This window comes from Panicum virgatum, chromosome 9K (assembly GCF_016808335.1).
Source record: "Panicum virgatum strain AP13 chromosome 9K, P.virgatum_v5, whole genome shotgun sequence".
NCBI lineage: Eukaryota > Viridiplantae > Streptophyta > Magnoliopsida > Poales > Poaceae > Panicum > Panicum virgatum.
In genome coordinates this window covers 40655073-40727161 of record NC_053144.1, presented here as the reverse complement: position 1 = coordinate 40727161, position 72089 = coordinate 40655073, and the positions used below count along the sequence as shown (strand labels likewise).

Sequence of the window (72089 nt, the reverse complement as noted above, 5' to 3'; positions counted from 1 at the left end):
ATAGGTTTTATTTTTATGTTGCGCAACACTGCGGCTACGAGGGACAAGGTTGGACCTTGGTGCCCTGTAGTCGGGGAGAGTGGCACTATCCACAGGTCGGAAAGAAAGGTAAATGGTTGTTTGGGAACGACCCGATGGTGTTCCAAACGTGTGTGTTAGGTCTGCCTGGCCAGGTTAACAAATTCGATTCGAATCGTCTGCTTCCCACAGTTTGGGACTGCTTGGTCTCTTTGCCACACAGAGTAATAAGAGCAACATTATTATGATCAATCTTGATGTTTGCTGAAAGATCTACCATGGTTGAATAGTAGTTGCTTACATAGAATGGTTAATCAACTAGAATCCTGGAAGCTAAAATTTGAAAGTAAGGACCTACTCTTTATTGCTTTTCAGCAAAAGGAAAACCAGAGCCTCACAGAACCCTCCATAGTCTAGTTAGGTGGGCTACGTATACCCGTTGACGGTTAAGTCTTGCTGAGTATAAGAATACACAGCCTTGCTGTTGAAACTCTTTTTCAGGTATGAGTTTTGAGGACCAGGTCGCTAGTTTGTCTAGGCCCTGCTCTTTGCATCCTGGCTGGTCCGTAGAGTGGGATACGTCTTTGGCCGGCAATGACCCTGACGAGTGATACCATGCTTGGGCTAGCCTGGTATACTTTTGTGACGTGTTGTAGCCGTTGTGTTTTTTTTCCGCTGCTTTTCAAACTCTGAACTTACAGTTGTGGTTTGTATAACTGTTTTACAAGGTTTGGTTATGTAATAACGGTTTGAACTGGTTTGTAATCACTACTGATCTTCTGTTGTAAAATATGTGGTTGTAATATCTCTGGACTCGCCTTCGTGCGGGGTATGCTTGTTCGATCCGAGAACCGGTGGTTGTATCGGGACGTTACCCGACAGACCAAGAATTGTTCCGTTTGAAGTGCGTTTGAGCCGGTGTTGCCTTTATGGTGATGGCCTGCGCACTTGAGCCGGGATAATTCAGGTATTCTGCCATAGATCTTCCCACCCCAAATATGATCATCTAAAGCATCGCTCAAACTGGAAGGGCACCCTGCCCAACCAAAAGCATCTCGAAGGCAGCACCAACTAAACCTCGCGATTGAGCAGCCAAAGAAAACATGGTTTGTAGACTCAGCCCCCCACAAAGACAACAATGCACATCACCCTTCCACCCTCTTTTCTTAAGAGAGACTACTGCCTGCAACTTGTTATGCTGTAGTTGCCATAGGAAAATTTTGATCTTTAGAGGTAGTTTAGTTCTCTAGACATCCTGGTATGTCGAAATGCACACACCCCTATGTATTACAAATCTGTAAAGCGATTTAGTAGTGAAGGCTTTAGAATTATCCAAGGCCCAGGCGAAGTCATCCCTCAGTTCCTGATCCAAAATTATACTTTGAAGAAGGCCAAGCAGTTCCTCCCAGCTTGCCAGTTCATGGGGGGTAAATTTACAATGAAAGTTTACTGTCCATTCCCCATTATCCCAACAAGCCGCTACTAGGACAGTGGGGTCCTCACAGCAGTTGAAGAGGTCAGGGAATTGAGTTTTCAAGGGCGACGACCCCAGCCAAACATCGCCCCAGAAAAGCAATTAGGGATCCATCTCCAACTTTATGCAAGGCGCCCCATTTAAAGAGGTGTTTAACTTTGTGTAGCCCCTAACAAAATTGCGAGGTCCCTTTACTCTTTGAATTGAAGAAGTTTCCATCCGGCATGTATTTAGCTTCTAAAAGCTTAAGCCAGGTCTCATTGCCTCCCTTGGCAATTTTCCAAATCCATTTCACAAGCAAACACTCGTTCATAATCTGAGTGTTTATGATGCCAAGGCCCCCCTGGTCTTTAGGTCTGCCAAGAGTATCCCACTTCGCCATGTGGTACTTGAAGTCATCTCGCGCCCCTTGCCAAAAGAACTTTCCTCTAACCGAGTCCATCCCACCATGGGTGCCCTTGGGTAAGAGATAGAAACCCATGGTATAAATCGGAAGGCTAGATAGGCAAGCATTTGTCAGAATAAGTTTACCCCCAGAGGATAGGTGTTTGCCTTTCCACAGGTCTAGCCTCTGAGACATTTTCTCTTTCAAACCAGCAAAAGCCGCGCTTCCCAGCCTATGTTCCGACAGGGGGATACCCAAGTATCTCATTGGCCAAACCCCTAATTTGCAATTTAACATATTTGCCATTCTTTCCTTCTCAGGTTGGTCAACACCAAAGGCATAAACCTCACTTTTATGGAAGTTAATTTTCAAGCCCGAAAGCCATTCAAAACAGTAGAGGATCAGCTTCAGATTCAAGATAGACTTATCAGAGCCATCAATCATAATAACCGTGTCATCCGCATATTGAATATGTGAGATCCCCCCCCCGGATCAAGTGAGAGAGGACTCCAACTAGATGCTATTTCCCCACAATCTTGTCCAATAAGGTGCTAAGAGCATCCACCACCAGGTTGAATAGAATAGGGGACAGCGGATCTCCCTGCCGCAGACCTTGGTAGGTTCTGAAATAAGAGCCCCTATGTCCATACACATTCACACACACCCTACCCCCTCGAACCGTTTGCATCACCCAATCTATCCAAATAGCTAGAAGCCCTTTTCCAAGCATAACTTCTTCCAAAAAATCCCATCGAACCTTGTCATAGGCCTTCTCGAAATCAATCTTCATGATTAGCCCCTTTTTCTTGGAGGTTTTTAATTCATGGATAACTTCATGTAGAATCACTACTCCTTCTAGAATATTTCTCCCCTTAATGAACCCAGTTTGGCTACCCCCAATCACCTCCTTGGCAATAGGGATAAACCTATTGTTCAGCACCTTAGTGAATATTTTAAAATCCACATTAAGAAGGCAGATGGGACGGTATTGTTTAATGTTGTTAGCTTCTTTGACTTTTGGCACCAAAGTGATGACGCCATAGTTTAACCTTTTGATGTCCATGTTTGAGGAATGTTGAGTACTCTATCCTGCATGTGATGAGTGAATTGTCAACCGTGCGGTGTGATCGTGCGCTTGGTCTTTGGATTGCAGGTACACAGGCGTCGAGCATCGACGGAGAGTTGCCGTGGAGGAGCTCGGGCCGGGCGGCAGCTGTGGCATCCACTCCTGGATCGAGGACGCAAGCGGCGACGGAAGGCGGGTTTCTTGGTTTGCGCCACAAAACCAAGCAGGCGGACGGCGGTTGAAGACGCCAATTCGTGGAGGCACGGGCGTCGGTCTCGGGACTGACGGAGGCGACGGGCGTCGACGGTGTCTAGGGCCTCGCTGCGGGCGAGGAGATGACGGGCGTCGGGCGGCGTCTAGGGCCGTCAGAAGGCCAAGGCGGGAACGGCGTCTAGGGCCACGGCGTGGAGGCGGGGATCTTCCCGCGCGAGGTGTTTTGGCGGTTTTCTCAAAACCGGCCACCTACCCGAGTTTCGCGGACCCTCCAAAACCGCAGACGGGAACTTCGTTGACGTGGCGGCATCGCAGCAAAGACTTCGAGTTGAAGAAAGAAACTCTGCCGTCGATTGAGTCTATACAGCGGGCTGCTGCAGACCCGACCGGTCTGGCCGCAGCAGCTGGGTATAAATACCCCCACCAGCCCGTGGCTGGTTGAGTCTCTTGAGTCGTTTTCGGTTTTTCCTTCCCCTTCCCCCCTGCTCCAGGTTGGGGCCAAGGTCTCCAACACAAAGGAAGGTTAGATTATAGCTAATCTCTCCAATCTAGAGGGTGGATGATGGTGTGGTAGGCTCTAGCCTTTGTATAGGTGAATTTCTCTGAGATTAATGAATGAAATTCGTTTGAGATTCACCTTTGGGTGCTGAGTTTTTGTCCTCTCCCTCCTCTCTTGCATTTTGGGTTCGAATTCTCCTCTTTTGGTGTGTTTTGTGTTTGGAGGAGACAACCCTTTGAATTCGTGGTTTGTTGAACTCTTTGTGATGATTCCGATGCATCTAGCCTAGTGCCAAACCCCCTGGAATCGTGAGTTCTCACGAATTGGAGTTTTTGTGTTCTTGAGAAAACCCCAATCCACTTTGATCTTCCCCTGAATTCTCAAGATTCTTTAATATTTTGGGAGAGATCTCTTGGGGATATGTTCACGGGACAGGTGTGAAGGTATCCTCTAAGTTTCGGTGGATTTAGACTTTGTTTGCTCGAGATTTGCCATTTGAAGCTTTGGTTGCGGGCTGTCTGGGAGCAACCGGTCTGACCGGTCTGGAAAATTCAATTTCTAGCCCGACCGGTCTGACCGGTCTGTGCTAGCGGTCAGACCGGTCTGACTCAGCAGTGCTGCTGTTTGGGGAGTTTTTCCTGTTTTGCTTCCACGAAGTTTCCTTGGGTGTGTTGCTGTGAGATAGCTAGTCCATAGCTATTCTCTCATACCTTAGGTTGAGGGTTTGCGGTGATTTTGGGATATAGGCCGACGGATTGATTTCGAAAGAAATTTTGATCGGCTCCCATTCACCCCCCTCTGGTCGCCAGTTTCGATCCTTCAATTGGTATCAGAGGTTGGTTAAGGTTTTCAGTACCTTGAACGGTTCGAAAACCATTTGGCGACCATGGCGAGTCTTGGTAAGATCCCTGTGTTTGCCGACAAGGACTATGCTTACCGGAAGGTGCGTATGCGAGCCTTCTTGCAAAGCATAGGAGCCGAGGTTTGGGAGATTACCAAGAACCAGGCTTACGAGGTGGTTGCCATTCGGACTACACCTCTTCAGGTGTCCGAGCACAAGGCTAACGCCAAGGCTATCAATGCCTTGTTTGCTGGCGTTTCTCGTGCGGAGTTCTCACGCGTCCAGGGTTTTCAGGAAGCGCACAAAGTTTGGACGTGCCTTGAGAACTACCACGAGGGCACACCTCAGTCTGAAGGCCAGACTATTCGAGACTCACCGGCGTGAATACGAGAACTTCACACAGGGGGCGGGTGAGAGCATTGGCGATATGTTCAGTCGGTTTCAATTGACTGTGAACAAAGTCAATGTGAACAGATCTATAGATGCCCTTGAGTACACAAAACACGAGAAGACCCTCAAGTTGCTCTAAGCACTTGACCGCTCTGTGTGGGATCTCAAGGTGAACACGATCATTGAGTCTGCTGGCTATGAGAGTCTGACCGTGAACGAGCTTTTCAGCAAGCTCAAGGCCACGGAGGTGGATAACCAGACACGAGCCAAGCTCAATGGTGCCCCTCCTTCCAAGAGCATCGCTCTTGTGACTGGCCCAGGTGGATCGAGCTCTAACGTTAACTCTGCTCTTGGCTTTTCTCTTGCCTCTTTGCCTTCTATTACAGATGAGCAGCTGGAGACGCTGGGCGACGACGACTTGTGCCTCCTCATCAGCAATTTCCACCGCGTCTACCACAACAGGCAGAGGAAGAAGAACCCCGGGTGCTACAACTGCGGCGACCTGAACCACTTCATCGCCGATCGCCCCAAGAAGTCGGGCGGTGGCTAGAACAACCACTTCGACTACTACCGCCACCGCGACCGTGATGAGAGAGGCTCCAACAAGGAGCGTCGGCGCCACAAGCACCGCAGTCGTGGACCGGGGAGGACGCTTCGACAAGGAGTCGCTCAAGAAGCACTTCCAGTACAAGGCCAAGAAGCGGGAGAAGGCCTTTCTGGCGCAGCTCAGTGACCTCGACAAGAGCTCCGACACCGACCGCTCTTCTTCACTGACCTCCGACAACGACGACAAGAAGAAGAAGAAGCGGGACAAGGAAGCCACCGGCTTCATCGGCCTGTGCTTGGCGGCCGGTCGGCGCAAGGGCTTCTGTACCATGGCGGGTGAAGCCGATGGTGCTCGTGCGTCTTAGGGTGGACATGCTACACCGACGCACGTCGACTCTTCTCCTCGATCCGAGGGTGATTCATAGGTAAACTCCACAATCGACCTGCTTGATACGGAGGTTAGAGAGTTGTACGCCGCTCTCGACAACCAGAAGAGGCTGCTTAAGGAAGCAGCTAGAGAGCGTAGAAAGCTTGGGGCTGAGCTGGCTTGTGCTAGGGAGAAATCTAGTGAGGATGAGTGCGCTGGCTGCATATCTCACATGAATGATCTTGTTGCTCTCCGTGCCAAGCATGATGAGAACGTCGCGAACTTAGATGTTGCTAAGACTTCGCTTGCCGACGTGTCTCATGAGCTCGCTAAGGCCAAGCATGAACTAGAACTGGTTAAGGACGCTCCCATTGTTAGTGATGTGCTTGAATGTGATGAGTGTCCTATCTTTAAGGCTAATCTAGCTTCTTTACAGTCAAAGTTTGCTACTGTTGTGTGTGAACTAGAGGAGCTTAGGTCTAGGCCTGTTCTGCTTGGTGCTTGTAAGCTTTGTCCCACGCTTAGGTCAGAGCTAGATGAGAAGAATACCTTGATTAAGTCTTTTGGGAAGACTAAGGTCGTGGAGTCTAGCCCACCTATTGACTGCTCTGTTTACCCTGGTATGATCTCTAATTTGGATAATCTTGCGGTAGAGAAAGCCAACTTGGAGAATGAGAATACCTATCTTAGGGCGATTCTTAGTTGGGTTTCTGCTAGTGAGTCGCAGTTGGGCATGATGATTAAGCAGTTCAAGCGTGGTGATGGTTTTGGGGTCGGTTACACCTACACGAAGTCAGACTTTGACAGGTTGTATGGTAAGATCGGCAAGGCTGCTGGAGTTCAGAGTGCTCTAAACATTGCTAGTTCGAGCACGCAGCCTTCGCTTGTTGACCCCGTGGATGGTGTGCTGAAAGAACCACAAAAAGCACCTCCACAGAAGCAGGTTTGGGTTCCAAAGCCCAATGAGCTGAGGAATCCCCTCGACACGCTCCCTGCTGCCGCAGCTCAGGTTGCCCAGAAGAAGAGGGCTGCACCTCCCCGTCCGTAGGCTAGGCCTCCACCTCCCAAGAGAGAGGTGAGGTACCACTGCGAGTTCTGTGACAGAGAAGGTCACTTGGAGGAGTTTTGCTTCAGAAGGAAGCGAGCTGTGAGGCGTGAGCAGGAGAGACGGAACGCGGACATGTACTCTACTCGGGTGCACGGTCCTCCTCGGCGTGGGGGTAGGCAAGATGCTAGGGCGCGCCGTGTAGGTGGAGGTCAGGAAGACGGTGGTGCTTACCGTGCTCCAGTGGGTGGTCGCTTTGCCGGTCGTGCTCCTAGTCGTTTTCAGTACGGCTATGGACCACGGGACCGAGGCTTTGGAGGAGGTTATGATGCACCACTCTTTCTTCGCGGCGGTGTTCGTCAGTCACGCGGTAGACGGGATGAGGGATACGCTTTGCCTGGTTTTGCTAACTCTTCTGTAAAGCAAATGGCTCGACACTAGTTTGCTTCTCACTTTGCTAACCCCAGTGTTGAGACATTTGCTCACCCTTTGTCTCACTATTGATGTGCAGGTTGGAGGCTTGGAGAATAGGTGGATCATGGACTCTGGTTGTTTGCGCCACATGACCGGAAATGACAAATGGTTCTCCAGCCTCACCCCGATGCGCTCAAAGGAGTACATTGTGTTCGGGGATAATGGAAGAGGAAAGGTATGTGGACTTGGCGCTGTTAGAGTTTCTGATCGCTTTACCCTAAGAGAGGTTGCTTTGGTTTCAAACCTTGGGTTCAATTTGCTTTCTGTTTCGCAACTTCTTGATGTGGGGTTTGAGGTTTGCTTCAAGGAGGGTTGTTCGCGTGTTTTGGATTCCAGAGGAGATTTGGTTTGCCGGATTACACCTCGCGATTGGGTTTTCTTGGTTGACTTCTCTGGAACTCCTCTTGGCCCTTCTCGTTGCTTGTTGGCATCCCCTTCCAAAACCCAGAGATCACTCCCACGCTGCTGCCAGTAGATTGCCTCCATCTAATAAATATTTTCCACTACATTCTCTATTTCATACCTTTTTTGCCATTCGGCAACCAGAAGCTCCCTCAAATTAGATAATTTGTCAATCTCTTATAGCTGCTGGAGCAAGCTTAATCTTTCTCTTTTTGTTCACCAACCTGTAGTAAATTCGAGCCTTTAAGATGTTGACTTAGGAAACCCAGGCTCCCCTGCCAGAATGGAATAACACCCCTCTGGTCTCCTCAGTTGGCTAATCTCCCATTTTCCAGCCACCATGGCATGGAAATCAGGTTTTAGTAACCACTGCTTCTCAAAAAAGAAGTATTTTGGTCTGGGAGCTCCCTGCTCACCAAAATCTAAAATGATTGGGGCATGATCTAATCCAACTCGTCAACCCCCAAGCTAGGCAGAGGGGAAATTTGTCTTCCCAATCACTGGTCATCAAAAATCTATCCAGATTAGCATGCACTGGAGAGAGTTGTTTGTTGGTCCAGGTGTATCTAGAGCCCACTCTAGTTACTTCCCTTAGACAGTGATTACCAGTGAAGTCATTAAAATGGGAAGTCAGTAGGTGGTTATGTAGGGCAGAGCTTTTGTCACTTTCCTTCCTGATGAGGTTGAAATCTCCCCCTAGAGTCATAGGTAAGTGTCTCAGGGTGCAAATTTCAGTGAGTTCATCAAGGAAGATTCCAGATAGGTTGTGATGGGTAGGGCCATACACTGCCACCACACTACATCTAAAGTTGGTCAACCTGTTCCTAATGTCCATTTGGATGCTAAACTCCCGAATACACTGAGCTTCCACCTCCAAAGTATCCACTTTAGCCCCCAGAAGAATTCCACCAGAATGCCCTCTGGCCGGCAGCCACACCCAAATGAACTGCAGACCACCAGCCAACTTTTGCTGGTCCTGGTCAGAGAAGTCGCCCTTTATAGTCTCTTGTAAGCCCACCACCTCTACTTTTTCTTGAAAGATGTGTTCTCTAACCTGTCTTCTCCTCGCTGGTTTCCCTAACCCTCTTACATTCCACATCAAAATCTTCATGTTGAACCGTGAGAATTAGGGGCTCTACTAGTAGAGCTAATACTAGGCCTAGAGGAATTATCCATTATAGGCATAGCTAGATCCAGGATGTCTTCCTCCCCCTAAGGAGCATGCTTGCTATTAATTTTGTCTAAATAGGCCTTATAATTGGCTTGTGCTAGGTCTACTCTAACTAATTCCTCAGCCTTCAAAATGTTAATTTGGAAATCTAAATTATTACCTTCAATCTCAAGGTCCCCCATGACCTCTTGGAGATATGAGTTAGGAACAGAGTTTAGAATTGCAAAATTAGAACCAGACATACCTTGAAGAGCTTCATCTCTCTTTTGTCCTCTGGCGATTGCCTTGGCAGCAATAGGTACCTCATCCCTAGGCACCCTCGCACTGGCTCTGGTGGCAATTGTTGGTTGCTTCTTCTTGGTCTGTCTCTTGTTATTCTGCTTCTGCTTAGGGACCTCCCATTGCTGATCCTTTTCCATGTCAGTCTGCTCATCTAGATTCACATAAGTATCATCCATCAGGTCTTCTTCTTGTGTTAGCAATTGTTCCTGAGACCCAGCGTTGGCCACTTGTTAGCATCCAACAAGTAAGCTCCAACTTGGTCATGTACCAGATTTTTTCCAGTAGGGATCGTTGAGCTGTTCTTGCCAGGTGGCCTGATGATTTCAGGAGACAAGATATCAAAGGCCTGACTGTCTTGCAACATATCACATCTCACAGGACTGAGCAGGTAGTTGGTAGGACTGCCTTCTGCGCCTCTCAAAGGGCTGTGCAGGTCATCTGCTGATCCACTGCCCGCGGGTAAAACACTGCCCTCCGGTCTACTCATCGCTTTTCCAACCATTTGCTCTTTCAGCCCAGTTAGAGTAACACGGTTGGAATTGGACTTTTGCTGGTCAATACCACCACACTCCAAAGGTAAGTGACTTTCACCAGATACAATCTTCTCCTTATCTCCAGACAAACATTCCAGCTGTCCAGCCAGTTTAACCAAGTCTAAATCTATGTGGAAAGCAGCCAAAGGTACTGCTCCAACATCCATTGTTACACCATCTGCCTCTACCTCAGAGGGAGACCCATCTCTGATGAGGTCCTCCATACTATCATCTTGGGACTCTCCCTGACTAGCCTCAAATTCCCTTTCAGCATGACCACTGTTTTTATCATGTTTGTCCAGGTCCCTTCTGCTGGTATCTCCTTCTGCATCCTTGCCTCCTTTCTTACCAGATTTATCATCATGTTTGCTCTGGCTTGCAGACGCCCCCCCCCCTTGCCCTGGGTTCTTCCCTGAGTATTTTCTGCAATGAACTTGATGTCAGATCCAATTCCATTAAAGAATATTTCCACAATGTTTCTGATTTTGGAGGGATCCCTACAGTTGACCCGAACACTCACTGGTTCATCTCTCAGCAGACTGAACTCATCAACCTTGATGGGTTCAGCCACCAAAGTAGTAATTTCTCTGATTATATCCTCCTCTCTGGCAAACCTTGGAACCATAAATTTTTATCCAAGCTGGTTGAAGCACAATAGAAGCGGCAGGGTCCACCATGGATTTGGAAATCTTTACTTTCAGCCCATGAATGGCTAACACAATTTCAGACATATTAGAGAAGGTATCAAGTGTAGGCTGGTCAGGAAAAGCTACTCTGAACTCATTTGATGTAAACTTCCTAACCTGGAAATCCCATTTCTCATTAACAAGATTTCTGAGCTCATCTGCAATCTTCTCTTCAATGGCTTCGCCCTCAATAATTGTCACTAGCCCACTATGCTGCTCAACTTTCCCTTTTTCTGGGGTTTCTATGGCATAAAAACCCTGACCCGAGATAGCAAAACCAAACATCTTAAGCTTTTTACTAGGCAGACTACCACATTCTCCTGCCATATGTCCAGGTTGTTTGCATTTGTAGCAGACAGGGTCATTGGTGCAATCCAATTGATGATGTCCTACCTCAATGCATCTGAAGCATTTGAGAGATTTAGTAGTCTTGAGATTACCTGAGGGTGGAGACGGCTTTGCTGTCTCTTTTCCCAATTCACGAACCCTAGAATCTTTTGCAGCTCTCGCTCTTCCTTCCTCTAGCCCTCCCCTCTTAGGATCGGATCTTAGATCGCCCTGGGGTCGAGGATGGGCAGCACCCCTGCTCCCACCTCCTCCCACGTCTCCTCTGCGATCAAAGTCACGACCACCATGACCTTGATCTCTGCCGAAATGATCGCCCATATGGAAATCTCGGCTACCTTGGCGCTGATCCTTACGGTACCTTCCAACATACCCTCTCCGAAGCTTGAATCTGAGATCCCAATCCTGGTTATGATCTGGCTCCAACAAATCATCTTCATCCATCCAGTCTTCCTGCTCCGCTTGTCTCTTCACTGGGCGGTGCGGATCCATCGGCCTCCACGCCATGGATCCCCCTCTCACAGCCTGAGCGAAGGAGTGCAGTAGCAGCGGTGGCGCTCCAATCCATCGGACCCTTCTCACTCTCCTCCCAAACCGCTGGATCTCATTGGGGCGAGCAGGATACCCGATCCCCTTCACCGCGCTCTCGCGAGAAACCCAAAGCCAATCCGATTGGGTCCTTTTTTTCATTTTTATATTTAAAAAAATTAAAATTTCAAAAATATATGACCGTTCCAAGAAATTTCAAAAATGGCCCCTGTCGCCCATGGGGAGGGCGACAGGCCCCTGTCGCCTAGGCAGGGGGCAACAGGCCTTTTTTGTAAAAAAAAATTTACAACCTGGTCCTCGGTCAGCGCGGCGCGGGGGCTCGGCGGCGGCAGGGGGGGTCGCCCCCCCCCCCCCCAACGGGCGACAGGGGGGCCTGTCGCCCCCCCTCGGGCGACAGGGTCCCCCCCCCCTCTATAAATCCCTCCACCCACATTCCCTCCTCATTTGAGCCCAAAAAATCCACCAAAAATCCAGAAAAAAAAAGAGGGGTGAGGACAAGGGAAGCGGCGAAGCCCTGCCGGATTGTGCACTTGTGATCTGCAGGTAATTATATTTAACTTATGTATTTTTCCATTGATATTGTAGAGTAATTAAATTTAATTAGTGCTGTAGTAGAACCAATTTAAGTAGGAGTTTAAGGATACACGTTTGTTATTAGTTTAGGAAATTAATACTACGCATTTATTATTACAATTGCAGTACTATTAGAGACGTGTTTATAAATTAATTACGATTTTGAATAGAATTTCGCATATGCAGTATAGAATTTGAGTGTCATCACGTAGTTATGAATACTTAAATGTTGTAGTTGAAATCCATACTTAGTTTTTACGGATTATTGAATAAGGTAGTGAAGTAAAGAGTATAACTCGATATGTATTCTGTGATATACAGATATGTCGAGCAAAATGCAGTTTCAAGTATTTTTTTGTGACTACAATGTTTTGTATGGGCCAAATGGAGTAGACCTTTCTGCCTTTAAGTGCACATCTAGCTCCATAGATAAACCTCTGGAGAGGAGTTTTGGTTCCATATATAAGTGGCTGCAGCGTGGGTTCCGTGTTGATCTGGAGACACATGTGATGACCGTCCATTCTCTTGTTAATTGGGAAGTAGAAAGTGATTTATGGGAATTGATGATGATACACAACACTGATGACTGGCAGAAGTACATGCAAGTAGCTCTAGAGCGTGGGTGGCCTCTGACCATTCTTGTTCAAACTCGGGAGAAGACACAAAATGAAATCCAACATAGTGCAGATCAAGCAACTTTGAGTATTCAAAGAGAGACCAACTATGTTGAGCAAGATGAGTCAGAAGAGATAGAGAACCAAAACATCGGACCACAGGGCCTTGCTGATGAGGGAGAGAGGATACATAGCATCGTGGACGAGATGGAGGCAGAAGACCAAGCCACAATGGAGATGGAAGAATACGAGGGCTCATCTGATGACGAGCAGTACTCATTGCCAAAAGAGTGAAAGGAGCATGGTTTTGGCAATCATGTCGTAGAAGACGTACGAAATCAGGAGTGGGAGTACAGAGGGAATGAGGTAGTGCTAGGTGCAACATATCCAAACATTGAAGCCGTAAAAGATGCTGTGAGAGTATGGGCAATATCATTGAAGCGAGAATTTAGAGTCATGAAGTCTGGCAGTAAAGAATATGAGGTGAAGTGTGTGAATGATGGATGTCCATGGCGAGTACATGCATTCAAGGGAAAATGGAAGTCGAACTGGAAATGTTCCATTGTGACAGAGCACACTTGTTTGCTGTCAGAAGTTCAGCCCTCGCACCGTAATATATCATGCGACTTTGTTGCAAAACAAATATATGGGTTGATTATGGACAACCTAAATTATGAGCCAAAAATGATTGTTCGACACATTGAGCAGACTTACCAGTACACCATTAGTTATTTGAAGGCATGGCGGGCTAAACAAAAGGTGTTCGAGATGCGGTTCGGCACATACAAGGCATCATATGATAACCTTCCTCGTATGTTATCCCAGGTTGCTGCTAGAAATCCTGAAAGATTTTATGACACATACCTCGTACCAGCCGTGACTAGGGGGCAAAGCATTCTGCAACGAGCTTTCTTTTGCCTAGGTGCCTGTGTTAGGGCATTTCAGTGTTGTCTTCCGGTGATCTACATTGATGGCACATTTCTGACTGGAAGGTATAAAGGTCAGATACTCACCGCAATCGGGGTAGATTGCAACAACCAAATAGTTCCGCTTGCATTTGCATTTGTTGAGAATGAGAACTTAGATAGTTGGTATTGGTTCCTTGAATGAGTGAAGGTTCATGTTGTTGCTGCACGTCCAGATGTGTGCCTTATTAGTGATAGGCATGCAGGTCTGCTACAATCAATAATGAAATTGCAATGCGGAACTGCGACAACGCCTCCATTATGGCCCGATGTCCACAACAGTGGTGCATTAGGCATATGGGTGCAAACTACTATGACCACTTCAAAAACAAGGATCTTAAGAACATGTTTAAGAGGTTGTGCATCGAAAATCAACAGAGAAAATTCAATGCTTTATGGCAGATGCTTGATCAGTTGACTGCAAAGCAAGTGAAGGTAAGGGCATCAGGAACCAGCACGAGTCAGGTTGCAGAGGCTAGGAATTCAATTGAGAAGCCATTTTCACACTGGATTCGAGGTGCACCTAAGGAGAAATGGTCATTCCTTTATGATACTAACGGAAATGCGGTATGGTATTCAGATAACGAACCATGCAGAGTGTTTCAGTATGGTTATGCGGCGTTGTCGTGCCTATCCTCTTGTGGTGCATTAGGCATATGCTTTCCTCTTGTGATAATTGTTGAGTTCATCATGTATGGGTGCATGAAGTATTTCAGAGAGCATTACATGGCTGCAAGCATAAACATCAGCAACCTCAAATTCAGTTTTGCACAAGAGTGACACAATATATGCAACAGAAGATAGAAAAAGCCAAACTACACCGCATCATATCGACAGGTACAATGGAGCATAGATTTGAGGTTCTATGCAAGGATAGAACTGGTCGTGATATCCGTAGAGATAGGGTGGTACAGGAGAGTTTGATTACAGTAGATGGCAAAGCCTTCTACTCCTGCATGAAGCCTAAGTTATTGCATTTGCCATGCTCGCATCTCATTGCGGCATGTGCAGAGTCTGCGCGTTGCAGCCAATGTGGAGCATTGGGTCACAACTACAAGAAGTGTCCTCAGAATGCACTTCACGATGCTGCTGACGTCGGTCCTTCCGGAAATCCCAGAGATGGAGCACCTCCTACGTTCAGACAACCATCGGCGAGAATTGCTCGTGGAAGGCACTCGGTGTCATGATCCACCAGTGTGCAGTTTGTACCTATATACTAATCGTGCGTGGAGTTTGTATTGAACCTATCTGTAATATGTAGTAATCGTGCGTCCAGTTTGTATGGAATATATATGTACCTATGTATCAATCATGCGTCCAGTTTGTATGGAACATATATGTACAACTTGGGAAGCCGTGTGCAGTATGAAGACAGACACGGGTCGTCCAAGGCCTCGTCGTCGTTCCCGTGTCCGGCAACCGCGCACCAGCCGACGTCTCAGTACTACACAACTGCAGGTAACGTAGATATCTCTTTAAAATTATATCAAGTGTTGCTACATATTTACTAATATCACAAACTGGATACGATCCAGCTACTGCATTCGGCCATACTGGAATGTTTAGAGGGGCACCACCAGTTGGCGGACCATATCCAGGGATGGTACCGGGGCCACAGATACCGGCCTACACAGGTTAGTTTATGTTTCGTATTTCGGTTTCTACATGTCATGACGAAAGACACGAGCGTACGCTAACATCCGCATTTTATGCGTAGGATTATACCCCGATGCGGGTGCCGGACCTTCTTCCTCCTTTCGACCTGGTACAAAACACTCTCTCAATACACTCACTAATTTACCACGCAACATATGTTGGTTTACGTTTATATGTTACGCAGGGTTTATTTCGAGTACGTTCGTTCCAGATAACGAGGGCGTCACCTTAGACGAACTCGACAACTTGACTCCAGACTCACCTGGCGCGCACGGTGACCCCGATGTCTTGGGGTATTCACAGCTAGGAGGAGCACCACTTGGGATCTCTCAGCAGCAGACACCGCAGCCCCTTTTGCATCCTGAGCAACAGGTGAGGTCTCCGGATTGTCACACCTACTCCGAGGGCCATGTCCGTGCCCAGCAGAGGGCTAAGAGGGTCCGACGCCCTAGGGGTGGTTAGATATATCCGATTTTGTATCTCTGATGTTTATTTATAATGAGATAGCTGTGGACCGCTTATTTGTACACTTCAATGTTCGCCTCTGATCACTCTCGTATTTTCCATTACATACAATAGATGGTATGTTTATGCTTCGATGCTCCATTAGGTACGAGTCATACATACAAGCATAATACAACATTAACAATACTAAATGCGAATACATCTTAAACCGATGAACATCATATGTTATAGATCATGGCATGAAATCATTTAGGCTGTCATCCCAGTTGACAGATGGTGGTGCTGCAGGTGGTGTAGTATGGCTCGACGAACCTCTTACCTTTCCCTTTCTCTTTTTTCTGGATCTAGGTTCATGTACAGGGGAGGAACATCATGTGTTGGAGGCCATGGTTTAGGGGGCATAAAGTCATCCATGTCGTCATCCCAGTTAACACAAGTTGGTGCTTGAGGTGCTGCAGCATGACTTGACGAACCTCTTCTCTTTCCCTTTCTCTCTTTTCTGGATCTAGGTTCATGTACAAGGGGAGGAACATCATGTGTTGGAGGCCATAGTTTGGGGGGCATGAAGTCATCCATGTCGTCATCACAGTTAACACAACTTGGTGCTTGAGGTGTTGCAGCATGACTTGACGAATCTCCGGTCATCTGTTCTTGTGGAAGCCAAGTACTATCACCTGAAGATCTTCTCCACCTCCTTCGCCTAGTTTGCGGCATAAGTCCACCGAAGATACATACCAATTTACGGAAATTTGGTATCGATTTGTTAATCAACTCTGTGTCCTCGGAGTAATCCTAGCATCTAATTAAACAACAATTTTACTATTTTATAAATATAGATTCCAAATGACGGACGAAATTAGAACTGAATGAGAGTTACCTTAATGTGCATCTCATACACCTCTGGCCGCATCCATATCTTACAAGAACTTTGTAAGAATCCAATGACATTTGGATGATTCGCTAGTTCACATACTCTCATGTATATATTCTGACGTTCTAGCAGGTGTCCCTTTACATCTTGCGTTGTAATACCTCGAAACATTGTGAAACCTTTAAATTTTACTATTATGGACAAGATCATCTCTATCGTACCATCCGCTAATGGATCCAACTTCTTACTGATTAAAAGATGTGTCATGATATCAAGTATTATACTAGATTTTTCTTCGGTCCATGAAAATCCTCCAGAATTGGAAGCAGCCATTGTCTTATGCTATAATATCAATAAGGTACTGTCATTATAAATTTACAATTCTATATTTCACTATCCAAAAATTAATTTTATCCTCGAACTCGTACTTAAATTGTTCTACTATAGCACTAATTATATTAAATTACTATACAATATCAATGGATTCAAATATAATTACCTGCAGATCACAAGTGCGTAATCCGGCAGGGCTTCGACGCTTCCCTTCTCCTCACCCCTCTCTTTTTTTTCAGGATTTTTGGTGGAAGTTCCTTTCTTTTTTTTCTGGATTTTTGGTGAAATTTTTGGGCTCAAATGAGGAGGGAATGAGGGTGGGGGTTTTATATAGAGTCGGGGACCCTATCGCCCGAGGGTGGGGCGACAGGCCCCCCTGTCGCCCATTGGGGGGCGACCGCCCGCCCCCTGCCGCCGAGCCCCTGCGCCGCGCTGACCGAGGACTGGTTTGTAAATTTTTTTTTACAAAAAATTCCTGTCACCCTTCCCATGGGCGACAAGGGCCCATTTTTGAAATTTCTTGGAACAGCCATATATTATTTAAATTTTAATTTTTTTTTGAATATAAAAATGAAAAAAAGGCGGTAGCAGGCTGGCAGGAATGGGAGTGAATCGCCACATGCGTCAGCCCAGAACCATTCGGCCCAACTGAGTCGTCCCCATCATCGCCATTCGGCCCAACTGAATCGTCCACATCCTCACCTCCCGAGAATGGAGTCGTGTTATCCCGCCATGGACTTGCAGCAGCAGCCTCTCGCTCCCCCATGAGAGGAATTCGGGCCAAAGCTGCCTCCAACTTAGCCGCCGCAGAGTCCAAATCCCTGAGATCAACCTCGTGCGAGCTCCCAAAGAGGTGTTGCTTGATATCGACAACCCAAAGTTCATCCCTCAGATGACGATCCCATCCCGACAATGGGGGCTCCGTCCTCGGAGCAATCCATCTCACAGGCACAGCGCGCTTCCCCTACGACCCCTGCTGCCTGGAGAGAGGAGGGAACTCACCTGGGGACCAACGCGTCTCGCGATCGCCCGCATCCCTACCATGGAGTGCGCCCTCCCAGGCATCGTACCCCGGAGGCACTCTGCGGCACCCAGGGGGCGCCGACGAGCGCACAGGGCTGCGGGACGTGTTCGCCATTCTCTTTCGAATACCTTGGGAGGATGAAGATTCACATGAAGTGCAACATGCTCCTCTCCATGTAGTTCACACAAGGAGCTGCACATCTTGATTGTGCGATGCGCGCGCTGGAGCTTGAATAGCTGTCACCTCTGTAGTGAGCCCGGCCACAATCCTCAAGGTTTGTTGACGCTCCTCGTCTTTACTGACAATGCTTTGGCGATCACAAAGCAGCACATATGGTGTGCAGGGTAGATATTTTCGACAGCAATCTCTACTGTATTTCATTAATGGTGTCATTAGGATTAACAATTATTTTCATGTCGCTATACTTTCAACTAATAAATAAAACATTGAAACAGCTAATATCTTCTGGAAGTTTAACACCTGGCCACAACACTTGGATTTATCTTCTGGAATTAGCTTCACATCGCTCTGCTGCTGATGATCGCTTTGCTAGTATGTTTACAATTTTGTATGAAGAGTGCCTAGTTTTAATACATTTTGTCTTGACAGATTTTCAATATATTTTCAAATAAATATTTTCTTGCTGAACAAAATTCCCATGTTTAGTTTAGTGGTTGATGATAAGTTAAATATTCAATCCAAGTGATGATGACTTATTGAATAATGCTTTACAAGTTAGGAATAAGAGAAAAAAAATAAAAATGCATCAACGAAATTCAAAATGTATTTACCGAAAGTAAATACACGATTCACCATGCATCTCTACGAAACGTCTTTTGTCTTCTACACATGCTTGACAAAATGTATGTACAGTTTTCCAGTCCGTGTGCAGAACATATAGATATGCTTTACTAAAGCGTGTCTAACCTCCACTAGAGACAAAATAAGACGTCACTATAAACATTGCTATGCTAGTCATGTAATATAAATGTGTTTACGATATTGTCTCTACAACCGTTGACAGGCACTAATGTGTTGCAATAGGGCGTAACTACAACACCTCACACGTTTAATAGATGTGTCTAAAAATGTATCAATGTAGCTTTCACCAGGGAGTATACGTGAGATATCGAATTCAAGGAACGGTAAAATCCGACGAGGCCTAAAACCACTCAACCGGAGCCACCAGGGAAGAAGAGGTAAGAGAGAAGAAGGTCTAACTTCAGATAGCCTACTGGTTTACCTAGCTAACTTGCTACTCACTAACTTGATCTGCTTCGGCAGCCTCAGGAAAGGACTCAGACTGACGTGAGAAGGGAGTCCAATGGCAGTCGATTACTACTTTTAAAACACCTGAACGTAGTGGACTACAAAGGATAGACATGATTGTCACCACCTATGGCCTACCACAGCGGTACTTTGGGGTGGAACACAACCTGAGATAGCTAACCAAGCCTAGGCACCACGTCTAAAGCTATCGAGCTACTTACTCCTATCGTATACTTAGGCAAAAAGCAACCTCAAATAAATAGAACTTGCTACTTATGCAGACTCAGGAATCCCTAAGATCAAAGGAAGCAACTGAACATGTAACTAAAGTAAAAATTAAAATTAGCGAGAAACTTGAAGTTAAGACGATGAACTAACTTAAAGGAATATTTCTCTGAGGTGGGCACAAAATATGGAGTAAGGTTGAGTGTTGATGGCTCTTAAGTACCAAATTTAGGCCGTCACTCCTGCATAAACACATAAAATGTAAACATCAACATAGTGATATGGGTTTATTACTGACCATTTCCACGAGTGTTGGTAAATATTTGTATGCAGGTGAATTAATGGAGAAAACACACTTCATGAGTAAGGAAACACACTTCACAGATCAAGGCAAAATGTGCCACTACGTACAAGGATCAAATGGCCCACTAGATAGCCTCACATGAGAAGGAATGCAGCCCACAAGCAAGGTGACACATCATCAATCCGTGGCAACACCTTCTCGACGAATCAGACACGTTCACGAGGATCTATGGGCCCACCAGAGCTACCAAACCGCCTCAAGACAAGCCATGACCCACATACATAACATGGGGGCCCACCTAGTAGCCTACCAGACGAAATTGGTGCCGTTTGGCCACACTTTTCGGTCGGCCGACCAATGAGGTCGCCAGACCAAAGGTCGGCACCTCTCGGGCCCATCTTCCACATGTCGGCTCCTTGTGATATATCAAAGGCGGTTCTGATTTGCTTGGGGTGAAGTTACCGACTAAAAATATGCTAGGTGGCACAAGGAGAAGTGTTGAAGGCTTGGAGGAGGTCCACAATCCCAAGGCACCTCCCCCTTGCCACCCTCCATAAATACTAGGTTGGGGCTCACATTGGAGACACGCAAGATCCATCAAGTGCTCATCCAAGCCTCCTCTTCCATTTAGAGTTGTCTTAAATTAGGGAGAGGGTAGAGGTACTCAGGAGGGGCAAAATGCGCCACTACGTACAAGGATCGAATGGCCCACTGTTGGCGCCTAACAACGTCACCACTGGGAAAGCAGCAATGACGCCCGTAGACGCTAATTTTGGGGTGGCAGTATTTCATGAACCACGAATAAATCTGCAAGCGCACGGAATACCGTTGTAGCATTTTACCCGGGAGTATACCGGGGTGTCATTTATATTTCCGCAGGGAAGGCGGTGAGTGAAGAGATATAGACTAGTTGATGAACTTTAACTAGATTGGATATTCTCATGCATAAACAGGGGTAAGATATATAACATGGTAGGAGGTAGTGTGACACACACACAAACTACCCTCTTGGATAAATAAACAAAAGAAAAGATAAAAGGTGCTCTAGGAAGGGAGCAAGGCAGAAGTCAGAGCTCGAGTCAACTGTGCTAGGCTAGCTATATCTATACTATGTCATTGGTTAGATCGTCAGAGATTAAACTACACAACATGGAGACCGCTATCGAAGCAACGGGAGGAGCCCGTACACCCCGGCGGCTTTATGTACCTCCTACCCCCTATACCGAATGTGGAGGATTACTCGGGCTCGGACAGGGCTGTCACCACCTGTCGGCTACCTCTACAAACCGTGGGAATAGTTGACATCCAACAACTCTTAGCAAATCTAGACACCATTCTACACTAGTAAAGGATACTCTAGTGTCCCGCGCAGAGCCCCCACCCTCCAGATGGACAAATATCACACTAGAGCAAACATACGAATACTGGAGCAGTTGATAGAGTTCTAAGAACAATACAATAACCATCTCAAGCACAGGGCGATCATGCAATGCAAGCATTGAATAATAATGCAACCATATCAAGAAGCATATATCCGATAGCTCAGAACATACTTTAAGTAGATATCGGTAACCATAGTCTAATTCTATTACAAACAACCGAATATTACAAGAGAGAGCTAGAGATGAACCCATAGCAGACTCTCGAGCAGATCCGGCTACTTGAAGACTCCTAGACTTCTCCTAAACTCCATTAAGTCTAAAGACTATGCAAGAAGTGCAAGAGAAGAGAGGACGTGTGGTGTGTGTGTCTGTGTGTGTGTGTGTGTGTGTCATAATCTCTACCCCCCCCCCCCCGCCACCTTGTATTTATAGCAAGGAGCCACGGGTGAGAGCTTGCAGAACTGACTTGAGCAACCAGTGAGGAGGTGACACATGGCGAAGTTGAGGCAGTGGGGCCCACGGGCCAGTTCGGCCGACCAGGTAGGTCGGTCGACCTGCCCGGGCCGCCAACCGCCCCCATCTTCTTCCAACGGGCTGTCTTGGGCCTCGTCCTGTCTAAATGCTGGGGCTTGCCTTGTCTTGACTGATTTTGGTGTGGTTCTTGGGCTACACTTGGTCCAAATGAGCCTGAATCGTCACTCTGATATTTTCTGTGATTTTATGTTAGGCCAAAGTGTGCTTGCAACCTGCATATTAGCTCAAAAACACAACTTGCAATTTCTAGAAGGTGAAGTGTGGTTTAGGGACTTTATTGGATGAAGATGTGTGTAACAAATGCAAACTCTCATGATTTTCTGATCAAATTGACACCTAGAAATGATCGTTAGTGAACGTCAACAAGATCCCCCAAACTGTCCTTTGCTCGTCCCGAGTAAAGTAGGACAAATCAGGTTGTTGATCAGAAAATCACTTTGACTCGTACCTTACCTGTCATGTCAAAGTCTGAAGCAAAGAGATTCATCTATAAGCTTAAATAAGTTGGCTATCATACCTTTGCACAATTACCTTACTCCTTCGTGGGGCTTTTTAGCTGTCTCCTTGTCTTGGGTTGTTGAGAGTTAGAACGGTGCATAGAGAGGTACTTACTTGCTCATAGATCTGCAATCCATCTGGAGATACGTTTCGAAAGATTCTTTGAAAACATGGCAAAGTTCCCAGGATAACTCTCTCGAGGAACTCAACTTGTTTTTCCTAACCAGGGCAGTATCTACCTCTGCTCTTTCCTACTACTACAAAGCCTTTGTGGAGCTCAAGGTGGGATAAGAACAGGACATACTTGCATTTCATATATTGTAAAGTCAAAGAGAGGATCCATGGAGAAACAAGTCATGCAATCTCGATCAAAGGGTGCAGGTGTATGAGTGGATGGATGGATGGATGGATGGATGGATGGATGTGGCTTACTCCTTGAGGTAATGGCTTTCTCTCTCGAATCATCCCTTGTCTCTTTTTTTTAGACATGGCTACCCCATTTTTCTCTCCTTTTTTTTAGGTCATGCTTCTTTGGCATGTCATCTTTTCTCTTTTTAGGGCAACCATAATCTGACTTTATTTTTTTTCTGGGATGTTCTACGAGGGAGATCACCAAGACATGGAGCATTTATTAATGTGGAGTGGATGGAAGATGGTGCTAATTCCCAGTGTAGGAATGTAGCAAATGGATGGGTCGTGTATGTGCTTATGATCGAGAAAGCATAAAAGGCATCTCACTAGGGTCACACAATTTGACAAAACTCAACAGAACATCAAGCAGCATATGTGTAAGGTTTTCTTATGGAGTATGACATATGGCTCTGGTAGGACATTGCATATCACTGGGGAACTTGTCTTTTTAGATTTTTTTGAAAACAACTCCAGACTTCAAGCATCACTAGAACAAACTTGCACAACCTTATTTACCATATCTATACTCATAACAACTTAGACTTGGATCAAGCATATGCAACCCATGGAACTTTCAGGATCATTGGCAAGATATTTGCATAACCAACAGATTTAAACTCAAGATAGCTCTTATTTTCAAACTAGACACAACAGACATGGTAGAACAAAGCAAAACTCATCCTTTCAACTTATCATAAGGAGTTAAAACATTCTTACCATGCATGACGGAAAAGGGAAATAAAGCAGTAAATATTTATTTTGTTTTTGAAAGTTTTTTATCAAATTTTATTCAAAGCAAGTAAAGGGATACAGTTGACTTAGGGGAGGGAACCTCCCCCAAGCTAGCTCTTGGTTTAGGGTCCGAAAAGCAGGACCTTTCTCCATGCCTGATCAAGTTGAGGTAGTTTCGTCCATACCTGGAGAAGTAGTAGCGGTCGATGATGTCTTGTTCTTCTTGTTCTTCTTTGATGGCGTAGACGGCACAGGAATAGGATCCTCGGATGTAGGATAGATGATCTCCAGATCTTCCCATACTGTATTGGTGATGAAATTAGGGATCTTCTGGTCGTCTTCCACTGGCTCGGTTGGTGGAGTATGAATCTCCCAATCCTCCCAAGCTGGCTTGGAAGGGGAGTGATAATCTTGATCATCTCAACCGGGTTCTGCCCATAACCTTTGTTTCTCACTATTCTCATGAATCAGGAATACCTCCCTCTTATTTTGAAACTTGAATTTCATGGTCTTTCCCATGATGCGGAGGCTGATTCTTTCTGTCCCAACATCAATTCTGGCGTTTGTATCCTTGAGGAATGGTCGCCCAAGTATGAGCGGAATCCCAAGATCTCCTTCCATATCGAGGACTACGAAGTCCACCAATATGTATGTATTATTGACTTATACCATTAACCTTTCCACAAATCCTTTTGGATATCTTACCGTGGAATCCGCCAGCTGAACACACATAGTGGTAGAGGAAATTGATGGATAGCCTAACCTTTCGAATGTTACCTTGGGCATGATGTTGACGCTGGCTCCAAGGTCACAAAGTGCGTGATCAAATTCACAATCGAAGATTGAGCAGCTTATCACTGGGGTTCCGGAATCTTATCTTATTGTGGCTGCTAACTCACCCCACGCACCTCTTCTTGGGTGTGTGAGCTTCTCTGACTAGCTGAGGGGTGTCCTGCTAAGTGGCTCTTTTCACATAGCATTTATGACATTGACACTCTCTAGAATTGATTCGGGATGCCCCGGAATCTTCCCTAGTTCACCAGCAGGTGTAGCAGCAGCTAGCTGAGCCAATTGAGTTTCCAGCATCTTATTGAAACTCAGCAGCGTTCTTCATAGCGGTGGAGAATCCATCCATCTTAGCATGGATGGTCTCCATAGATTTGTCTGTAGCGGCGAACTTTTTCTGAAGGGACTCATTGATCTTCGCTTGGCCGTAGACAAGATCTCTCAAGGTAGGTTGGTTAGGATTGAAATAATTTGAATTTCCATTACCTCCTTGATAGTATGGGTGTGGTTGATTCCACCCCTAACTTCCTTGTGGACGAAACCCATTGTTGCCATTGAGGAATAGAGCTTCCTCTTGAGTTTTTGGGCAATTGTCGCCTGAATGTCCAATATTCCCGCAGACCTCGCACGTCATGCGAGTTTCCAAAGCTTGAAGTATTTGCATTTGAGCCTTATCTTGGGAATAATCCTCAAATTTCTTAAGGAGGAGATCAATCTTCATAGCGAGCATGTCGGCCTCCTTGACGGAGTGCATACCTCGATGGCACGGTTGGAGGCGATCATCGCTCCGATCTTGGTTGGAAACCATCTTCTCGATCAATGATGTAGATCTTTCAATAGTCAGCGAGAAGAAAGCTCCACCCGCAGCGGCATCCAAATGATCACGGGATGACTGTATCAACCCATTGTAGAAGTTCTGTAGAATAAGCCAATTGTCCATTCCATATTGCGGACACGCTAGAATGTACTCCTGAAGTCTCTCCCAAGCCTCAGGAATTGACACATTTGATACCTGCTGAAAGTTCGAAATCCGACCACAAAGAGCATTGGTTTTGCCCGTCGAGAAGAACTTCGAGAGAAACGCCTTGGCACATTTGTCCCAAGTGTCCACAGAAGCCTTGTTAGCATAAAACCATTGCTTCGCTCTCCCCAAGAGAGAGAACAGAAACAGACGGAGCCGAATTGCATCTTGCGATACACCCTTGATAACAAAAGTACTGCAGAGCTCCAGGAACTACTGGACATGTGCGCTGGCATCCTCATTGGCCTTGCCATAGAAAGGGCTGGCCTGCACCATCGTAATAAGACCCATCTTGATCTCGAAATTTTCCCCTACGGTGTTAACCTCAGGCCCGGTAGGGACCTGGTTAGCAGATGGAGCATAGTAATCACGGAGTGTCTTTTGGGTCATAGCTTGAGAAGCTGACGACAATGTAATGACTGGTTCGGCTGCCGAGAGTGGTCTCTGAGGTGATACGAGACGAGCTCGAGTCCTCCTCAGAAGTGACTCTGGATCGGAATGAAAGTTTTGCGGCAAGTTGAAACTGGTCATACACTACCCTGTTTTCATATCAACAAAGCCAAGTTAGCTAGTTTAGCAAGAGAATACCAATTTCGATTTTGTTCATAACTTTGTCTATATACTTCAATCTGTGCCATCCCCGGCAACGGCGCCAAAAATGCTTGTCGGCGCCAACCAACGTCACCACCAGGAAAGCAGTGATGACGCCCGCAGACGCCAATTTTGGGGTGGTAGTATTGAAAGCATCTAGGCCCTCAAGGTATGTTTCGGTTATTAATGACAATATTATTGTGACTAATGAGTTTGTGCAGCTTAATGAAATCTTATCGCTCATTGGATCATATGTTAAAGAGGCCCCTAAATTTCATTATTCAAAAAGGCGATCTCTGTATTCAACTCAAATATATAACAAGACTAAGGATCTTTCTAGTCCTAAGTGTCATAAGGTTGAGAAGGACACTTAGGTTAGTATAGGTTTTATAGTTTTGTAGAGGCCGCACTATTAAGAGGGGTTAAGGCCAAGTAACTTGAGCATGGACATGGTCAATCAAAAAATTCGGGGTGTGTGCCAACACATCGACACCACGGGAAAAAATTCGGTCGTCTCTTGCCCATTCTTTACATTCAAGCACTTACTTTCATGCAATTTATTCTTGTGCTTGACCCTAGAGATCATAACTTAGCCCTACCTTGCTTAGCTTTATATCTTGTTGTATCCTTTATAGCTTGTGTAGGTTGCTCAGTTAGCCGGTTGGTGAATTGAGCCTTACTAGTATTGCATAGGTTAAGGTTGCTTTATTTTGTTTTAGAAATTTGAAAAAGGCCCAATTCACCCCCCCCCCCTCTTGGTCCATCGATCCTTACAAGTATTTCATGAACCACGAATAAATCCGCAAGTGCACAGAATACCGCTGTAGCATTTTACCCGGGAGTATACCGGGGTGTCATTTATATTTCCGCAAGGAAGGAGGTGAGTGAAGAGATATAGAGTAGTTGATGAAGTTTATTTAGATTGGATATTCTCATGCATAAATAGGGGTACGATATATAACATGGTAGGAGGTGGTGTGACACACACACAAACTACCCTCTTGGATAAATAAACAAAAGAAAAGATAAAAGGTGCTCTAGGCCGGGAGCAAGGCAGAAGTCAGAGCTCGAGTCAACTGTGCTAGGCTAGCTATATCTATACTATCTCATCGGTTAGATCGTCAGAGATTAAACTACACAACACGGAGACCGCTATCGAAGCAATAGGAGGAGCCCGTACACCCCGGCGGCTTTATGTACTTCTACCCCCCATACCGAACATGGAGGATTACTCGGACTCGGACAGGGCTGTCACCACCTGCCGGCTACCTCTAAAAACCGTGGGTATAGTTGACATCCAGCAACTCTTAGCTAATCTAGACACCATGTCTACACTAGTAAGGGATACTCTAGTGTCCCGCGCGGAGCCCCCACCCTCCGGATGGACAGACATCACACTAGAGCAAACATACGAATACTGGAGCAGTTGATAGAGTTCTAAGAACGATACGATAACCATCTCAAGCACAGGGCGATCATGCAATTGAAGCATTGAATAATAACACAACCATATCAAGAAGCATATATCCGATAGCTCAGAACATACTTCAAGTAGATATCGGTAACCATAGTCTAATTCTATTACAAACAACTGAATATTATAAGAGAGAGCCAGAGATGAACCCATAGCAGACTCTTGAGCAGATCCGGTGACTCGAAGACTCCTAGACTTCTCCTAAACTCCACTAAGCCTAAAGACTATGTAACAAGTGCAAGAGAAGAGAGGAAGTGTGGTGTGTGTGTGTGTGTGTGTCATAATCTCTACCCCCCCCTTGTATTTATAGCAAGGAGCCACGGGTGAGAGCTTGCAGAACCGACTTGAGCAACCAGTGAGGAGGTTACACGCGGTGAAGTTGAGGTGGTGGGGCCCACGGGCCAGTTCGGCCGACCAGGTAGGTCGGTCGACCTGCCCGGGCCGCCAATCGCCCCTGTGGCAGAACCGCCTAAATTAATCCGACTCAAGTGCGTTAATCATCATCCTAAAAGATGAAATGATTAATACACACTTCGAAAGGAGAAATTTGATAGTCTGTCGGGTAAAATCCCGATAAAACCATTGTATTTCGGATCGAAACAACATACCTCACTCGAAGGTGAGTTCAGAGATTACAATAACCATAAATTTTACAATACAAACTTCAATGGTAAATATTATTAAAAACTGAGTTTGAGAATTCAAACGGAGTACCTCAGAAATTTGAAAGTAGATAAGTTCTTCAGAGTTTATAAACAGCGGAAAAGAAAACGATACTAGCGTCGATATATGATATCATGATGGAGCCCGTACATGACGTCAATCTCACCAAGTATTCCAAAAGATTACCTGAAAACAAAGTCACGAGTAAGACTGAGTATACTAATACTCAGAAAGGCTGGCCCGACTAAGGGTATATAACATCCCTTTAATTAGACATGCAAGGCTTGTGAAGGCTCTGGGTTTCTTTTGCTGAAAAGCAATAAAGAGTAGGTTCTTAATTTCATGTTTTAGCTTTTAGCTTCTAGTTTCATTAACCCTTCTAGGTAAGCACCTATCTATACAAATATGGTAGAGGAATTAATTTCATCCAACAAGATTGAGTATCATCATTGTTCCACTTCTTACTCTATGTGGCAAAGAGATTAAGCAGTCTCAATATCCGTGAAAGGCGGAACAGTTCGACCAAAATTTCAATCCTTGCAAGGTAAACCTAACACACATGCTTGGAGTACCGTTGAGTCACTCTCAAGCAACCTTTGGCCTTTCATTCTAGTTCGTGGATCAGCGCCACTCTCACCGACTACAGCGAGCCCGACCCTCTCTGCAGTCGTAGTTGTTGCAACATAAATTTAAAATTCCTATCTCTACGAGAGAGTGGGGGGGGTATGTCCACTTGCCGGGCCGATTGGTTACTAGGCTTGCCGCGTACCATATTTACGGCATGTGGCTAGTACTTTCAAACGCTTAATCAACACTACCACACACTGCGGCCTTAACAAGTTTATCAACACAGATGGATTTCCACCATAAAACTTGTATCCCAATCCGTCCAAGGTCCTTATAGTGATTGCAGAAAGTAAACAATCAACTCCTATAGAGCTCGAGAGGGACAGGCAATCACTCAACTTTTACCGGTTCTATTAGCATAGCATCTAGTACGGACTCAGATCTAGTGTTCAATCAATAGGTATCTGGGAATATGCATCTAAGGTTTTCAATCAACTCCAATAACTTAAATGCACAAATAAATAATAACCATAAGTTGCATAATTTAAAATAATGGGATTTTGCACCGGGGCTTGCCTTTAGTGGTGTCTATAGAGTCAGTAGGCTTTAATTCTTCCGAATTAGAGTTCGGGACTTCAGTTAATTCCAGAATATTTGCCTGAGCTTCAGAGAAATCCCCATCTAGCTCCTAATTGAGCTCGTATGTTCCATCAACTAGCGATATTATTTCTATATGCAATGCAGTACTCGAAATTAGTGAAGTGCTTAAGTATAGCTTTCCTTCACTAAAAAGTTGTATTTAACCCAATTAAATAATCCACAAAAGGATTTAATAAAGTTTGTAAGGTACAATCATACAAAGAAATTTTTAAAAGCATGAGTTAAAGTTTGATAATGGGTTTTCAAAATTTTTAAAGGACTAGGTATACTTTAAAGAACATATGGTCCAAAGCTCATGTAATGTATAGCTTTAGAGCAAAAAATATAAATATAAAGAGCTAATACTTAACCTTATTTTTAAAATTAATTATACAAAAAAATATTTCAAACTCATCACATCAAATGGTAGAGCTAATAAAAAGGAACACAACAAAATTGGTTTAGCATTTTTCTGATTTTTCTACAATTTCCTATGATTTTTCAAAGTTCACTGAAAAAGAAAAAGAAAAGGGATTTGAACTTTTGCAGAAAGGACCCTGGGAAGTTTTAAATCAAAGCAATTGGGTCCTTGGCCGTGGTCAGAGGGGGAGAAGACGGTTGACCGGCCGATTTCGGTGAGGGTGATCGCCGGCGGCAAGGTTCGAGGGGCCAGTGAGCGAGAGGGGTTTGAGGCGCACCTATTGGTGGCTTTGGGAGGGGTTGGGACGGCCAGAGGAGGCCAGTCGGCGATGGACAGGGCGCAGCGGCGGAGGTCGACGGCATTCTGGTGGCGCTGGGGTGAAGAAGTGGAGGGGAAATGGCTGAGGAGCAGCAGCAGCGTGATCAGGCGAAGCTATTGCCAAGCTCGGCTAGGGCGGAGCAGTGACGAGGCGGCGGATTAACGGAGAGCAGCAGCTCGCCGAAGATGATGGGGAAGGAGCGGCAGTGTGAGTCGCCGGGGAAGAAGTCCGGTCGAGGCTTTTTGTAGCCCAGAGAGGAGAGGATGAGCGAGAGAGGTGGTCCAGGGATGAGTTCGGCCGAAGAGAAGGCGAAATCGGCAACGGCGGCGTGTTCCCGTGGGCGGCCGGTGAGGTGGCGTCAGGAGGGGCTTCGGGGCATTGTGGCATGAGGAAAGGGAGCCAGCAAGAGGTGGTTCTAGGGCGGCGGGGTTCTTGCGCGCATCACGTGGAGTCGGTGGAGGTGCTGGACAGGGGCAGGGGAGGCTTCCCGTGGCGGCGCGCTCGTCGGGGAGGCAAAGCAGAGGCGGCGATCCAGCGGCGCGGCGTGGCGAGGGGAAGATGCGCCAGTAGAGGAGAGGGGGAGGGCTAGGGGGAACGGAAGTGGGCCGGGTGGCCAGCTAGAAGCGGTGGGTGGCCGAACCGCGGCAGGCAAAGCTAGCGGCGGCGGCCTGCCAAGGTTCCCAGCCGTCGGGAGGTTGAAGAAGAGCTGGAGGACTTGGTTCAGGGGGTTATCTGTAAACTAAAATTTTACATTGATCTAGGCTCAAATGAAAAAGTACCCAAAATGAAAGTTGTTTAGTTTTTTAAGACCTACAACTTTCAAGTTGTGCAAATTTGCACTAGATCAAAGTATTTTGAAATATTTTGAAAAGTTTAAAAGAACTCTATTTAATAAAGGAAAAGTACTTTTTGGTAGAAAAATACAACAAATTCAGGAATTATTTGCAATAAAGCTGATAAAATCATGATTACTGGTATATTTGCAAGAATGCCCTTCACAAAGTTGAATTTGCTCCCTAAGTTAAAATTTTTTGCAAAAAGGGACTTGAAATTTTTCAAAATTATAGAAATACCCCTAATTTTTGTATTGCAAAATTAAACTTGCACACAAAAATAAACATAAATTTCACACATTATTTTATGTCCTAATATGATAGACACCTGAGGTGTCACACCCCCATCTTCTTCCAACGGGCTGTCTTGGGCCTCCTCTTGTCTGAATGCTGGGGCTTGCCTTGTCTTGACTGATTTTGGTGTGGTTCTTGGGCTACACTTGGTCCAAATGAGCCTGAATCATCGCTCTGACATTTTCTGTGATTTTATGTCGGGCCAAAGTATGCTTGCAACCTTCATATTAGCTCAAAAACACAACTTACGTTTTCTAGAAGGTGAAGTGTGATTTAGAGACTTTATTGGATAAAGATGCGTGTAAGAAATTCAAACTCTCACGATTTTCTGATCAAGTTGACGCCTGGAAATGATCATTAGTGAGCGTCAACACCCACTAGATAGCCTCACATGAGAAGGAATGCAGCCCACAAGCAAGGTGACACGTCATCAATCCGTGGCAACACCTTCTCGACGAATCAGACATGTTCACGAGGATCTACGGGCCCACCAGAGCTACCAAACCGCCTCAAGACAAGCCATGACCCACATACATAACATGGGGGCCCACCTAGCATCCTACCAGACGAAATTGGGGCTGTTTGGCCACACTTTTCGGTCGGCCAACCAATGAGGTCGCTAGACCAAAGGTCAGCGCCTCTCGGGCCCATCTTCCACATGTCGGCTCCTTGTGACATATCAAAGGTGGTTCTGATAGGCTTGGGGTGAAGTTACCGAGTCAAGATATGCTAGGTGGCACAAGGAGAAGAGTTGAAGTCTTGGAGGAAGTCCACTCTCCCAAGGCACCTCCCCCTTGCCACCCTCTATAAATACTAGGTAGGGGCTCACATTGGAGACACACAAGATCCATCAAGTGCTCATCCAAGCCTCCTCTTTCATTTAGAGTTGTCTTAGATTAGGGAGAGGGTAGAGGTACTCAGGAGGGGTGCCGGTTCTCGGCGCTCTTCTCCATTTTGTACCTCTATGAGAGTGAGGGAGTAGTTCGGGAGAAGTGCCGGGATGTCGGCATTCTGCTCCCAACTTGTACCTCTACGGATGCTGCTACACTCTTTGGTATTTAGTAAGTATTCGTGGTTCCTATCTCTAGTATTTTACTTGGTGTAATATATGCTAGTAGTGCTTGTAGTTGAGTGAGATCAGTTCTCTTACTCGTGGGTTTGTTGCTCTGTATTCGTACAGAGTGCTGTAGTTTGCTACGAGAATCCATATGTAGTTAGACTACAGTAGTAATCAGTAGCGTAGGCGTGATGTCTAGGCTAAGGGTTATCCTTCGTTTGCCTTATATCCCATGGTTTGTAGAGGTAGGCCGTAGGTGGTGACAGCCCTATTGGTCCTTCGTAATCCTCCACATTCGGATATACCGTAGAGCTGTTGGCCGGAGTCGACTGGCAGACCAGTTGTAAGACGGTGCCCGAAGCGAGTATTGTGCCCGAGAGATCAACCTTTAACTCAGCAGTAGCACTATCTTAGGAATCCTCTCTACCCTTCTACCTATTTTGGTGTGTCCTTGGACCGATTAGAATAGAAGAGAGTGCATACACGTTCCCTGTGGATTCGGTAACCCTTGGAATACTCTGAGGTGAAAACTACAATGGTATCTGTGCGTTTGTGGATTTATTCGTGATACTAAAATACCCAACACTGAGAAACTAGGCTATGCTCCTTTAGCTTGGTTTTCAACAAAGCTCTAACCTCACACTCTCCCTATTCTACACTAAGGAAGTGAACTATGAAACTCTTCTTCCCATGGATGGTGTATTGAGAGTGAGGGATGGAGGTCCTTTTATAGCTTGATTGAGGTTGGTACAGGTACAGCTTGTCTCGCACGCAAAGTCCACACTATGCTTAGCTTCACGCAGAAGATGAGCAACAAGGGATGCAAAGTGGGCCAGCAGGCCTCCCCTAGGCCGGCCGGATTGGGATTGCCGTGGATTTCCCACCGCCTTCTCGTGGACGCTCCTGATCTCCTGATGAAGTCAGTACTTGTTGTTTGGATTCAACGCCAATGGTTAGGGGCCGGCCGGCCTCTCCTAGGCTGGTCGACCTGGCTCTATCTGTTTTCGGCTGTTCGTTGCACCGACATGTCACTCAACGCTTGAATGTTCCTCCTCAAGTCGGTTTGGGACTCGGTTTTGAGTCTGACCTCTGCATGGTTGACGTCTTTTGCAATTTGTTTATACATTTTGTATGACACCACATTGGATTGGATTGCATTTGCACACATGAGCACTCTGACCAAAGTTGAGTCTAAAATGTCATGGGTAAAGGACGATCGGCCTGGCCTAGGCCGGCCGACATGGGATTCCTCCCATTTTGGCCAAATTTCGTACATCTCGTTCCTGCATTCAAATACTCACCAAAACTTATGGAACTCATTAGTGTTAGTGGTTTTAGCAGGATTATGGTCCTAAATGCATGAAATCCAAAGGAATGTTGGCGGTAAAAATTATTGAAATCCACCGCCAACACTCCTAACAGACTTTATATATACACCTACATTGCTATTAAGATGAAATAAAGTGTACCTGCCTCCAAATTGAGCATGCCTATAGGGGATGTATTCTAGTAGTGAATGGATAGTCGTGGAAGTTGAGCTAATCAGAATTGCTTTAGAAGTACGCTTTACCTCTTTTGACCAATCTACTATGGGTGCATGGTAGGTTCATCAATGGTCTCATAAAGACACAATGATGTCATAGGTTTCTCGTGCCTAAAATGATTCAAGGCATTTCTAATGTTTTCTGAAGGATCATCCTCGAATTGGGAACAGAATATTGGGGGTTGAATTTCTTCTCCCTCTGATGTTCCTGGATCGGGCGAGAGTTCTATGGCCAAATCTGAGGATGTAGGAGGTGAAGGATTGGATACAGCCTCTAGAAGATCCCATTGGCTCGACTTGTGCTCTTCTTGGATAGGTTAGTTATCGTTGGTAGGGAACGATGAGATTTCTAAGAGACAACATAAGATATCTCTTCCTTCCGTTGGACTCATTTGTGCAAACAAAACTCCGGCAGACTTCATGTCTAGACCCGAGTAAAAGATGTCCAATGAAGCACTATCGAGTATAGATGAGTTTGGGCTAGCTGCCAAAAAGGCGTAAGAATCTAGCCCATACTGTTCCTATAGACTCCTTCTCTAATTGCTCGAGGCTGAGGATCTTTATCGGTAGTGAGTCTATGCGTTCTGAAAGGGAGAACGAGCAACAAAAGTCAACTCAAAGTTCTTCCGAATCACCGCTCATACTTGCTATCGTGCGGGTGTACCGTTGTTCCGCCCTCTCTGTGCGAGAGAAAGAGAAAAATTTCCACCGCAAGGCTTCCCGTGTTATGCTTGTGATTACCAAGCTCGAATATAGTTCCTCAAACACTTCCAAATGATCGTATGGATCTTCATTGATTGCTCCATAGAAGAGTTAATTTCAAACCATGGCCTTGAAAGCTGGGCGTGGTTCACCGCTTATTACGCTTTGGATTATTTAGCCCAAGTTTACATTTCCACATCTCATACTTGTAAATGGTGTGCCTTTACTCTCTTAGAGGAGCGTACTAAGGCCCTGTTTGGCAGAGCTCCGAGAGCGGCTCCAGAACCGGCTCCAGCCGGAGCCTTGCCAAAGGGGTAGAAACGGAGGAGCTCCACCGATGGAGCCGCGGGTTTGCCGCTCTCTGCAGCCATTTTGTGGAGGAGGAGCCACAAATTCGTAGCTCCGCACGGCTCCTCTTGCTTCTCGATCTAGCCAGCCACCTTTACCCTTCGAGATGGCCCGAACGGAGCCCGTGCCGCGGCAGAGTGGGAGACCGGGTGGCGAACAGAGCTCGTGCCGCGGCAGCGCGGGAGGCCAGGCGGCGCCGAGAGCTCGTGCTGCGGCGGGGCACGGCGGGAGGCCGGGTGGGCCGGGAGCTCATCCCGTGGCGCGGCATGGCGGGAGGCCGAGCAGTGCCAAAGTCTGTGCCACGGCTGGGCACGGCGGGAGGTTGAGTGGCGACGGCTACGAGAGGCTGGGGCGCCGGGGTGGCCTTCTTTCTCCACGCCTTCCAGGCTGCCGGTGGCTCCCCGCTGCTGCTTGCAACAGCCGCACCGCCGATGGGTGACTGCTGCTCCTAGCGTGAGGATGGATTGGATCGATGGACAGTGGAATGGATAAAGAGGAAAGAAAAACAAAAAGAAAAGAAAATAGGATGAAAAATATAAAATATAAAATAAGAGTATTATGGATATTTATTTATTTTCACATAATTTAAAATTGTAAACTCAGTGCAAATATAGAAGTCAGCTGCACAAACACGTCAAATAGCTAAGGGTATATTGGACATTGACCTCTCCAATCCATTCCCGACAAATAGAGTGAAGTCATTTTGTCAAATGTTTTTCAAAACGGCTTCAGCTCCACCAGAGAAGCTACTCCACTAGAGGAACCAGAGCCGGAACTATTTTTGGAGGAGCCGCTGCCAAACAAGCCCTTATTAGGGTTGGTTCTGGGATGCAAAGCTTTTTGGTTGGATTACCCATTACATAAACAATCGTGGTACATCTGGATAGTATGATCTAGTTTATATTTTGTGCAAATTAGTGAAGACTCTATGCTATGATTTTTAGTTTGCCTAATTCATTCCTCGCCCTCTTATGCTACGACCACTGATTTATTTCGACCCTAAAATGTTATATGTGCAAATTGTATTGCGAAGACCCACCAGCAGCATTGAAGAAATGTCCAGTATTATTATGTCCGTCACTGTAACAATAATCTGCGAGGCAACATAATCTGCCTGCATGATATGAACCTGAATTGTCTATTTCATAGTTATCAAAGACGATATAATGATTTTCTGCTATTAAGTTTAACTATTATACTTTACTTAGTCATCAAAAGATGCGGCCGTTTTATTTGGTTGGTTCACATTCCTATCACACAGTTGATATAAAATCTTTATGACCTAGTCAAATTGTGATAAGCATCGCTCTGTCTCCATGCACTCTGAAGAAGCTTGTGAGAACCAGTCAGCTCAGCCTGAGTTTAATGACGATAATGATAACCAGGAAAATGGCACCAATTGTGATCTAGACGCTTAACTTATATGACCACATTGAATGTGGCTCTGACTGGTCCGCCAAGTCCGATCCTCAGCATGCTTGCATCAGCCAGTGAAATAAAGAAGTATCTTCTATCACACACATTACATATGGTCACAGCTATCAGGCGAATAAGAAACCGGTGAAAAGATATTCTTGGTTGCATTTGTATACAACGAACTAAAAGTGGATTCGCTCACATTTTCTATAATCCAAGCAGATTCAGCACATCTTAACTCAGTTCACGAACCCAGCTGGGAAGCAATGGAAAGTCCACCACCAAACTGCACACAAAACGGAAAACTGCACACAAATTCAGACGTCGCATATGCTCCAAAGGACATTAACACTTTGCTCCCTGCTTTATTTTGCTGGTCGCACATTCGTCATCCATTGCTTCCAAATGTCCACAAAAAAAAATTATAATCATTCAGACAAATGATTTGATCGGATTGTAACATGAGTTTAAAGCCCCTGTAACCGGATATACTTATTTTGCTTCACTTCCGTGTCTTCAATAATACAACTTGCACTCAGTATGGTATGATCCTTGAGAATGTTATAGAGAAGCTGTATTACTACTTGTTCGAAAATGCATATAAGACATATATATAAGATTAGGAAATCACTAGATGTACAAATCTATGACTGCAAATATTAAGAGTTCAGCAGGTACATGCATGCTTCTCCAAGAAAAAAAAAACATATGTGTACATTAAATTTGTATGTGCCTATATACTAATAAGGACACACAATATCACAGTAACTTTCTTCCAATCTGTAAAAAGCACTTTCCTCGCTTTGGTCCAAGGTGTGGAGCAATCATCTTGTATTTTGTACCACTTTTCTCTCTTAATACAAAGAGACGCAGCTCTGCTACGTGTTAGAGGAAAAACATTAACTTTCTTCACAAGGATCAAACAATGGACCGCCGCTTCCTTGGAGAGATTGAGCATTCATTCTTTTCATAATAAGCAACATCGGCGACAAACTTCGTATATGGAGGTAGCCGTGACTCCCAAACAAACAAAACAAATTGGTTCTTTGGTACGGCAAAAGATCCAGTTATCAGGTCTCCAAAGGAAAAATGGTCTAACTTATGTTCCGAGGAATTATCACCCCTTTGAACTCGAGGGGCCATCAGACAAAGAGATGAGGGACATGAGTTCAAATTAGTGATGTCTATTGGCCGCTCCTTCTCAAGGATATCTTTTGGATGATCACCATACATTGATATGTTGTTATCCACCGTTCCCTTGAACCTCTGCAGTATATGAAGCCAGAACTTAAAATCATGGTTCCTTCGCAGCAACTCTGCAATGACATTCACAGTCACGAGAGACCCTCCCAGTAGTACTGCTAGCTGACTTGCTATTGCTGCCAACTGTGGGTAATCCTTTTCATCTATGCTTCCAAATGCTAACATTTTGAAGAGGAATCTGTACTCCTCATGAGTCAAACTGTTTAGAAACACTGTCTTTATGGTTCCAAACCTCGCAAGATTTTGAATTCTGCTAATGATTATCACTTTGCTTCCATCAACTGCTGTGTGTCTTATAGTTGAGTAGAACTTCACCCAGTCTTCATCATCCACGTCAGTAACAAATTCAACAACAGCTAACACCCTCCCATTACGAAGATTTTCCTCGTCCACTCTCCACATGTTGTCTCCATCAATAAACATTATGGAAGAAAACTGCGCTTTGATACGTTCATTTTTGCACACATGGCTAACCAATGTTTTCTTACCAACTCTGCAACCACCAATTATTGGAAGGACTGTTGGAGCACCATATTCTTCAGAACCTTGCAATAAGATGTTGATGATGTGTTGCTTCTCAACATGGCGACCAAACATAAAGTTGTCTGTATAAAGGTACATGTCATATGGCCTGCGGCAAGGATCGCACGCCCCCAACAGCACAACAAACTCATTCATGTTGGCAATAGCAGATTCTAAATTCTCCAGTACACTCTGCAGATCTTTAGACGATTCAGGAAAATTTCTTGCGGTACGAGAAAGTGTACGAGAACGCTTAAAGGGAATTGGAGAAAAAGAAGCCCACTGAGTAGATAATAAGCTTTTAACGCCCTCATTAGAGATTCTTTCCAATAAAGGTCTGTACCTGAAGACATCCAGAATGTGATACCCTCGGTACATGCTCTCCACAAGACACTTGAGTTGCCTTAGCATAATAGGATTGGTTATGTATCTCCCTTCTGCCTCATTAACAACTGCATGGATCCTCAGTAAGAGTTGCTGCACTCTGTCAAGCTTCTCATCTATCTCAGTCTTGTCCTTGTACCTCTTGATCAGAAAGGATATCATTCGGCTACATATTTCAGTTGCTACTGCTGATATGGCTGCCTCCATGCTGAACTATGTATTCTGTGTGCCTATGTGTATGTTCGCTGATGTTTGGTTGTGGATTTGGACTGGCAGGATGATAGTGTGTACGTTTAAATATGCAGTGGAAGTGTGGTAGGTAGGCTAGCCAATCATGTTCTCCCATATATGTAACTCTAATGAATAATTATGATAGTTGCAAGTGTAGTAAGAAAGATTCAGCATGCTATAAATCAACGGTGAATTAAATGAGATAAATCTGATTGGAAGATGTTACATCTCCTGCACAGAAGATTGATTGGTGCATTGCATGACCATATAAATTCAGTGTCACATCAATCATCACTAAATATAATAATTTTATGCATAAATACTTATTATTCATTACAAAATTTACTTAATTAAAAAGTACATGGATATAAATTAATAGATTCCTGTTAAATTAACGACCACAAATGTCGTTGTTTCGTATTTCTTTGTCAGCTGTAAAACTGAAAAAAAATTTCAACTTTTCATAAAGATGTTTTTCAATATATGACAAAAGGATAGAATTAGATGATAAACTATCAATTGATATCTACTATCGCTCCTTGCAAAAAACAAAGATATCTAGTATGGCTGCGTTCTAGTAGTAACTTGATGGGAACGTATGTATCTGCACTACATAAGGAGTCGTCATGGTCTTGTATATGTTAGGAAATGACTAAGTTGATGACGATGGAGAGGCTAATACTGTTAGGAATTAATAAGTGGGTGTTTTTAGTCCGGATCACATTGGCTATTTGGATCCCAATTAGCTAAGAGGACTAAACATGATATAATAATTATATAACTAATTGCATAAGTCGGGGCTAATTCAGGGAGAAAAATCTATTAAGCCCAATTAATCCATCATTAGCACATATTTACTGTAGCACAGCATGTGAAAATCATAGACTAGTTAGGCTTAATGGATTCGTATAGTGAATTAGCCTCCATTTATCCACTTGGTTTTATAATTAGCTTATATTTAATAATTCTAGTTGGTGTCTAGACATCCGATATGACAGGACCAAACTTTAGTATGGAGGTGTGAACACAAAGTTGATATGTGCCCTTGTGGTTCGAGCCTGATGATGAGCGATTGCCAACGAGCTGGCGTTTCGGGTAGAGTTTGAGGACTAACCGTGGCGTGAGTCGTGTCATGTCGTGTAACGTGTCTCTTGGCTTGTGGTGCATAGACGTGGAACTCGGAGGCAGTGGTCAGCGGCGAAGGTGAAGGTCATGCAGGTTCGTGCCGATGGACCGGGAGCGGTAAAGGACGGATGCTGGACTTGGACCGAGGGACCAGCACTACATGAAAACTTCAAATAGGTAACACATCATTGGTAACAGGCCTATGTAGCCCGTTACAAAAGATATTAAAGGTAACGGACATCATTAACGCCCGTTACCAATGAGTCTGCATCAATTACCAATAAAACCTCCGGAGCGCAGCCCAGCCTCATTAGTAATGGGAGTTAATTAACGCACCACCCCAGGTCCGTTACTGGATGTATTCCCAGACCCGAATTTTTTGTTGAATCCAGTTAAAACTCTCTCGCGTCTGCCGACCGCCCCCTCCCTCTCTCGCTCCCTCTCGCTCCTCTCCGCCGCCGTTCCCCTCGCCCTCCTCCGCTCCGGCCGCCTCCTTCCCTCCTCCGGCGAGGGAAAGGGGTGGGGCCCGCCGCCACCGCGCCCCTCGCCTCCCTCCTCTCTGCGTCCTCCACTCCGGCCGCATCTTGCCCTCCTCCCCTCCCCTCTCCGCCGGGCACCGGGAGGAGCCTCACCACGTCACCGCCTGGAAGGGACCTCCTTGCGGTCCCCTTCCCCTCCATCGCCACCATCCCCCGCCAACGGCCCTCTTCTCCCCGTCCCCTCTCTCATCCCGCGGTGTCCAATCCTAGATCCCGCCGGTGACATCTCCCTCCCTCCACACCGGTTAGTCTCCGCTCGTGTCTCTGCCACCTCCGGCGCCTCCTACACCGAGGTACTTGCCTGTCTTGTTGCGTCCTCCTGTGGCGAGTTCACGAATCTATGTGAGTTCCTGCTCCTTGGCAGTTGCACGGCTTGTAGTACCATACAAATTCCTCACCCATTCACCTGAGCGGCTGAGCCACATGCTATAGCAAATGATTCTAGAGGCCAGCGTGTTATAGAAACAATGCATACACAGTTGCATAAATGTTACCCGTCATTGGCACTAGGATATCACCCTTTTCTTCCCACTGTAATAAGGAATGCTTGGCTGCTTCCTGCTACTTTGTGTTCCCAGTTGCATATGAAGTTACTGTGGCAGAACTTGCTTATCTCAAACTGTAGGAGATTAGATACTCCTTACTGTCACTGCATAGTATTTCCTTTGGGTTTTGTCACTCCTGCTATCATGCTTGCAGTATTAGAAAATAATATGAACAATGATTCATGTGTACAACAATGATTACTTTCAATATGTTGTCTGTGATATTTATTCATTATTAGTTACAGTGCTGAAGGTATCTGTAAAAGAAGATATCGGAAATGAGTTTTCTATGATTGTTTGTTTGTATGGACCAATGTTATACAGTCGTCTAGTCGAACCTAGTCGCCATGGCACCGATAAGGCGACTAGTCGCGACTAGTCGTCGATCAGGTCGATTAGTCGACCCTAGTCGGTCCTAGTCGTCTCTATAGTTGTCCTATATATCCCACGACATATATGTACATGTATATGTACTTATATACTATATAGCAAGTAGGAACACCACAATGATAGTCAGTTTGGTGACACTTGTGAGATTTGATGTTTGAACTGTCCAGAACTCCATATTCTTGTCCCACACTCCATATCCTTGCTGTTCTGTTACTGAAACTGTAATTACAAAGAGAAAAACTGAAGTCAGTAGCTGAAATTAAATGTGTAACAGCATTACAACAAGTGAGCAAGTAATTCAAAATTTAAAAAGAACACAACTAAACCAGGGCAGCAGGCAACCAGCAAGTAGCTAATGGGCCTAATTGAGCCCAGTACGGGCGGCGGGCTGGAGTGCTGGTCTGCTGGACATCTTTTGGTTTTGGCCTGATCGTCCAAGTAGCTAGTCGGACGACTAATCGCGATTAGGCGACGATTAGTCGGACGATCAGACATCTGATCGACAAAAGCTAGTCGTTTCACTTATCGAAGCCAGCGGAGCGATAAGGTCGACTAATCGCGATTAGTCGGACGACTGTATAACATGGGTATGGACCAAATACAGACTTGGTGATTGATCAGAAAAGGGAATTGCAGGTGAGAAATTGAATGGAACGAGATTGTGTGTGTTACAGTCATATTGTATCTACCTGCATCCTATAAATATTCCACCATGATTCTAGCATTAGGTTTTCGCCGATAAACCGGTAATTGTGCTTTGGATGTTTCCAATATATGGTATTTTAGGAATGTGCATTGTATGACATTTATGTGCTACTTATCTTGCTGAGATTTTTGGCACATTCCTTATTGTGCTGATGTCTTATAACATGGTGTAAATGCAGATTCAATCACCATCTGGTTGTTTCACTTCAATCGGAGGGTCAGCCTTGGGCCCTCAATTTGTCGCTGAGGCCCTTGCACCTGATAATCCTCCATTGAAGGTATGACCCTAAGTCAAAATCCAAGCAATGCACTTTAATTGCACTTTGTCTATTCTGCGGGTTTAAGATGCTGGTCAGTTGTAAGATTTACCTCTTATTATGCTTATTTCTCCTTACTCTTCTTCATAGCTATATGAGCCTATTCCATCAGCAGATAAGAGATGCTGCCTGTAGGTTTGTTTGATGAAAAAACTAATCCTTTATACGATGCATATATTCTTGCAAGATTGTTTTTGAGATTTGCAAGCATTCTTTTGTGGCACAAATGTAGTAAGTGTCAAGACTTTGCTGATAATAAACCTCTGTGCAGTACGAGTTTGGGCTGAGGTCCTGCTTCATGACAACTTTGAGCTTATTATTGCAAGAGTCTGCCTTGGGTAAATTTCAGATGCTTTTGCTGTTTCATTATTCAGAAATTTCTACTTATTATTGACCATTTCTACCTTTCTATTCCCCTTTTTACATGGCTGTCGTCCAATTTACGAGCAGCTATATCACCCTTTCTACTCTACGCCCTTGTATCTCAGGTGAACACACATTCACATTGCCTGAGCTAGTGTTAGCTTTATTTGTCACATGCATTTATCCCTTGGAAGACTAACTGGTCGGAGAGGACCTGTTTTCTAGATGGGGTCACAAATGAAGAAACGATTTTTGACGAGCAGACAGCCAAGGCCCTGAAGAAGTGGCACAAGGCAGTGGTGAAGAAGAAGCCAACAAGGAGTCATCGGATGACCCTTCCGAGGCCCAAAGCGCAGACACACCAGCAGGAGGGATGGAGGCTAGCAGGTACCGTCAATGCAAACTACACAACCAGACTTGCCTTTGATCTGCCCGGACAGTGCGAAGAGGCCAAGGTAATCGGTGATGGTGACAAAGATTATGGCTTTTTAGAGTGAACTCCTTTACGGATGAATCCATCATTTTGACCTCACCGTCGCATAGCATCTTCATGTCCTCTATGAGTGGCTTCAAGAACACATTTGTAACGTCCCGCCTCCCCGAGATCGGGCCCGCTTACAACTGACAGCTTTCTAGGATATAGACTACCCTCATAGACCAACACAAGTTTTTTCTGCACACTTTGTCCTCACTTGTGCGCACCCGGAAATAACTTTCCGGTCGGTCACCCATCCCTAAATTGCTCCAGGCCAAGCACGCTTAACATCAGAGTTCTTTTGAGATCGGATTCCGAAAAAAAAGTTGCAACTTGTTAGTATGAGTATCCTATTAAGCCGTGTGGGCCGGGAGCTCATCCCGTGGCGCGGCATGGCGGGAGGCCGAGCAGTGCCAAAGTCTATGCCACGGCTGGGCACGGCGGGAGGTCGAGCGGCGACGGCTACGGGAGGCTGGGGCACCGGGGCGGCCTTCTTTCTGCACACCTTCCAGGCTGCCGGTGGCTCCCCGCTGCTGCTTACAACAGCCGCGCCGCCGATGGGTGACTGCTGCTCCTAGCGTGAGGATGGATTGGATCGATGGACAGTGGAATGGATAAAGAGGAAAGAAAAACAAAAAGAAAAGGAAATAGGATGAAAAAATAGAAAATATAAAATAAGAGTATTATGGATATTTATTTATTTTCACATAATTTAAAATTGTAAACTCAGTGCAAATATAGAAGTCAGCTGCACAAACACGTCAAATAGCTAAGGGTATATTGGACATTGACCTCTCCAATCCATTCACGACAAATAGAGTGAAGTCATTTTGCCAAATATTTTTCAAAACGGCTTCAGCTCCACCAGAGAAGCTACTCCACTAGAGGAACCAGAGCCGGAACTATTTTTGGAGGAGCCGCTGCCAAACAAGCCCTTATTAGGGTTGGTTCTGGGATGCAAAGCTTTTTGGTTGGATTACCCATTACATAAACAATCGTGGTACATCTGGATAGTATGATCTAGTTTATATTTTGTGCAAATTAGTGAAGACTCTATGCTATGATTTTTAGTTTGCCTAATTCATTCCTCGCCCTCTTATGCTACGACCACTGATTTATTTCGACCCTAAAATGTTATATGTGCAAATTGTATTGCGAAGACCCACCAGCAGCATTGAAGAAATGTCCAGTATTATTATGTCCGTCACTGTAACAATAATCTGCGAGGCAACATAATCTGCCTGCATGATATGAACCTGAATTGTCTATTTCATAGTTATCAAAGACGATATAATGATTTTCTGCTATTAAGTTTAACTATTATACTTTACTTAGTCATCAAAAGATGCGGCCGTTTTATTTGGTTGGTTCACATTCCTATCACACAGTTGATATAAAATCTTTATGACCTAGTCAAATTGTGATAAGCATCGCTCTGTCTCCATGCACTCTGAAGAAGCTTGTGAGAACCAGTCAGCTCAGCCTGAGTTTAATGACGATAATGATAACCAGGAAAATGGCACCAATTGTGATCTAGACGCTTAACTTATATGACCACATTGAATGTGGCTCTGACTGGTCCGCCAAGTCCGATCCTCAGCATGCTTGCATCAGCCAGTGAAATAAAGAAGTATCTTCTATCACACACATTACATATGGTCACAGCTATCAGGCGAATAAGAAACCGGTGAAAAGATATTCTTGGTTGCATTTGTATACAACGAACTAAAAGTGGATTCGCTCACATTTTCTATAATCCAAGCAGATTCAGCACATCTTAACTCAGTTCACGAACCCAGCTGGGAAGCAATGGAAAGTCCACCACCAAACTGCACACAAAACGGAAAACTGCACACAAATTCAGACGTCGCATATGCTCCAAAGGACATTAACACTTTGCTCCCTGCTTTATTTTGCTGGTCGCACATTCGTCATCCATTGCTTCCAAATGTCCACAAAAAAAAATTATAATCATTCAGACAAATGATTTGATCGGATTGTAACATGAGTTTAAAGCCCCTGTAACCGGATATACTTATTTTGCTTCACTTCCGTGTCTTCAATAATACAACTTGCACTCAGTATGGTATGATCCTTGAGAATGTTATAGAGAAGCTGTATTACTACTTGTTCGAAAATGCATATAAGACATATATATAAGATTAGGAAATCACTAGATGTACAAATCTATGACTGCAAATATTAAGAGTTCAGCAGGTACATGCATGCTTCTCCAAGAAAAAAAAAACATATGTGTACATTAAATTTGTATGTGCCTATATACTAATAAGGACACACAATATCACAGTAACTTTCTTCCAATCTGTAAAAAGCACTTTCCTCGCTTTGGTCCAAGGTGTGGAGCAATCATCTTGTATTTTGTACCACTTTTCTCTCTTAATACAAAGAGACGCAGCTCTGCTACGTGTTAGAGGAAAAACATTAACTTTCTTCACAAGGATCAAACAATGGACCGCCGCTTCCTTGGAGAGATTGAGCATTCATTCTTTTCATAATAAGCAACATCGGCGACAAACTTCGTATATGGAGGTAGCCGTGACTCCCAAACAAACAAAACAAATTGGTTCTTTGGTACGGCAAAAGATCCAGTTATCAGGTCTCCAAAGGAAAAATGGTCTAACTTATGTTCCGAGGAATTATCACCCCTTTGAACTCGAGGGGCCATCAGACAAAGAGATGAGGGACATGAGTTCAAATTAGTGATGTCTATTGGCCGCTCCTTCTCAAGGATATCTTTTGGATGATCACCATACATTGATATGTTGTTATCCACCGTTCCCTTGAACCTCTGCAGTATATGAAGCCAGAACTTAAAATCATGGTTCCTTCGCAGCAACTCTGCAATGACATTCACAGTCACGAGAGACCCTCCCAGTAGTACTGCTAGCTGACTTGCTATTGCTGCCAACTGTGGGTAATCCTTTTCATCTATGCTTCCAAATGCTAACATTTTGAAGAGGAATCTGTACTCCTCATGAGTCAAACTGTTTAGAAACACTGTCTTTATGGTTCCAAACCTCGCAAGATTTTGAATTCTGCTAATGATTATCACTTTGCTTCCATCAACTGCTGTGTGTCTTATAGTTGAGTAGAACTTCACCCAGTCTTCATCATCCACGTCAGTAACAAATTCAACAACAGCTAACACCCTCCCATTACGAAGATTTTCCTCGTCCACTCTCCACATGTTGTCTCCATCAATAAACATTATGGAAGAAAACTGCGCTTTGATACGTTCATTTTTGCACACATGGCTAACCAATGTTTTCTTACCAACTCTGCAACCACCAATTATTGGAAGGACTGTTGGAGCACCATATTCTTCAGAACCTTGCAATAAGATGTTGATGATGTGTTGCTTCTCAACATGGCGACCAAACATAAAGTTGTCTGTATAAAGGTACATGTCATATGGCCTGCGGCAAGGATCGCACGCCCCCAACAGCACAACAAACTCATTCATGTTGGCAATAGCAGATTCTAAATTCTCCAGTACACTCTGCAGATCTTTAGACGATTCAGGAAAATTTCTTGCGGTACGAGAAAGTGTACGAGAACGCTTAAAGGGAATTGGAGAAAAAGAAGCCCACTGAGTAGATAATAAGCTTTTAACGCCCTCATTAGAGATTCTTTCCAATAAAGGTCTGTACCTGAAGACATCCAGAATGTGATACCCTCGGTACATGCTCTCCACAAGACACTTGAGTTGCCTTAGCATAATAGGATTGGTTATGTATCTCCCTTCTGCCTCATTAACAACTGCATGGATCCTCAGTAAGAGTTGCTGCACTCTGTCAAGCTTCTCATCTATCTCAGTCTTGTCCTTGTACCTCTTGATCAGAAAGGATATCATTCGGCTACATATTTCAGTTGCTACTGCTGATATGGCTGCCTCCATGCTGAACTATGTATTCTGTGTGCCTATGTGTATGTTCGCTGATGTTTGGTTGTGGATTTGGACTGGCAGGATGATAGTGTGTACGTTTAAATATGCAGTGGAAGTGTGGTAGGTAGGCTAGCCAATCATGTTCTCCCATATATGTAACTCTAATGAATAATTATGATAGTTGCAAGTGTAGTAAGAAAGATTCAGCATGCTATAAATCAACGGTGAATTAAATGAGATAAATCTGATTGGAAGATGTTACATCTCCTGCACAGAAGATTGATTGGTGCATTGCATGACCATATAAATTCAGTGTCACATCAATCATCACTAAATATAATAATTTTATGCATAAATACTTATTATTCATTACAAAATTTACTTAATTAAAAAGTACATGGATATAAATTAATAGATTCCTGTTAAATTAACGACCACAAATGTCGTTGTTTCGTATTTCTTTGTCAGCTGTAAAACTGAAAAAAAATTTCAACTTTTCATAAAGATGTTTTTCAATATATGACAAAAGGATAGAATTAGATGATAAACTATCAATTGATATCTACTATCGCTCCTTGCAAAAAACAAAGATATCTAGTATGGCTGTGTTCTAGTAGTAACTTGATGGGAACGTATGTATCTGCACTACATAAGGAGTCGTCATGGTCTTGTATATGTTAGGAAATGACTAAGTTGATGACGACGGAGAGGCTAATACTGTTAGGAATTAATAAGTGGGTGTTTTTAGTCCGGATCACATTGGATATTTGGATCCCAATTAGCTAAGAGGACTAAACATGATCTAATAATTATATAACTAATTGCATAAGTCGGGGCTAATTCAGGGAGACAAATCTATTAAGCCCAATTAATCCATCATTAGCACATATTTACTGTAGCACAACATATGAAAATCATAGACTAGTTAGGCTTAATGGATTCGTCTAGTGAATTAGCCTCCATTTATCCATTTGGTTTTGTAATTAGCTTATATTTAATAATTCTAGTTGGTGTCTAAACATCCGACATGACAGGACCAAACTTTAGTATGGAGGTGTGAACACAAAGTTGATATGTGCTCTTGTGGTTCGAGCCTGATGATGAGCGATTGCCAACGAGCTGGTGTTTCGGGTAGAGTTTGAGGACTAACCGTGGCGTGAGTCGTGTCGTGTAACGTGTCTCTTGGCTTGTGGTGCGTAGACGTGAAACTCGGAGGTAGTGGTCAGCGGCGAAGGTGAAGGTCATGCGGGTTCGTGCCGATGGACCGGGAGTGGTAAAGGACGGATGCTGGACTTGGACCGAGGGACTAGCACTACATGAAAACTTCAAATAGATAACACATCATTGGTAACAGGCCTATGTGGCCTGTTACAAAAAAATATTAAAGGTAACGGACATCATTAACGCCCATTACCAATGAGTCTGTATCAATTACCAATGAAACCTCCGGAGCCCAGCCCAGCCTCATTAGTAATGGGAGTTAAACGCACCACACCAGGTCCGTTACAGGTCCGTTACTGGATGTATTCCCAGACCCGATTTTTTTGTTGAATCCAGTTAAAACTCTCTCGCGTCTGCCGACCGCCCCCTCCCTCTCTCGCTCCCTCTCGCTCCTCTCCGCCGCCGTTCCCCTCGCCCTCCTCCGCTCCGGCCACCTCCTTCCCTCCTCCGGCGAGGGAAAGGGGTGGGGCCCGCCGCCACCGCGCCCCTCGCCTCCCTCCTCTCTGCGTCCTCCACTCCGGCCGCATCTTGCCCTCCTCCCCTCCCCTCTCCGCCGGGCACCGGGAGGAGCCTCACCACGTCACCGCCTGGAAGGGACCTCCTTGCGGTCCCCTTCCCCTCCATCGCCGCCATCCCCCGCCAACGGCCCTCTTCTCCCCGTCCCCTCTCTCATCCCGCGGTGTCCAATCCTAGATCCCGCCGGTGACCTCTCCCTCCCTCCACACCGGTTAGTCTCCGCTCGTGTCTCTGCCGCCTCCGGCGCCTCCTACACCGAGGTACTTGCCTGTCTTGTTGCGTCCTCCTGTGGCGAGTTCACGAATCTATGTGAGTTCCTGCTCCTTGGCAGTTGCACGGCTTGTAGTACCATACAAATTCCTCACCCATTCACCTGAGCGGCTGAGCCACATGCTATAGCAAATGATTCTAGAGGCCAGCGTGTTATAGAAACAATGCATACACAGTTGCATAAATGTTACCCGTCATTGGCACTAGGATATCACCCTTTTCTTCCCACTGTAATAAGGAATGCTTGGCTGCTTCCTGCTACTTTGTGTTCCCAGTTGCATATGAAGTTACTGTGGCAGAACTTGCTTATCTCAAACTGTAGGAGATTAGATACTCCTTACTGTCACTGCATAGTATTTCCTTTGGGTTTTGTCACTCCTGCTATCATGCTTGCAGTATTAGAAAATAATATGAACAATGATTCATGTGTACAACAATGATTACTTTCAATATGTTGTCTGTGATATTTATTCATTATTAGTTACAGTGCTGAAGGTATCTGTAAAAGAAGATATCGGAAATGAGTTTTCTGTGATTGTTTGTTTGTATGGACCAAATACAGACTTGGTGATTGATCAGAAAAGGGAATTGCAGGTGAGAAATTGAATGGAACGAGATTGTGTGTGTTACAGTCATATTGTATCTACCTGCATCCTATAAATATTCCACCATGATTCTAGCATTAGGTTTTCGCCGATAAACCGGTAATTGTGCTTTGGATGTTTCCAATATATGGTATTTTAGGAATGTGCATTGTATGACATTTATGTGCTACTTATCTTGCTGAGATTTTTGGCACATTCCTTATTGTGCTGATGTCTTATAACATGGTGTAAATGCAGATTCAATCACCATCTGGTTGTTTCACTTCAATCGGAGGGTCAGCCTTGGGCCCTCAATTTGTCGCTGAGGCCCTTGCACCTGATAACCCTCCATTGAAGGTATGACCCTAAGTCAAAATCCAAGCAATGCACTTTAATTGCACTTTGTCTATTCTGCGGGTTTAAGATGCTGGTCAGTTGTAAGATTTACCTCTTATTATGCTTATTTCTCCTTACTCTTCTTCATAGCTATATGAGCCTATTCCATCAGCAGATAAGAGATGCTGCCTGTAGGTTTGTTTGATGAAAAAAACTAATCCTTTATACGATGCATATATTCTTGCAAGATTGTTTTTGAGATTTGCAAGCATTCTTTTGTGGCACAAATGTAGTAAGTGTCAAGACTTTGCTGATAATAAACCTCTGTGCAGTACGAGTTTGGGCTGAGGTCCTGCTTCATGACAACTTTGAGCTTATTATTGCAAGAGTCTGCCTTGGGTAAATTTCAGATGCTTTTGCTGTTTCATTATTCAGAAATTTCTACTTATTATTGACCATTTCTACCTTTCTATTCCCCTTTTTACATGGCTGTCGTCCAATTTACGTGCAGCTATATCACCCTTTCTACTCTACGCCCTTGTATCTCAGGTGAACACACATTCACATTGCCTGAGCTAGTGTTAGCTTTATTTGTCACATGCATTTATCCCTTGGAAGACTAACTGGTCGGAGAGGACCTGTTTTCCAGATGGGGTCACAAATGAAGAAACGATTTTTGACGAGCAGACAGCCAAGGCCCTGAAGAAGAAGCCAACAAGGAGTCATCGGATGACCCTTCCGAGGCCCAAAGCGCAGACACACCAGCAGGAGGGATGGAGGCGAGCGTGTAGCAGGTACCGTCAATGCAAACTACACAACCAGACTTGCCTTTGATCTGCCCGGACAGTGCGAAGAGGCCAAGGTAATCGGTGATGGTGACAAAGATTATGGCTTTTTAGAGTGAACTCCTTTACGGATGAATCCATCATTTTGACCTCACCGTCGCATAGCATCTTCATGTCCTCTATGAGTGGCTTCAAGAACACATTTGTAACGTCCCGCCTCTCCGAGATCGGGCCCGCTTACATCTGGCAGCTTTCTAGGATATAGACTACCCTCATAGACCAACACAAGTCTTTTCTGCACACTTTGTTCTCACTTGTGCGCACCCGGAAATAACTTTCCGGTCGGTCACTCATCCCTAAATTGCTCCAGGCCAAGCACGCTTAACCTCAGAGTTCTTTTGAGATCGGATTCCGGAAAAGAAGTTGCAACTTGTTAGTATGAGTATCCTATTAATCCTATTAAGCACTGGGCCGGGGTGTCACATACTCACCCCCTTGAGTGACCGACATCCTCGTCGGTCAATTCCAAGCCAGTAACGTCCTCTCTTGGCCACGTCCCATACGTCTAGTGCCAACAGCCCATGTACCACGTCTGTGCGTCCATTGGCAATGGTCTCTGTGCCATGTTCGTGCATCTAGTGCCAACGGCGCATCCTAAATGTTCGCGCACTGACCCGCCACGCGCCCGTCCACATGCCGGTGGCATCTGCGTCCCCACGCGTCCGTGCTCATGTCTGCGCACTGACGCCCGTACATGCTCGTGAAATCGCGAGATTCGGCTCTGATACCATTCTGTAACGTCCCGCCTCCTCGAGGCCGGGCCCACTTACATCTGGCAGTTTTCTAGAACATAGACTGTGTTCACACACCAATACAAGTATTTTCTGCACACTTTGTCCTCACTCGTGCGCACCCGTGAATAACTTTCCAGTCGGTCACCCATCTCTAAATTGCTCCAGACCAAGCACGCTTAACCTCAGAGTTCTTTTGAGACCGGCTTCCGAAAAAGAAGTTGCAACTTGTTGGTATAAGTATCCTATTAAGCCCTGTGCTGGGGTGTCACAATATTTATATCATTGCATGGCTGCTTCAGGCCAGAAATAAGCATGGTTAGTAAAAGATATACCTACACTTTAGGCATAGATAGGGAGGTAGGTTGTAGATGGTCAGGATGACCAGTAAGTGTTGTGGGAGTTGCTGAGGTCACCGAATGGATTCATCCCATCGGTACTTAGTGCGAACTTGATGTTCCTCACCTCGTCACTAAACTCCTTTGCGAACTTGGCAGTGAAACTATTCCATTGCTTGCCATCGGAGGGGTGTCGTAGTTTGCCATTGCCCTTGATGTGTTCTGCCGATGCATGCCACGACATCAGATTGGCATCCTTTGGGTTCCCGAATAGCGTACGCAAGTGATTGATCACAGCGAGATACCACACTGACAGGGCAGGACTTTTTCTCTGCACGTAGCCCTCTTCTTCCTCATCCTCAGGAACTGGGATCCTACTTAGCCGTCTTCTTCTGCCTACTCTTGGGTCCCTCGTCATCCATGTTGGCATGATAACTGGCATTCCTCTTGTACCGACTCGCGCCACAGTGCGGATAGCTCTGCAAGTTCTCATACTTTCCCCGATACAGGATACAGTGGTTAGTCCAAGCATGGAACTTTTTAAGCTTCATCGACACTGGCCGGATCATCTTCTTTGCTTGATAGGTGTTGGCAGGCACTTGTTACCATCATAATATGTGCCAGCAAGCATACATAATAGGTCGTTGAAGCTAGTGTCGGACGACCCATGTTGAGACTTCAGCATCAGCAATTGGAGGTTAAAACGCAATGTCGTTCATTGCTTCGAACAATCCTTATAAAGTGGATCAATTGCCGCCTGCTTCATGTTCTTAAAATTCTTGAGCCACTTCAGATACCCAAATAGAACATCATCTTGGTCCATACAGTTAGCAAGATTCTCAAAAATCTCTACATCTTCAGACCCCAACAAATCACCCTACTCATCACCATCCCCATCACCATCATTGCCTACCATGTCTTGGAGAAGTTCATCAATGTTGACGTAATCACGATTCGCACTGTTGCCACCCGTTGTTGTTGATGATGGTGAGGGTGGTTGTCCTGTTCGATTCACCGCGAGGGCATCGAATAGTTTCGTTCGGATGCACTAGTGACACTCGAATCTACTTCATCGTGAAACTTCCAGATGGTGTAATTCTCGACAAAACCATAGCGTACCAACTGAGATCTCACCACGCTATCTTCGTGGAGACGATTGTTCTGGCATCTATTACACGGATAAATGATGCGCTCCTGACCAAGACTCAGATGATGCTTTTTCGTAGCGAGAACAAATTTCCATAGCAAGATCAATGTCTTCCTGAAGAAGGCTTCCTATGGAAATCAATCCACCGGCAACTTCTTACATCATGCATATATTAGTAACCGTTCTTGGAAAGTGATTTCCACGTGCAATTGATTGAATAAGCAACGCCAATGGAAGTCTCTTTCCAGCAAAAAGAAATTATATATTCATCAATCGTCACAGATTACCAGAGTTGAAGTAGCAGTAATATACACAAAAAGAACTTTGGGTGACAAGCAGGCGGGTCCGGGCAATGCGCCAAAGTTTAAGCGAGAAGGCAGCATATTGACGCAAGGCAACAACTGTTGAATATGTGTTGAATATATGAATGAGTTTGATACGAGACTTGTATTGTGTTTAGTATAAGTTAGAGTTCATTTCAAACCCCGTAATCCGGATATTTCCATAACTATGAGAGGAGTGTTGCTTTTCAAACCGTGACGATATTAGAGAAAGGCTTGTAGGGCCAAAGGGCCTGTAGCCTAGTGGTTAAAAGAGCCTCGGTAGTACCTGAGGTCCTGAGTTCGACTCTCCATGGGAGCGAATATTCTTGGGTTTAACAGCATTGTGCATTTAGTGGTAGGCGACGTTCCCATCGATAGCGAGCACCTGTCGTGACTTCGTCAATCTCGAGAATTTGCCGGCTCAGTTTTCGAAGATGATCATAGAGGTAGGGTTTGTGTACGTATATTCATAGGGTGAGTATGCGTGCGTTGTGAGTGTCAGATTTGTACTGTGTGATCTAAAAAAAGAAAGGCTCAGGGGGAGCCGGCACGATGCCAGTGCCAACAATCAAAAGCAGACGGTGTGGCAATAAATTTTCATCACAGATTGTTGAAAAACCAGCATAAAGCAATATTTGTGACGATTTCGCATAATGTTCGTCACAAATTGAGCCTTAGACATTTTAGTCATAATCTTCACGGATACAATCTGTTACATTTCTAATTCATCATAAAATAGACTCAATGCATGTCTTAGCCCAACCCAAATCTAAATTCTGTGACGAAAATAAACATCATAGACAATCACCATGGTGTTGATATTCATCATGGATTAAATAGCCACGTCAGCAACAAATGACATGGCTGATTATGTAGTAGTTGTCAACGAACGCGCCTGAATACGTTGGCGGGCTAATGACATGTGGCGGATGACGTGGATGCTGACCTCATTTGGGCCTATTTATGAAATAGGCCAATAAGCTGATGCAATTTTTTTCAACCCACTATTAATATCAATCATATCAACTCAAATTCTAGCCCATCAAAGTTGGATCATTTTACAGCCCATTTATCATAATACCTAGTTAAAGCCCATAATACACAGAATTCAGCAAACTCAATCCCATAATATACATAAATTCAGCAAATTCAAGCCCATAATACACAGTTTTCCGGTCATAATACATATATAGTTTTCCACAGCAGATACAATATAGATCACATATATTCTTCCATATAGCATCAAAACAGATGCACCATGGCACATAGGACAACTACAGCACCACAAACAACGGAAAGTACCAGCAACAGCAAAAGGATAAGCCACTCCACATACATGTTTTGGAATGATGACCCAACACCATACCAGAAACAACAAAAAACCGTGCAGCAGCAAAACTTTGCTACCTGCAAAAAGTTTGCTCCATCAAAATTCATACCATCATGTAACTTATCCTATTGAACATTGACCCAGCAGACGCTTTAGTTCCGATCCGCCTCCAACTCAGCATGCTTCATCTTCATCTCCTCTTGGTCCACTATCCTTGTATGTTACATTTGCTGCAGTTTATCTTTTGACATGTCATCCATTGTGATCAAGGCTCGGCAAATAAATTCAGAATAATCTAAATATGTCACAATATAATCAGAAGAGCAAAGATTACTAAATTAAAGGGTAACATAATTAATGTAACAAGTAGAAAGGCAAAATAGTGAAAGCAAGATTTATAATGACTACCAAAGATAAAAGTTTGAAGCACACAAACATACTAATCCTAGAGCTGAAGTTGAAAAGATGCTGAAGCATAGAAGCTGATGGTTCATATCAGTCAAGAATGATTGAAACGATGAGCTCAATAAAATCACAGCTGCCCAGCCACATGTAAAAAAAGAAATGATTATCCACATTTATAATCCACTCAGGAAACTAGTATTTGAGTGCATCTTTGATAATATCTATCGATTTTCGAATTCTGATACTTTTAGATGGGGTTAAGAGTCGCCCATATCTGAATACAGATCTATTAGATGGTATAGAGGGAATCTAATAGCTGTAGAACATAGTATGTCCTAAAAGCATTGAAGGAATCTATGCTCGTAGTCTAAGAGGGAAAGAGGGTGAATTAGACAAACTTAAAATTTTAAACTATATCTCAAGCTAATTATGCACAAAATGTAAACTAAATAACGCTATCCAGATATGTATCTATGGTTCAACTAGTGTGAAACCCTCATCCCAAAACAAGTTTTGCAATCTATAGACAATTCTAGCAAGATGCTACAATAATATTTTAAAGGCACACAAGTTGCAAGAAGAGTTGCGAAAATGTAAAGAAGGGGATGAGGTGAAGCAAACCCTTGATGTGAGGATTTATCCCCTAGTATCAGTAGCCACTAAAGCACACCTAGTCCATGTTGTTGAAGCACTCACTAAGAGTATTGCTTCCCGACCACTAAGTCTCTTCCAGGATAACCTTCACTTGCCACAAAGGTGTACCACCTTAATTTTTGAATTAGGAACCTAAATGAAAAATTGGGCTTTGTTTGGGAAAGCACTCGGGACATTCACCTTCGGCTTCAGAGAGGTCGTCTGCATTTTATTAGAATGCCTTTTTTCATTGAAATCTTCATGATCGCCGCCTGAGAGATATGGAATCTTAGAAATGCAAAGATTTTTGAAGGGCACGCTGTCAACTTCCAACTTTGGACTGTGCGGTTCAAAGACCAAATCCTCCTACAAATGCATAGGGTTAGAGAGGATCTTAAACCTCTTATTGTACAATGGCTTAACACAATCTTGTAACTCTGCCTCCCCCCTCTCTTCTTCTTTTTGTGTAAGTAGTCTCTACCCTTGTAAATACCCGTCTATTTGTTTAATATATATGCTGTGGGGAACTCCCCCACAGTCTCGCTTCAAAAAATTGTAAGCACGATAATGTTTTATTTAAGTTATCATGGTTTTAGAACATTTACTATGAGGTTTAAATAAATTACTTGGACATAAAAATAAATATTGTAAGGCAACATAGGTTTTGAGCATCCATGCTGCATTGGATTGTTTATTGCTTGAGTTAAGTTGATTTTAAATTCTTTCAATTTAAATTCAAATGAATGTGGCTTTTCTTTTATTTCAAAAACTTTTCTTTTTCCCTCTCCCCTTTCCCTTCTTCTTGCCCGACCCATCTCTCTTTCTCCTTCCTTTGCCTTTCACGCATCCCAACCCGCCAGCCGAGCACCCTAACCCGACCTGCTCCGTCCCCCTCTCCATCTCTTCTCTCTCTATAGCCGACAAGTGGGCCCCGCCTATTGGATCCACCTCCCATGCGCTAGGCAGCTCAGCCATGGCACGCACCCCCATGCCCTCTCTTGGCCCGCACGTCAAGGCCCACATGCCACCACCGATCACCCACTTCTGGTGTCTATCTCGCCTTCCCAAACCCCTATATGCATTCGTCGTTACTCCCTCTCCCCTAGGTCAACCCGCGCCCACGTCCAGCAAGTCTCCACTGCTCGCCGCCATGCGCCACCGCCCGCCATCGCTAGCGTCATTATCGAGCTACCGTCGCCGTCCTATCTAGATCGGATGGCCCAGACCCAATCTAAACCTAGCCGCTAGATCCAGATCCAAGGGCCCAGATTAGATCTAATTTGTGTTAATAGACCATATCGGTGAAACCTTGGATGATTTGCGGAAGAGCCCCTCGGCTTCATAGAAATCAACCCGCAGTTCATCATAGTTCAAAATTATTTACAAATCAATCCTTTCTCTTCTATTTTAGTCTTTATGCTTTTGTAAAATCCAACCCACAGTCCAGGAGCCCTTGTTTTGCTCACTAGCCCCTGAGTTTTAGGTTTAATTTTGTTTTAGCCCTCAATTTATTCATCCGGAGCCCTATTTATTTCAAATGTTTAATAAATAAGCCCTTGGAACCTTGCTTTAGCCATAACTTTATCATTTTAACTTTGTTTTCATCGATTATTGCGCTCACGCTATTTTACTTGCTTGAATGTATCAACTTATGTGATGCGATAGACGGTGCACCATTCGAGGATCTGCAAGAGAAAGTCTTTGAAGACACTGAGCAGCAGCAACACTTTGAAGATGGCAAGTGGTCCTTGATCATATACTTGTTGTTGAAAGGTCCTTGTTTAGTTTTGGTAATTGAGTGTTTAGTTTTGGTAATTGAGTGACAACATTATGTGGACTAATAATGTGGTATATGGAGATACACAGGTGATTAGTCCACAGGTGATGATGAGAAGGAGCTCATTGCATATGAGACATGAGATGGAGTCATGTGACCAAGGTGGAGAAGATCAAGGCAAAGCTTTGCATCGATGGACCGGTTGTAAGTGTGAAGGGCAAGTTGGAGGCTTTGAAGCGACAAACCGCATGTGGTGGGGTAGCTTGAACAAAGACTTGGCACCGATGGACCAAGGCAATGGTGAAGAGCAAGTTAAGTTGAGATCGATGAACCAATAAGGCCACATGATGATATGAAGTGGATCATATCATTCCAGGAAGATCAAGCCAAGTATTGACTCATGATGATGATAAAAAAAGCTTGATGTAGTTGGTGCTTGTGTAGCATCAACATTTGAGAAGATGAAATGGAATGTGCAAGGCAAAGGTATGACTTGTAGGGCATTTCATTTCACCGATCAAAGGTTGTGTAGAGAAGTGCATGACCGGATTTAGGATAGATGGCTGAACTATCAAGAGGGGTAAACTTGTTTGCATATCGGTCATCTAGTGCCGCTTGAGCGATCTACCTTTGCGATGTGTTAGGATTGAGTGGCACCGTGAAAGCAGTGAAAATCCTTTGAAAAATGTTTGTGAAAATGCTAACAGACATGCACATTGTGGTGTACACTTGGTGGTGTTGGCACATTTACAAAGGAGAAGGTGCTGATGTTGATGTTGATCAACTTGAGCAAGAAAGAAAAGCCTTTCGGTGTTCTCCGAACACTAGGATGACTCTTGGAGTGGAATACTGCTTTGATCCATTATGCTTTCGATTAAGTATTCATGTGGGTTGTGTAGTCCTCTGAGTAAGCTTTCCAAAATGTCCAAGATCATCGAAATCGGAGTTCGATGTGTGAAGTACTATTGCTTAGGTTTGAGTGACCTTGCATTAGAATTGGTTAGGTGAGCTCTAGCTAGCCCGACACTCCTTTTGCTTTGTGTAGAATCTTTTGGAGGTGACTTAGAGTTATAGTTAGAGGGGTGAAGTCTTGGCTAAGAGAATAGTTTAAATTCCACACAAGCTTCGGTTAGCCGGCGCGATTAGTTTTAGAAAGGACTATCCACCCTCCCCCTCCCCCCCTCTAGTCCACCATCTCGACCCAATAGCTATCCTATTGGTCATTAAATACACACTTTACTTTATATGCATGCATATGTCATGAATATGATGGATCCCAAATTAAGGATGTGCCTAGTTTGTTTATCCTTCCTTGATTAAACATGGGTTATTTAACTTTGTGTTGTAGCTATGCTAGTCGCTCATATACTAGACTATCATTAGATAACTTGGAAACAATGCTAAACTTGGTTTACTTCATGTTCTGGTGTAGCTTTTGTTGTTAATCAAGATCATTGCATTAATTGTAACATGGAGAACCACCAGGAAAATAGTACAACCATGGCTCTGATCTTTGCTAATTAATTAGAAACCTTGGCTTATGATGATCTTACCGAAAGGGCAAGATGGGTTGCATCATGGGGGTATAGCTCAGTCGTCTTGAGGCTTTGATTTTGTGGTCCTTAGCTAAGGCACTTCCTCATTAGGGAGAGTTATTACTGCTTTGACTATAAACATTAGCGAATTGTCATAAGTTAGGGGATCTTTGTAAAGGTCTCGTAATATGCCACTCACCTGGGAAGTGTTTAGGGGCCTTGCAAACCCAGGCACCAAGGGAAACACGAATTATGGTAAAAGTGTACAACCTCTGCAGAGTGGAAAACTAATATATCAGTCGTGCTCATGGTTACGTGCGGCTTGAACCCTCACATGATAAGTGAACTAGAAGATGATCTAAATTGATGTTCTTATTTATGGTTTTTGTTATTTACTTCATGTACTTATTGTGGGTTAATAGTATAAACTTGTAATTAGATAATGCTTGCTAATTTTGATTTGATCAACTAAAAGTGCTTATGACAATCAAACCAAGTCAGCTATTCCTTGATTTGGCCTTGCATGTCATATAATTTACTCCATTTACTGAGTATCAATCGTAAGCATTCTCACGCTTGCTTTATTAAAACCGAATGCTGCTCAGAACAAGATAACTATCCGAAGTTTCGTGAAGACTTCAAGAATTTCTAGGCATATATCTCCCAGTCATCTTCCAGTGAAGAGGAATATTCCACTGCTAGTCTATAAATGTTTATTTATTTGTTTAAATATGATACTTTTGGTCATGTAATAAAGTACTTAATACTCTCTCTCGTTATGGCATTGTAATGGTATTCACTTTCGACGTCTATCATATGTATGGAACTTGATCCTGGCACATATATGAGATACATTCGGTTTCTTTCTTAATTAAACTGGGTGTGACAAAAGGTTCACCAAGTTCCCCGCTCACCTTGATGTCGCTTTCCATTAAGGAGCTTCTCCATTAAGAAAGCGGGTTGCCATGTCCCCTGCACATACAAAAAGCCGTCAATGTCGCCCACACCAAAACGGTGGGCTGAAGACTTGCTGGCGAGTCTCCAAGAAACCAAGTGGCTAGCTCTCCAAGATACAAGCTTGAGGTTCACCCAAGAACCACACACAAGGCACAACATGTTGCTCTATCTTATTTTCTCTAGAGCTAACTTTGCACTAACGCTCTCAAAGATGTGCTCAGGCCAATGGATGTGATCAAATTGTACTCTTATGGCTTGGAGGTGTTCTTCAAGGTGTATGTGACTTCTCCCTACACCAACCACCCCAGATGACCCAAGGTGAGGTGCCAATATAGGCTAGGGGCAACACATAGCTGTTACTAGTCCTTTTGCCAAAAAGAAGAATGTATCGGTCGAACCGGTCGCCTCCGTCGGTTTAACCGGTTGCAATAGGCCTGCAGCTAGCCGTTGAACTCCAACAGCCCACTTCAGCTGATGTCATTTGCATCGACGCCTTGTACATACACGCGTCAATTTAACCGGTGTCAAATTCTTTTTCCATCAAGCTCTTTTGTTGCTTGACATGCTCTCTGATCAATACTAGCACCATTGCACCGATGTCTCTTGTTTACACCGTCGGTTTAACTGGTGTCACTGGCTTTCTACACTTTATTATCATAGTTGTGATTCTTCAATGTACCGACCCATTATATTTTGATACCGTCAGTTCAACCGGTCTACTATTTTTTGCTTCCACTTGTCCAATGGGATTTTGAGACCTTGACTATGATTTTGACTACGTCCATGGGACTTAGAAAATCCTACAAATATGAGCTCACAAACATAACATTGTTAGTCCCACAGATTTTATTGTCACACAATCACCAAAATCACAATTATGGTCTAGGGGGGGCATGTTCCTTACAAGCATGATATTATAATTGCTTGTTCAATTAATCCTCCATCTTTCAGGAACGCAATTGATTGCACTAAAGTGAGTGTGTATGTGTTTTGCTGACAATTGATGTCTTCGACATTTACCTCCCCCTCTCTTCTTGTGACAAGGACATGCCAACTACCAAGACACGTTTCAGCATTTGGTTGATGTTTCTACAAGGATTACGAATTTCAAATTTTTCGCATTTGCAGAACTATATACAATAAAAAAAACATATATATACTTGTTTGGATCGATTTTAATATGCATGACGTTGACCAACTGTTGACGGTCACTAACGACCTATTTTGACCGTCAACTCCTGCACAAAATTGAACCATAATGTCGCATAAATGCTAGGATAGACTTATTTACTAATAAATTCCACAGATGATGTTCTAGAATGTGTGCGGGCAATTTTTAGCTAATTTTGCAGCATAATGGTGTGGCATGATCCAAGACATGACATTCCAGCGAATCAGGATGCGACACATGTCAGAACATGGATTAGAGGGCCCACCAGAGCAATAAACCAACATATCAGAAGCTCATCCTCGGGCCAATGACAAGTGGGCCCAGATCTCAACCCAACTGAAGAAGGCCAAGGTCGGTTGGGTCCACTGGGTGGCCGGCCGACCAGCCCGTGGGCCCCACCGACCTAAACCTACCACGTGGAGTTAGCTCATTGGATGCTTAAGTCGGTTCTTGGAGGATTACCTGCAGATGGAGCTCCCCTTGGCCATGCCTCCCTCCTATAAATACAAAGGGGGGTGAAGGAATGAGACACACACCGCACCAACACAACTCACCTCTCTTCTCTTTGGAGCTTGGAGGCCTTCATCCTAGATGCTTTAGGCAGACTAGGAGGTGTAGAAAGGTTAGCAGGAGAGTGAGGAGGAGTCGGGGGAAGTGCCGGGCTTGTCGGCACTCTTCTCCGCTTGTACCTCGACGGATGCTTATTCGATTGTAAGTGTTCAAGTCTTTCTTATTTAGAATTAGAGTTTTGTTGCAAGTTATTATTTTTGCCTTATATAAGTTGAGTGTATGCTTAGAGTAGCATTCGATCCTAGCTTAAGACCCTGGATAGAGAAGGGTAGTCTTGGCCGGAGCTAGGATTAGTAGGCAATAGCGTAGACGTGGTGTCTAGGCTAGATTATACCACTCAGTGTTCTGGTAGTCCCACGGTCTATAGATGTAGCCGGCAGGTAGTGATAGCCCTGTTCGAGCCCTAGTAATCCTTCACGTTCGGATATTGGATAGAGCATTATTATTGGAGCTATCGGCTTGTTTAATCCGGTTGAAACCAGTAGCTCGAAGTATAACGGCGAAGTATCTCTTCCTTTAAACATAGATTCTAAATCTTAGGAAGTCCTCTCTGTTCTACCCCTTCTGCACCAATGTGTGCCCTTGGATGAGCCTGAACCCGTAGATAGTGTACTCACGTTCCTCAGTGAATACGATACCTTGGAATACTTTTGGGTGAAAGCTATAACGGTATCCGTGCGCTTGCGGATTTTATTCGTGACATTACAAAGTACCAACACCAACTGTTCCTGAAAGAATCAAAGCACAGTAGAATATAGAAACGCAGAAGTCTAGTCGTCCTGACATGGCTTAATCCAAAGACTAAAATACACTTATGAAAGTGACCTATAATATGGTTATGTTGTTCTTCAGTGCACGAAAACCTATCATGATTACGGATACGAACAAGATTTCTTGTATGTCCATACGACTAGTAAGAACAAACAAAGCCACATATAATGTTTGTTTCTGACCTTCAATAATGCAAGAGAAATGAGATGCAGAAGTTCTGCATGCAGGCTTGCTAACTGTTATTAAGTGGATGTGTGAATCTATTTCTGTACTACGTTACCGTAGTTTACGCGAAGGAAAAAACAGAAAAGTAAAGAATTGTTTGCTCACTAACGTCTTCTCCAAGATAATGTCTTGTGATATTCATGTTATCATATGATAATGTATTCATGTTATCATATAAAACCTCTTCAGTGATGTATGTAGTTAACTACTCCTAGCTTGTTATCCAATGTTGAACATCTTCCCTCTGTCTTTTAGTTGAGGATTCTACACATTCGGTTAAATACATGTCCTGACATTCAGCAAATTCAAATTTCGATAATAGAACTAGCTATATCTGCCATTTCAGGCGAAATACTCAGTAGGTTCATCTCCTTCCTAATCAAGAAACACATAGACCGATCATCTCTTGAAGAGAAGATAGAAAGGCTTCAGCAACTCCTCCTGAGAGTTCATACTGTACTTGAGGAGGCCGAGGGGCGATATATCACTAATTCCCAGATGCTAGTGAAACTTGGGATGCTTGTGGATGCCATGTACAAAGGTACAGTGTTCTTGACACCTTCAAGTACAAGCCCTTTGAAAGCATCATAATCAAAGAACAGGTGAGAGATTCATGTCCCTTGTCTTCTATGGCTCGTCTTGACAAACGTACCAATGCAGCTTTTAGTGCCATGAGGAATAACACATGCTTTAGTCATGAGCTACAGGCTGCACTGGGTATTCTGGTTCTGGAAACTGTTGTTTCAAATATGACAGAGTTTGTAATACTTTTGGGTGGATGCACACAGATGCCTAAAAGACCCTTTGATACCTATTTGTACATTGACAATTTTATGTTTAGTCCCCTAGTTGAGAAGCAGCAAATTGTTGAGCTCCTGTTACAAGATAATTCTCATCATGGTGCTCCAGCTGTGATCCCTGTCACCGATGGCTACAACGTTGGAAAGAAAAGCTTGGTCGGGTATGCTTGCAACAATAGTTTGATCCGCTCCCACTTTTCCTCAATTTTACATTTCACCAATGCTAGTTTTCAGAAAGCGGGCCATGAAACATTCTTGTCTGTAAGGACATTGGTTATTATTGAGTTTACATCAGATGTGGATGATAGTGAATGGGTGAAGTTTTATTCAGCTACATCACATATGGACATAGGAAGCAAAGTGGTCATTATTACTAGGTTGGAAGAGATAGCAAGGTTAGGAACAGTGAAACCAATTCACCTTAGAAACTTATCTCAAGCAGAGTTTATGTACCTCTTTAAGATACTCGCATTTGGAAGTACTGATCCTGACAACCATCCAGAAATGGCAGCTACAGGGATGGAGATAGCTAAGATGTTACAAGGGTTACTTCTGTCAGGTAATGTGCTTGCTGATATCCTGAGAAAGAATCAAAATGTTCAGTTTTGGCTCGGTTCAGGAATTCGGTAGAGCATAACTTGTCCTTGTTTGGTGAGCATCCAAAACAACTTGTAGAAAGGGATCGTCCAACTGACATAACATTGTTTATCTCACCATCCGCTGCTCCACTCCATCTCATGCCACCTCGTGGTGAAAGTAGTTTTCACAACAAAGAACTTTGGAACGTGACGTTTGGAGACATGCTACAAGGTTCCAGTACTATTGTACCCAAGGATGAGTTTCAGATATTAGCTTGGCAATCAAGAATACCCGCATTTACTAAGTTTATTGCAACTTGTATTGTAGGCAAATATTGGTGTGCTTTTTCCCAGACCACAAAAAGCGGAAATGGTCGTCATGTATCAAGTGACATCGTGATGCTTGAATCATATCATTCCAGTGTAGCAAATGTATCCATACTTAACATAAAACAAAATTTTGGTGGACTTTGTCATCTTTACAATCCATGAAGGTCTCTATTGAATGTTATGAATTGTCAGAAGAAAAGTATATTTTGCACAGGCATATTATCATGACCTTCAGTAATTATTCACCCGCAACCGCAAGACATGTGCATATATCTAGCTGATTTAAAATAGTGCGTGCTAGGAAAACTTCAATTGTTAGAATTATAGCGGTCAGACTTTAGAACATAAACCTTAGGAATAGAAACCTTTGGCCCAGCCTGACAAGGTTAGGGAGGAAAAGCAATGGGCGAGAGGACAATGATCACAATTATATCGATCCTACCATAGTTGAGTCCGCCTAGTAGTATTCCTGCCCAGTGCCGGAGTTGTTGGAAGTAGGTTCTCCTCATACATGCTGCCGGGTTGACCCAGAACGCCGTATGCAGAGGAAATAAGGCACATCCAAATAACAAATTCCATGCTTCACTTGCACCATGCTCTCTAATTCTCAAACTTCTGTTTCCTACCAGCGTGAGGAGCTAGTACTGGTGATACACTTTTCTGTATTGTCTCGTGCATTATTACTAAGAAAGAAAAACTATGATAAGTGGATATGAGCACAACATTGCGCTTGAATCCTGGATGCTGCAAAACATTTGCCATAGCAATGGAAGATTTTTGTTTGGTCAAGTAAGTGGTACTCCCTCTTTTTAATATATAGTATTTAGGACAAGTTAATTAGTTCACAACTTGTACTTAGTGTCATATATTTAGAAACAGAGGGATTAGTGTTGAAGAGATGTGAAGGTTAAGTTCATTCATGTTATGGTGCACTATCCCTTTAAATGGTAGAGCATCACACTCGTGATAGGAGGAAATAGAATTACTACTTCACTGTGAAGGCGTTAGTATCATCAAAATTTACCAATAGTTTGCAACAATCAAATAAAGTGCCACACAAATGCATTGTTGCCACATATCTGAAAAATAGTACATCTAACTTGTATAATCTCTAAACGACGAAACTTGACCCTGGATCAGGCTTCTCATTGGGCCACGTCGACTGTTTTTTCTCAACCACCGGATGTTCGGACGCGCCCATCACCTGCATTGCAGCTAGCGTTTCTAGAGGCTTCCCGTCTGGTGTCGCTTGTCCTCCATCCCTTCGCATCTCCCTGGCACCGGCCTTGTCCCCATCGACCATGCCTGCTCCCGCGCTCCTGTGTTGTGCTCCGTCAGCGTATGTCGACGCCTCCGCCTCCGCCCGGCTACCTGCACGCTTGCCTCCTCTGCATCCCAAGGCGAAGCGCGAGCGGGTTAGACCTCGGATGCGCTGCCTCCTACTGTCCTGCATGCTTCCCGCTCTGGTGCGAGCTCATCGGCGACATCTGCAGCGCTGCCAACGACGATTCTTTTGCATCTTGACCTCAGAGAGCTAGCTTGAGGCCGGCGAACGGCAAGATTGGCTTGGGTCCTTTGCAGCTTGACCTCAATGTCTGGCAGGCGACTGGCGGACCCGCTGGGCAGCTGCAGCGTCTGGCGCGTGGGGCGGGTGCGGGTAGGGCCAACGGCTCCAACGCCGCTGTGCAGTTCCTCAACTGGCCAACTGGAGACGTGTGCGCGCACAGGGGCAGCGCGACCTTTGCCAACCATGGAGACTTTCTTGCTCTAAAAAAAACATGGAGACTCTCCGCCAACGGCCATGACAGCGGCGCTGCTCCTTCTGACACAGTGACATGCTATCATACACAAGTTGCTTGTGGCTAAACACAAGAACGCAAGCAAGAATCTGTAATTAATTCTATATGCCTCTCATCTCACCTCATCTTACTTGAACACGACGGTGCGCCTGCTCAGGTGTTAGAGCATCTTCAGTAGTCCCCCAATAATTCTTTTCCAATAACTGGTATTGAGAAATGTCCCAATAAAAATTTTAGAATTATTAGAAAATACCCCAATAATTTTCCAACAGACCAAAATATAGAATATACATAGATCCAGTATCCACAAGATACACTGGCCAACTCATCATGCTACGCGCGGCAACGGCCGCGCCAAATTTCTAGTTACATTAGATGGACATCATCTTTTTAGGAAGCCAATTCTCTGCGCTTCCTCCTCGACAAACGAGTACCTTCAGGCATATCTTCAGTGCAATTTGGAACAAAGTGAATAAAAGAAGTATAGGGGGGTAACCTTGACTCCCATGGCAATAGATTAAATTCTCCTTTCGGCCTAACAGAAGGATCTAACAGCAGTTCTCCAAGTGTCACCTGTGGTAATTCTTTCACTGGAGCTTAAGTCGCGCTACTGCTACTAGTACATGGTATGATACGAAGGGGAGAAACAGGACATAAAGCGAAGTCGGTCAGGTCTACCTCATGGCCTTGTTCGAAAAGTAACTTTGGGTGCTGGCCATATGCGAAGATGTTCTTCTGTGTCACCTTTTTGCACCTGTTCAATATGCAAAACCAGGCTTGAGCATTCAGGTTCCTTCTCAACACGTCAGCTAGGGCATTTGCTGCAACAAGTGATCCACCCAGATGCAATTCCTTGGCAAATCCTTCTGCTATTTGTACTAGTCGTGGATATTCAGCTGGGTCTGCACTTCCAAATGCAAGTACCTTAAAGAGGTACCATAACTCCACATATGGAAGTGTATTAAGAAAAATTGGTCTTACTGATCCAAATCTTGCTAATCTTTCAAGTTTGCTAATGATGACCACTTTGCTTCTTCTATTTGTTCTTGTCACAAACGAATAGAACTCTTTCCATTCCATTTCATCTACATCTGAAACAAATTCAACAACTAGCAGTGCCGCCGTCCCCAGCATGGCCTTTTCTTGGTCGACAATAGACAGAAAGTTGTCTCCATTCAGATGCAAAATTGAGGGGAACTGTGAGCGTATCCTCTCATCAGCACATACATGGGCTACCAAAGTTTTCTTCCCAACTGCAAGTTGACCAATGATTGGAAGGACTGCAGGAGAACCATCTGGGTCATGTTGCAATAAGAAGTTCAGGAGCTTTTGCTTTTCTGTATGTCGACCAAACATGAAATTATCGATGTGAAGATATGCATCATAGGGTCTACGGGAAATGTGTTCACATCCACCCAAAAGTACAACAAACTCTGCTATGTTACAGACGACTGTTTCCAGATTTTCCAACGCACCATTCACCTCAAGGCCGGGGACCTTGCCCTTATTCACTGGAGCAAGAATTGTGCGGCAACGTTTGAGACGAGTGGCAGAAGAGGCAGAGAATGACTCGCTGACCTTGTTCACATAACTTTCCTCGAGGAGCTGGAATCTCAGGGCATCCAGCGCATGGTAGCCCTGGTACATGGCCTCTGAAAGTATCTTGAGCTGCATCAACATTCCAGAGTTGGTGATGTATCGTGCATCGGCCTCCTCAACTACGGTATGAACCCTCATCAGGAGACGCTGCAACCTCTCCCCCTTCTCCTCTAAGCATTCATAGCTCGAGTAGTATTTGTTTATGGTGAACGAGATGAATCGGCTGACAAGTTCACCTGCAACCGCAGCTATGACAGTCTCCATCGTCTGTGGACAACACTATGGTACATAGAGGATTGATGAATGAACGGTGGGAAACCTGATATCTGTAAATGAATTGTCCTGGAAGCCTGTATTACCTTTACTAACTCAATTTGGCCCCGATCGCTCAGGTCTGCGGAGAATAGTTTATTGTTGATTGGAGGAAAATAAGTTTCTACGTTGCTGAAAGTTGATTGAGTTGGCGTCATCTTACTTTGACAAGGACGTGCCAACTACCCAAAAATTCATGGTCTTCTTCTGTCTACAAAGTCAAAAAAATCGTCCTTCTCATATAAAACTCTTTTGTGATGCATTCAGCTAACTGTTCCTAGTTAACTAATGCCAAACGTCTTTTGATTTCTGAAGCCAAACTTTTCTGTGGGCATGCTGTATACTCGTTAAAAACACATGCTGCTAGTCAATTGTCCTTCATTATCAAGAAACACACAGAAAGGTCATGTCTCGAAGGAAGCTAGAAAGGCTGCAGCATCTCCTGTTAAGAGTCCATACTGTATTCAAGGAGGCCGAGGAACGGGACGATACATCACCAATAATTCCATGATGCTGGTGCTGTGGTGCAGGCGTGCAGCTAAGGATGCTTGTTATTGGCATGTACAAAGGTCACCATGTGCTCAACACCTTCAGGTTGATTGAAGCCCTCTGAAGGAGGGCCGACTCCAATAAACATGTGGCAGATTGCCTTGTCTGCTTCTCTTAAGCGCACCCATGCAGCTTCTAGCGTCATGAGGACTACCATGTCTTCCAATCATAATAAGCTACAAGATTCGTTGGAAACATTGGAAACTAGTATTGTTGCAAAATGACGGAGTTGTTATTTTTTTGGGTGGATGCAAGAAGATGCATAAATGACCCTATGACATACCTATATCTACAATTCTACATTGAAAATTTCATGTTTAGTCGCGAGATTTGATCAATACTCTGTTGCAAGACAATTCTCCTGTTGGTGCTCATGTGGCGATTTGAGATCACTCTCGAGACTGCGCCAGTCACTGAAGAATCCAAGGAGATGCAATTCAAAAAAAAAAATCCAAGGAGCTGGGGGAGAAGCAGTTGGCGGCGGTGGTCGGTGGAGGACCTTCAACCTTCACTGCGCTCCACTCAATGCGCTTCACCGCTGAGGCTCAAGCTTAGGCCAGTATCAGCGGAAGTTTCATTGACACAGATATCTAGACTAGAAACTAGGTAACTGTGTGAGATGAGTTTTATGATGGTGAAACTCTCCTCATATCTAATAAAACTCCAATTTTCTCTCCCCTTGCCACATCAGCAAAATTGATGATATTTAATGTTATAAAACTTTCCATAAAACCCCACTGAGACTGGCCTTAGGCCAATCCCAATGCTACTGAGTAGGATAATTTTCATGTCTGCCACGCAAGCGAAATGCTGATATGACAAGAGATTTATCGAGGAGAGAGAGGACCTGAGGAGGAAACCGTTTCACGAAACGGTGTCGACGCTCCATCCAAAGCACAAAGAAACGACCCGTGCGCGTTGGGGGACTCCATGGTTTCCTCCCCACGCATTTTCTGGGACCCGCAGTGCCCACCACCGGCGGCGTGGCCTCCGCCGCTCCCTGCCCGCGCCGCCACCGAGAGCTCGGCGCCGCCTCGAAGCCCCGACCACGGCCACTGCTCCCCGTTCGAGCTCGCCGCCACTACCGGCGTCCCGTCGTGGCCCCCACCAGTTCGCACGCAGCCACGTCGGAGCTCGGCACCGCGACGCGCTTCGCCAGCCGCCACTCCGGGCCGGCCAGCACCAGCCGTGCGCCCCGCTGCCTCCGTCCGCTCGCTGTCACGCGCGCAGCATGCCGTGGACGCCATGACGTGGCGGAGCGGCGGAGGACGTCAGTGCCGTGCTTCCGGCCGCCACAGTTCGCACGCAGCTCCACCGGAGCTCGGCGCCGCGTCGGAGTCCTCGGCCGCCGCTGCCTGCTTGTGACAGAACCGCCAAATTAAAACTCTAATTAAGCATAATAGGCTTCATTTGAACATATTGGGCACATTAGCTTAACGGCTTAATTTGGCGATCCTTTCTCAAAACACGGCCCGATCGAAACAATACCAGTAGTCCCACGCGAAGGTGGGCGCAGATGGTACAAGCACGACTCATTACTTGAAAATACAAGAGTGATCACGACACGAAACATTTAGTGTTACAAACCGAGTTCAAATACATAAATAATTTACAAGATTAACACTTACATAAACATGACTAATTGAAAACAAAGATCCTACAACTACTCTAGCTTACATCAGTTCTGATCCACCCCGACCGGTCGGACCGGTCGAACCGGTCGACACCACGCTGCCAACTCCACCGGTCCGACCGGTCTACTCAAAACAGAAGGGCTGCACACTCAGCCCACAAGTGTACAACTCGACAGCGCCCTAACCTAAGGGTCCCGCTCCTCGACCTGCCACCCCTCTGCATCCCGGCAGATGAACTTGACACAACAGGGGCAGAAGTCGACGCCCGGGTGTCCTGTAATAATAAATATGGCAATAAACCCTGAGTATTCTAATACTCAGCAAGGCTTACCCGACCAGTGGATATAACTTAGCCCACATAACTAGACATGCAAGGCTTTTGGCTGGTGGTTATTTTTGCATAAAGAGCGACTAAAATAGTTTCCTTACTTTCATTATTTTAACTCCAGGTTCTATATAAATGAACTCTCATCTAATATTTGCATAGACCCACTATAGCAATCATGGTGGTGCAAGCAAAAATAATTCAATATACTCGATATTTTATATAAATATACATAACTCACATTCTAATATTTTGCTACGATGCAGCAAAGAGATCAAGGCCCTCATAACCGCGAGACACGGCGAATCGATCCGATTTAACCTTGCAAGGTGGACCTAACCAACACGGCACGCATTTGCCCCGTCGGACTATACATGCCAACCATTCCCCTCCCTGCCTCGAACTACAGAACCGCCCCACCTGCATATAGTCAGCCGAGCCCTACGAGAGACCACCAAAAGTAAACATATGCATCCTGATTCTCCGCGGCCACTCGACTCGCCCTAAGGGGTGGGTAGAAGTTCTGTACTTTCGAAGCAAGGCAGTACTCGGCTTACCGGTTTCGACTACCTCCTACTCCCGGCATGCGGTTAGTACAATTCAATCTCCGATCAGCACTACCGACAACGACCAGTCCTTAATCGACTCAGACGGGGCAAAGGCACCCAGGAACCCTGTCCTGCGGCCATACCTATACATCATCCCCGCCCGGTCTCACATCTCCATATCCATTTCCATACTCAAGTACTGTAACATAAGTAGACATAACCTATGTCTCGCGAGTAACTGAAAATTAATCGACTTCTATATATTCTATCTCTCGCGAGTGACAAGAAGTCACTCGACTTCTACCGCGAACTCTTAAGCATAGCATTACTATCGTCCTATCATACTAGTACAAACTCAAGGAAACCTAGAGATCATGCAACTAGGGTTTCAACAAATATCTATACGTAATGCACAAGTAATAGATATATATATAGATGTCATAATTTAAATTAATAGGTTGTGCTCCGGGGCTTGCCTTGCGTCTGTTGCTCAGCACTAGGGTGAGTTGGGCCTTGGGCCGACTCCCCGCGAATCTCCTCCTACGGGGCTTGCCCCCGCGGCTCCTGTGGCTCCACAACCACCTTGTATACGACCTCCTCCGCCGCGGCTGCTACACGTATGCATATGACATGAGAATGTATGCAATTACGATATGCAACAACAATCTTTGAAATGCCTAAATAGAAACACTACAAATTTATTCTAAATTTACCCAATTCTACACCCAACAGTTCTAATAAAACCCGGAATATCCGGATTCATATCCGGAGTATCTGGACTCCGAAGTCCGGAGTTTCCCCCGGAGGGTCCCAAACACGGAGTATCCGGGCATATACCCGGAGTTTCGCCCGGAGTGTTCAAAAACCCGGAGTATCCGGGCTTATACCCGGAGTCTCCGGGCTTGACAGCATTTTCGCCCCAAAAACTGAAATCTTGATTTTTGGCAAAACCACCCCACCAAATTTGGAACCCTCTTGAATCCTAGTTGAATGATGCATATAGAGATGATAGACCAAAGGAAATCACCTAGAACACCCTAAAACAACCAAATCGACGAGCCCTAGCTTCTAGTACCTTGAGCTAGTTCATCTTGCAAGAAAATTCGAAAATGATGTCGCCCCAAGGTGGAATACTTGTAGAAGATGATCCCCCACGCCGAGTGAAGCTCCCTTGGCCTTGGAATCAAGTTCAAATGAAAGATTTCGGAATCTAGAGCGTAGGGGAGAGGGAGAGCTCGTGAGGGAGGTGAGGGAGAGAGAGGTAACGGGAGAGAGTGAGAGTGAGGGAGAGAAAGAGAGAGTGATATTTTCTATTTAAATGATTGTGGGGTCCAGATGACCAAATTAT

The 72089-nt window shown here is 44.7% G+C and overlaps 4 protein-coding genes and 1 pseudogene across 4 annotated transcripts; 2 read left to right on the top strand and 3 right to left on the bottom strand.

The window, feature by feature from the left end:
* Positions 1–36362: 36362 nt before the first annotated feature.
* Positions 36363–38282, bottom strand: LOC120651417. The gene has a single exon (XM_039928891.1). It carries the CDS (start codon positions 38190–38192, stop codon positions 36735–36737), a length of 1458 nt encoding a protein of 485 aa, XP_039784825.1. The 5' UTR covers positions 38193–38282; the 3' UTR covers positions 36363–36734.
* Positions 38283–39600: 1318 nt separating this feature from the next.
* LOC120647990 (nascent polypeptide-associated complex subunit alpha, muscle-specific form-like) lies at positions 39601–42878 on the top strand. Its single transcript, XM_039924781.1, has 6 exons — positions 39601–39604; positions 39686–40173; positions 41700–41798; positions 42109–42175; positions 42288–42325; positions 42426–42878. Exons 1-6 carry the CDS (start codon positions 39601–39603, stop codon positions 42477–42479), a joined length of 750 nt encoding a protein of 249 aa, XP_039780715.1. The 3' UTR covers positions 42480–42878.
* A 1886-nt stretch (positions 42879–44764) lies between these two features.
* LOC120651416 lies at positions 44765–46684 on the bottom strand. The gene has a single exon (XM_039928890.1). It carries the CDS (start codon positions 46592–46594, stop codon positions 45137–45139), a length of 1458 nt encoding a protein of 485 aa, XP_039784824.1. The 5' UTR covers positions 46595–46684; the 3' UTR covers positions 44765–45136.
* A 1157-nt stretch (positions 46685–47841) lies between these two features.
* On the top strand, positions 47842–53514 carry LOC120647989. The gene is made up of 7 exons (XM_039924780.1): positions 47842–47855; positions 48081–48628; positions 49071–49183; positions 49432–49530; positions 49842–49908; positions 50021–50058; positions 50159–53514. Exons 1-7 carry the CDS (start codon positions 47842–47844, stop codon positions 50210–50212), a joined length of 933 nt encoding a protein of 310 aa, XP_039780714.1. The 3' UTR covers positions 50213–53514.
* Positions 53515–66035: 12521 nt separating this feature from the next.
* LOC120651415 lies at positions 66036–67798 on the bottom strand (annotated as a pseudogene).
* Positions 67799–72089: the final 4291 nt, after the last annotated feature.

Coding starts and splice junctions, on each gene's coding strand:
- LOC120651417 (XM_039928891.1), bottom strand. CDS start 38,192: ATGGAGGCAGCCATATCAGCAGTAGCAACTGAAATATGTAGCCGAATG.
- LOC120647990 (XM_039924781.1), top strand. Junction 41,799..42,108: donor CTGATAATCCTCCATTGAAG/GTATGACCCTAA, acceptor ACCTCTGTGCAG/TACGAGTTTGGGCTGAGGTC. Junction 42,176..42,287: donor ATTGCAAGAGTCTGCCTTGG/GTAAATTTCAGA, acceptor ATTTACGAGCAG/CTATATCACCCTTTCTACTC.
- LOC120651416 (XM_039928890.1), bottom strand. CDS start 46,594: ATGGAGGCAGCCATATCAGCAGTAGCAACTGAAATATGTAGCCGAATG.
- LOC120647989 (XM_039924780.1), top strand. Junction 48,629..49,070: donor TGGCGAGTTCACGAATCTAT/GTGAGTTCCTGC, acceptor ATTCATTATTAG/TTACAGTGCTGAAGGTATCT. Junction 49,184..49,431: donor ATCAGAAAAGGGAATTGCAG/GTGAGAAATTGA, acceptor GTGTAAATGCAG/ATTCAATCACCATCTGGTTG.